This window comes from Miscanthus floridulus, chromosome 7, assembly GCF_019320115.1.
Source record: "Miscanthus floridulus cultivar M001 chromosome 7, ASM1932011v1, whole genome shotgun sequence".
In the NCBI taxonomy this organism is placed as follows: Eukaryota; Viridiplantae; Streptophyta; class Magnoliopsida; order Poales; family Poaceae; genus Miscanthus; species Miscanthus floridulus.
In genome coordinates this window covers 116022975-116092239 of record NC_089586.1, presented here as the reverse complement: position 1 = coordinate 116092239, position 69265 = coordinate 116022975, and the positions used below count along the sequence as shown (strand labels likewise).

General features: G+C 47.0%; 7 protein-coding genes across 7 annotated transcripts in view; 4 read left to right on the top strand and 3 right to left on the bottom strand.

Moving 5' to 3' along the window:
- Positions 1-11334, top strand: part of LOC136467675 (mediator of RNA polymerase II transcription subunit 23) — an 18171-nt gene extending 6837 nt beyond the window's left edge. Inside the window, exons 8-21 of the mRNA XM_066466438.1 lie at positions 3014-3300; positions 3706-3789; positions 3995-4089; positions 4408-4570; positions 4666-4911; positions 6404-6571; positions 6649-6762; positions 6889-7014; positions 7662-7804; positions 8495-8738; positions 8808-9561; positions 10000-10181; positions 10605-10714; positions 10834-11334. Of these exons, the coding sequence (XP_066322535.1) occupies positions 3014-3300; positions 3706-3789; positions 3995-4089; positions 4408-4570; positions 4666-4911; positions 6404-6571; positions 6649-6762; positions 6889-7014; positions 7662-7804; positions 8495-8738; positions 8808-9561; positions 10000-10181; positions 10605-10714; positions 10834-11035 (2918 nt within the window). The 3' untranslated portion in view covers positions 11036-11334. The remainder of the gene's footprint in view (positions 1-3013; positions 3301-3705; positions 3790-3994; positions 4090-4407; positions 4571-4665; positions 4912-6403; positions 6572-6648; positions 6763-6888; positions 7015-7661; positions 7805-8494; positions 8739-8807; positions 9562-9999; positions 10182-10604; positions 10715-10833) is intronic.
- A 10058-nt stretch (positions 11335-21392) lies between these two features.
- Positions 21393-22683, top strand: LOC136464384 (MYB-like transcription factor ODO1). The gene is made up of 2 exons (XM_066463340.1): positions 21393-21639; positions 21742-22683. The coding sequence occupies exons 1-2, from the start codon at positions 21507-21509 to the stop codon at positions 22449-22451; spliced, it is 843 nt and encodes a 280-aa protein (XP_066319437.1). The 5' UTR covers positions 21393-21506; the 3' UTR covers positions 22452-22683.
- Positions 22684-28024: 5341 nt separating this feature from the next.
- On the top strand, positions 28025-30955 carry LOC136464383 (ADP-ribosylation factor-like protein 8c). The gene is made up of 6 exons (XM_066463338.1): positions 28025-28248; positions 29098-29179; positions 29266-29298; positions 29384-29505; positions 30340-30501; positions 30591-30955. Exons 1-6 carry the CDS (start codon positions 28211-28213, stop codon positions 30706-30708), a joined length of 555 nt encoding a protein of 184 aa, XP_066319435.1. The 5' UTR covers positions 28025-28210; the 3' UTR covers positions 30709-30955.
- A 730-nt stretch (positions 30956-31685) lies between these two features.
- LOC136467679 (uncharacterized) lies at positions 31686-37615 on the top strand. The gene is made up of 7 exons (XM_066466446.1): positions 31686-31912; positions 35239-35370; positions 35457-35511; positions 35629-35679; positions 36303-36394; positions 36725-36802; positions 37164-37615. Exons 2-7 carry the CDS (start codon positions 35315-35317, stop codon positions 37315-37317), a joined length of 486 nt encoding a protein of 161 aa, XP_066322543.1. The 5' UTR covers positions 31686-31912; positions 35239-35314; the 3' UTR covers positions 37318-37615.
- Positions 37616-41235: 3620 nt separating this feature from the next.
- LOC136464382 (uncharacterized protein At1g66480-like) lies at positions 41236-43151 on the bottom strand. The gene is made up of 2 exons (XM_066463337.1): positions 42283-43151; positions 41236-41470 (listed from the first exon to the last, which is right to left on the bottom strand). The coding sequence occupies exons 1-2, from the start codon at positions 42973-42975 to the stop codon at positions 41426-41428; spliced, it is 738 nt and encodes a 245-aa protein (XP_066319434.1). The 5' UTR covers positions 42976-43151; the 3' UTR covers positions 41236-41425.
- A 4834-nt stretch (positions 43152-47985) lies between these two features.
- Positions 47986-53611, bottom strand: LOC136467673 (U-box domain-containing protein 11-like). Its single transcript, XM_066466437.1, has 4 exons — positions 52924-53611; positions 49912-50028; positions 49377-49829; positions 47986-49266 (listed from the first exon to the last, which is right to left on the bottom strand). The coding sequence occupies exons 1-4, from the start codon at positions 53212-53214 to the stop codon at positions 48208-48210; spliced, it is 1920 nt and encodes a 639-aa protein (XP_066322534.1). The 5' UTR covers positions 53215-53611; the 3' UTR covers positions 47986-48207.
- An 11956-nt stretch (positions 53612-65567) lies between these two features.
- On the bottom strand, positions 65568-67863 carry LOC136467672 (3-ketoacyl-CoA synthase 5-like). Its single transcript, XM_066466436.1, has one exon. It carries the CDS (start codon positions 67733-67735, stop codon positions 66275-66277), a length of 1461 nt encoding a protein of 486 aa, XP_066322533.1. The 5' UTR covers positions 67736-67863; the 3' UTR covers positions 65568-66274.
- Positions 67864-69265: the final 1402 nt, after the last annotated feature.

Below are 69265 nucleotides of genomic sequence, written 5' to 3'. Positions count from 1 at the left end.
CTGGATTTGCGCTCTGGTTATCACCAGGTGCGCATGCACCCCGACGACGTCGCTAAAACGGCGTTCCGCACGCACCATGGCCACTACGAGTTCTTGGTGATGCCGTTCGGTCTCTCCAACGCTCCAGCTACCTTTCAGGCGTTGATGAACGATGTCCTCCGGCCGTATTTGCGCAGGTCTGTGCTGGTATTTTTTGATGACATCCTGATCTACAGTTCCTCCTGGGCCGAACACTTGCAGCATGTCAACATCGTCCTCCACGCCCTGCGAGCGCACAACCTCCACCTCAAGCGCTCCAAGTGCTCATTCGGCGCTGCATCCGTGGCTTATTTAGGCCATGTTATCTCCAAGGACGGAGTGGCCATGGACGCGGACAAGGTCGCGGCGGTTCATGCGTGGCCGACCCCATGCTCCGCCCGCGGTCTCCGAGGCTTCCTAGGCCTCGTAGGCTACTACAGGAAGTTCATTAAGGATTTCGGCATCATCGCTGCCCCGCTGACACGTCTCTTGCGGCGAGACGCGTTTGCTTGGGACGACGACGCGACCACGGCGTTTGAGGCACTCAAGACCGCCCTCACTACGGGGCCGGTTCTGCAGATGCCTGACTTCGACAGGCTCTTCGTCGTGGATTGTGACGCGTCGGGTGCGGGGTTTGGTGCCGTCCTTCACCAGGGCGCTGGACCCCTCGCCTACTGCAGCCGACCTTTCGCTGTCCGCCATCTCAAGCTTGCGGCTTATGAGCGCGAACTCATCGGGCTGGTGCAAGCCGTTCGTCATTGGCGACCGTATTTGTGGGGGCGTCACTTTTTGGTCCGTACTGATCATTACAGTCTTAAATTTTTGCTTGACCAGCGCTTGTCCACAGTTCCCCAGCATCAGTGGCTAAGCAAGCTTTTCGGCTTCGACTTCGCGGTGGAATATCGCCCGGGCCGCCTCAACACCGTGGCCGACGCACTGTCCCGGCGTGACGCCGAGGCTGTGGACGCAGCAGCAGGCACGGGCGCGGCTAGGGCCATCTCTGGGCCGTCCTTCGCCTTCCTGGATGCGGTCCGCAGCGCTACAGCCAACGCCCCGGACGCGCAGCAGCTGCTGCATCGCCTGCATGCGGGCGACTTGGCGGCGCCATGGCGCGCGGACGCCGGGTTGCTGCTGCATGGCCGGCGTATCTTCGTACCCGACGTCGGTGACCTGCGCCACCAAGTCCTGCAGCTGGCCCATGCGGCTGGACATGAGGGTGTACAGAAGACTCTCCACCGCCTCCGCGCCGATTTCTACATCCCAGGGGATCGCTCCCTAGTCCAGGACTGGGTGCGCACTTGCGCGACGTGCCAGCGCAACAAGACGGAGGCATTCCAGCCGGCCGGGCTGCTCCAGCCGCTGGAGGTGCCTGACCAAGTCTGGGCCGACATCTCCATGGATTTCATCGAAGGGCTGCCCAAGGTTGGCGGGAAATCCGTCATCCTCACCGTCGTCGACCGCTTCTCCAAGTATGCGCATTTTATTGCGCTTGGGCACCCCTACACGGCTACCTCCGTCGCTCGCGCCTTCTTCGACAACGTCGTCCGGCTCCACGGATTCCCTTCGTCGATCGTCAGTGATCGGGACCCCGTGTTCACTGGCCATGTCTGGCGGGATCTCTTCCAGATGGCGGGCGTCAAGCTTCGCATGAGCACCGCCTTTCATCCTCAGACCGACGGCCAGTCGGAGGTGGTCAACAAGGTGATTGCCATGTATCTCCGTTGTGTTACAGGTGACCGGCCACGGGCGTGGGTGGACTGGCTGTCGTGGGCGGAGTATTGCTACAATACCTCCTTCCACACGGCCCTTCGGATGACTCCCTTTGAGGTGGTCTACGGCCGCCCTCCTCCGCCTATTCTGCCATACAGGCAGGGGTCGGCGAGGACCGACGCCGTCGATAGCCTTCTCCGCGACCGTGATGAGCTGCTGGCAGAGGTGCGCCAACGACTCCTACAGGCGCAGCAGCTGTCCAAGAAGTACTACGACGCCGGCCACCGCGATGTGGAGTTCCAGGTGGGCGATTGGGTGTGGCTGCGCCTCCTCCACCGCACCGCACAGTCCCTCGACCCGCGGGCTAAGCGCAAGTTGGGTCCTCGCTATGCTGGTCCGTTCCAGGTGCTGGAACGCATTGGCCGTGTTGCGTACCGCCTCCAGCTGCCTGAGAACGCCCGCATCCATGACGTCTTCCACGTTGGTCTCCTGAAGCCTCACCGCGGCGACCCTCCAGCGACCCCGACCAGTCTCCCTCCGGCCATGGATGGCCGGCTGCTTCCTGCTCCGGCGCGGGCTCTCCGTGCGCTTCAGCGCCGTGGTGTGTGGCAGGTGTTGATCCAGTGGCACGGCCTCCCTGAAGACGACGCTACGTGGGAAACCCTCGACGAGTTCCGCGACCACTTCCCCGACTTCCAGCTCGAGGACGAGCTGTTTGCGCAGGCGGGGAGAGATGTTATGACCGGCGTCACATATACTAGGCGGAGGCCCATTAGTGGCTGAGCTTGTGCGCCGGCATTAGAGGGCTAACAGCCCATATTATCTATTATTTAGCATATTTATTAGATATATCCCTTATTTGTGAGAGCTATATATGGCTTGTAAGACATTTGGATAATTAAGCAGAAACAATCTATTGTTTCCGGCTTCCCCTGGGAGCCGGGAGTTCCTAACCCTAGCCGTCTCTACTGTTCACGCGTACTGTAGCCGCCGTTACTGTAGCTACGCGAGGGTTAGGGCTACAGCCGCAGCCCCCATCCTCCACCACGGCGTCCAGCCGCCGGCAGCGAGGTTCCCAGCCTGCTCCACCTCCCTCTCACCCCTACAGACTCCGTGATCTACGCGGTAGGATCCGTAATCCTATCATAGTAATACTAGAGTTTAGAGTTCATTTGGTGCTTTTGCATTTTCTGGAGTGAGATTTATGGTTACACAAAATGTGACGCTTTGCATTCTTTCTTGTGTCTATGATTAATATGAAAGTTACCATTTCTTCCTTCAATAGCTTCTGGTGAGAGGATGATAGACTTTACAAACTTGGATGAACGAGCAACGGCCATGTTCTGGGTTCTCTCCTTCACCATGGCGCAACCAGCTTGCGAAGCAGTAATGAATTGGTTTACGTCAGCTGGAATGGCAGATTTAATTCAAGGGCCTAATATGCAGCCAAGTGAAAGAATAATGATGATGCGTGAAACTTACCCTCTGTCAATGTCATTGCTTTCTGGCTTGTCTATCAATCTTTGTCTGAAGCTTGCTTTCCAGCTTGAAGAGACCATATTTCTTGGCCAGGTAGAAACACCAAACATGAACTGCTGCTAAGACCTAAGTTTATTCCTTCTATTTATCTATTTTTTAATTCATGCCGTCCTTTTAGTGCTCATGTGGATCTAAGTAACATGCACTTGTTTCAATATTTACAACCAGGGCATGATTTGATATGATTGCAATATCACATGATTCCATCAAATACAACAACAACAACAACAACAAAGCCTTTAAGTCCCAAACAAGTTGGGGTAGGCTAATTTTGTAGCTATATCTAAATCGTCATGTTTCCTTTACATTATGTAAAGTGAATATTTATACGTTATGAAATCATCCGTAGTCTTCAGTAAGTAGATTTTTCTAGTAGTATCTACACCTTGATAACTATATGTTTGTCAGCAAGTATTGACCTTTCTGTTTTTTTGGTAGGCTGTCCCTAGCATTGCTATGGTGGAAACCTATGTGAGATTACTGCTTATAGCACCCCATTCATTGTTCCGTCCCCATTTTACGGTAAGCTCTTATGTTCTCCTGTGGTGAACTATGCTACTGGTACAGCAGCATGGCATTATGCAACCCTGAATATTCATTTTTGTCTGGTTTCTGAATTCTGACCTTCTGTAATGTAAAAGTTTCATGTTCAAAAATACAAAATTACATACAGGACACAGTAATGAAAATTCTGATGTCCACCCATTGTTTTATTAAACTTTTGCAGACATTAACTCAAAGATCTCCATCTATTTTGAGCAAATCTGGTGTGTCTTTGCTCCTACTTGAGATACTGAATTACAGATTGCTGCCTTTGTATAGGTAAATCTATAATTTACTGTATAATTTTCCCTCTTTGTCTGATAGGAAATTTTAATTTATCAAACATATCATCAGATTCCCATCCCTCCATGAGTATTTCTTTTTCCCTTGGGGAGGAGGGACACCATGTTTTGCACTTCTTACACATGAAAATGAGGGAGACCTTGTTTTCCATTTGTTTTTGTTGAAATTTTGCAATCTTTCCTTCCTTCTAGAACAACAACAAAGCCTTTTGGTTCAAGAACATTGGGGTAGGCTAATATTCCTTCTATGAACTATTATTATGCATAATTTTCTGTGCACCAATGTGTTGTTCAGGTATCATGGAAAAAGCAAGGCGTTGATGTATGATGTCACAAAGATAATATCAATGATTAAGGGTAAACGTGGAGAGCATCGCCTTTTTAGATTAGCAGAAAATTTGTGCATGAATTTGATTCTCTCACTGAAAGACTTCTTTTTTGTGAAAAAGGAATTGAAGGTAATGAGTGTACTTTCTTGCCTTTGGAAATTTGACAGTCACAGTCACCAGATCATATTAAATTGAGCTTTTACTTTTACATGCATTTAATGCAGGGTCCGACTGAGTTTACTGAAACTCTAAACCGCATAACAATAATAAGTCTTGCTATCACTATCAAGACACGTGGAATTGCTGAGGTTGAACACATGATTTATCTTCAACCATTGTTAGAGCAAATTATGGCAACCAGTCAGCATACCTGGTCAGAAAAGACACTACGTTATTTCCCTCCTCTCATTCGTGATTTTTTAATGGGGAGAATGGATAAAAGGGGTCAAGCTATCCAAGCATGGCAGCAGGTATTATTTTCTTATCTTTAGGACTGTGCGTTTGGCCATTTATATGTTTTCTTCAACACTTCTACCATCTATGTATTCCACATACATTTGGGTAGTGTTTGGTTGCTTGGACAAAGTTGTATGGAATGGAATTGTCTTGTATAGACCATTCAGGACTTGATGGTCCTGAATGAGATGGTTCAATTTAACATGTTTGGCTGAATGTATAGGATAGATGCCACATGAATGGTTTCAATAGCTACCATCATAAGCATTATATCCATGTAAGTTCATTATTTACAAAAAAAAAAATCTCAAAACGAAAATCAATACTTTTTATAACTATGATTATCAATAAACTACTCCAATCAGTACTAACATTTGCTAACTAAGTTAATTATATCTTATTGTATTAGTAATCATGACTGGGTACGCCCTTTTTTTATTAGTAATCATCAGTAGTCACCCACAGCAATAGCTATTATCATTAATAACATCTAATTTTAACAAATGTATAGCTAATATTTCTTAATACTGACTAACAATGTTTTCAAATCACCTAATCATAAGGAATCGATCAGATGACTAATCATGGTTAGTTGTTGATCAGCTTGATTAGTTGACGTTATCCCCAGGATGTATATGTGCGTCCTATCTCACTCGATACATCCATTGACTCTATGAAGAAGGCCCCTGCTGGACTATTGGCAAGAAAGTTGAAGCATACTAGTAGAAGGCATAGTGTGAGCAGAGCATCAAACAGAGCAAGAGCAAGCCATTGTGAACAGACTAGCAGAGCACGATTATCAAATTTTCAACAGAGCAAGAGCAAGCTACTGTGAACGGACTAGCAGAGCAGAGCAAGGATATGGAGCGCCACAGCATACACTCACCGTCGGAGCTAGAGCCACGCAAATGTGGAAGGGAAGGGAGCCGCTGAGCCAGCGGTGCTTGGCAGCTTGAGGGACAGGGATGGGATCCCGCAGGTTTCAGGAACAGCGCTGGGCGGAGGTAGGGATGGATGCCGATGCCAGCTTGAGGAAGGGACCCAACTGTGGTTGAAGGGATTGCGGATGGGTGGTGGTGGAAGTGCGAACTAGAGTTTGGTGGCTGGCGCCTCCCTTTTGGATTGGGCATCATGGGGAGTCACCAGGGCAGCAGGGTATCCTAAACCTAATAATAGACCAAATACCTCAATTGTCAGCCCAATATCCTTACACCAGCAGGCAGCCTAGTTGTCACTCTTCCCTGATTGGACAACTAATTGCGATAAGTCGACGACTTGAAACCTAATCGGAGTAATTGGGTCGGTGGATTTGATAATCGGTGTCAATGGGAGGGTGGGAGGGAGGTTTAAAACTTATCAGATCTCCGAAAATATTGAATTTTTCTTTTTTTTTAGTATACTACTGTTTATAGTGTCCTTAAATTGCTACCACGTTTATCAGTGAAGTTTTGGGGCAGGCTGCATCATTCTTTGCCTTTTGTATTGATAACTTCCCTTTTTCTTCAGGCAGAAACAACTGTTATTAACCAATGTAATCAGCTGCTCTCACCATCTGCTGAGCCAAACTATGTCATGACCTATTTGAGCCACAGTTTCCCTCAGCATCGTCAATATCTTTGTGCTGGTGCTTGGATGCTGATGAATGGACATCTCGAGATCAACAGTGCAAATCTTGTATGTTTTAATTATTCTTTTAATGTGACTGTTATTTGTTTCTCTTTCTATGTGTTTATCTCATGATCTTCATGCAGGCTCGTGTCTTAAGAGAGTTTTCACCTGAGGAAGTTACAGCAAATATATATACGATGGTTGATGTGCTTCTGCATCATATCCAATTTGAGGTGCAAAGAGGGCATCTAGCACAGGTCTGCTTACCCAGAACAAGAACTGTTTTATTTATCTTACTGGTGTATTAAATAAACTCCTTTTCTCTCTTATGGGCTCTTTTCAGAAGCTACCATGTAAAATTTCTGATTATTTATTTTATGCAGGACTTACTATCCAAAGCAATCACAAATCTTTCTTTCTTTATATGGACACATGAACTCCTTCCGCTGGATATTCTATTGCTAGCTCTTATTGACAGGGATGATGATCCTTATGCTTTACGCCTTGTGGTAAAGACTCTTGAAACTTTCCAATCAATTCCATTTTCTCTGAAATCATGTTGAACCATAAATTTTCTTTTAGTTTCTATCGATTTTGTTCCAATGCAAAATAATTTAGCTGTACAAATTATATTACTCTTGTGCTTTCAAATGTTAGTCATTTAGGACACTGAGAAGGTCCAGAATTGTGTTTCTTTTTTTCTAAGAAAACATTGATGATTATAGTAGCATCAATCTTATGTTTTACGTTGATGGTCAAAGCTCATGAAATTTGTCAGACAAATCCCAAAACGATCACATTTCTGATAGAGGGTGTAGCCAATTCAACTGCTGTTCTTGGTCACACTTTAAAAGCTGTACTTATATTCTATTCACAGATCTTGAATCTAGTGCAAGTGGTATATCCACAGTGTGAGCAGCAAATATTCTCAATAGTGATGTCCCTATGCTTGCACTTTGATTCCTTACAATTGACTCTTGACTAGTACATTGAGCTGGTTGGTTTCCATTTTTACTGTAGTCTGTATCTGCCTAGATTCTGTATTGCTTGTATCACGGTTCCTAAAATGGATTCACTGTGCTAAATTTAATATATTACTAGTTGCTTCAGCCGTGCATGCGCATAATTAATGCTGATCATCAATTTACCATCACAGATAAGTCTGCTTGAAAAGCCAGAACTTCAGCAAAGAGTCAAGAATTTCTGTAATACTCCTCCAGAGCATTGGCTGAAAAATCAACATCCAAAAAGAGCTGAGCTCCAGAAAGCTCTTGGCAGCCATCTCTCATGGAAGGACCGGTAATTGGAATCCTTTAGTATATTACTTACTAAAGTGCTTTATACATTAGTAAAGTCAATGGCATTAAGTAATTATGCAATTACATATCTCATGTTTGATATTTGTGTGACATGGCACCCATATAATAAATAGGTTCCATTCAAAAAAGCTGTGTTCTGTTGAATAGCAATTTCATCTATTTATTGCATAGTTATGTTTTTTTATATTAATTTGGCTGCCTGATACAATTTGATATTTTGGATGTGCTGGTCATGTTTTTGGCCAGTATGGTGTTTTATTAGGATTATATTTTATGTATGGTCAGTGATTGTTTGTCCATTTATATCCCAGCCTCCCAGGCTTAAACTAGATTTTGTAATATATGCTGCACGTATTCCAAAAATATAAGGCTACTATTGGCTGTCAACTTACCAAACAGAATGCGAGGTTTTCTTCTGAGATACAATACATATTGCTGGTACATCAGATGTTATTCTGCTTTAGCACAGGGCTGCCTGTCTACCTTTTTATGCTTGTTCTTTTCTTTTGATATTTCTTTCGTTCTGTGCCTACTAAAGCTTTTAGGATAATGTATCATTTAAATTTGAGACATGTCCATATTTGACTTTGATTTTTAACTGTAGTGTTCACTATTTTTGTTTTCAATGGTGGTCATAGAATCTTGATGTACTCTGGTTGTGTTAATGCAGCTATCCACCCTTCTTCGATGACATTGCTGCACGCTTGCTTCCTGTTATCCCGCTGATTATTTATAGGCTTATTGAGAATGATGCAACAGACATTGCAGACAGAGTTCTTGCATTTTATTCTTCCTTGCTTGCCTTCCACCCGCTAAGATTTACATTTGTACGTGATATTCTTGCGTATTTCTATGGTCATCTTCCAATCAAACTAATTGGTAGGATCCTCAACCTGCTGGGTGTTAGCACTAAGGTAAACCTATTTACTCTTTTAGTTGTAATACTTTGTACCTAACACTTGCTAACTGTGAGCTTTTTCCAGACCCCCTTTTCGGAATCTTTTGCTAAATATTTAGTGTCATCAAATTCTTCAATATGTCCCCCACCGGAATACTTTGCCAACCTGTTGCTCAACCTGGTTAATAATGTTATACCTCCTTTAAGTAGCAAATCCAAATCAAACCCAGCAGACACAACACGCTCGACTTTCAACAAGCGTCATGCATCTTCACAACCTGGTGGAGTCGGTAACACTGATGGCCAGAGGGCATTTTATCAGAATCAGGATCCTGGGTCGTATACACAGCTTGTTTTGGAAACAGCAGCTATTGAGATTCTCTCACTTCCTGTGCCTGCTGCTCAAATAGTGTCCTCTTTGGTTCAAATAATAGCACATGTACAAGCAATGCTTATACAGTCAAATAGTGGCCAAGGAATGTCAGGTGGTTTGGGGCAAAGTTCTGGGCTGCCAACGTCTCCTTCAGGAGCTGCTGAATCCTCAGGTCCCAACCAAGCAAACAGTGCTGCAAGTGGGGTCAATGCCACTAACTTTGTTTCTAGGAGTGGCTACTCTTGCCAACAATTGTCTGTTTTGATGATTCAAGCATGTGGTCTTTTGCTCGCACAACTCCCACCAGAATTCCACATGCAACTATATTCAGAAGCAGCTCGAGTCATAAAAGACTGCTGGTGGCTTGCTGATAGTTCCAGGCCTGTTAAAGAGCTTGACTCTGCTGTTGGCTATGCACTGTTGGATCCTACATGGGCTTCCCAAGACAATACATCAACAGCCATAGGTAGAACATTTTTCTTTAGTCTTATGAGCTGGATCAGATCAGAGTTAACTTAATGGAAAATTATATGGCGCACTCATTAGCTAAAATACCATGTTGCAATGTTTTAAAAATCATCACAAAAACCATGTAGTACACCTAAAGTTAAGTGTAGCTGCAATAATTGAGTTTGAAATTCATCTTTGATGTTGAGATTAAAAAAACAGAAGTGTCGCTGTCAACACATGATGAACGGTGCCAGGTTGACTGCTTATCTATTTTATTTCTTGGCTTCTAGGATGAATTTCAAACTGAATTGTTGTGGCTATACTTAACTTTACGTGTATTACATACATGATTTTTGTGTCGAGGGCGCCAGCCCACCTGGGTGCCAAATCTGCACTCTAACTTAATATGCTAGTGCCTCACTTATGTCTCGTGTTGTCTGTGCTTTGGCTGCAGGTAACATTGTCGCCCTTTTGCATTCATTTTTTAGCAATCTTCCACAAGAATGGCTGGAATCTACCCATACTGTCATCAAACACCTTCGGCCAGTCAATTCAGTTGCCATGTTAAGAATTGCCTTCCGCATATTGGGTCCCTTGTTACCTCGTCTAGCCTTTGCTCGGCCTTTGTTCATGAAGGTATATACTTGTTTTTCCCTTTGTGGTTACTCCAAAATTTAAAATCTGTGCTATATATATTTCTTTTTTCCTTTAAACTAAAAGCTCAACCAACCTTGAAGGAACTAGGTGTTTTTTTAACAAAATAATAATTAAGAAATATGCACCGAAATTTGCCTCGACGAATACTTGAACTTGAGTGGTCCAGGCATACGTCCACTGTCCTTGACTATCTAAGCTAGGCTCGGTTCATTGCTTTAGATTTACATTATGAGCTTGTAAATTTGCTTGATTGTTGCATCATGTGATTCCCTATCATTGTTTGTTTGAGCTGATTTTTTATAATTTTAACTAGCTAGCCTGGGGCAATATATTGTTTAATTATTTATAGACTACATTATCTTGCTTGTGCTACTAAATTAGTTGCATTGTTTGGTTTTGCAGACCTTGGCTTTACTCTTCAATGTTTTGGGTGATGTGTTTGGTAAGAACCCTCCGGTCTCAAATCCAAATCCTGTGGAGGCATCAGAAATTGCTGACATAATTGACTTCTTGTAAGATATATATTTTTCTTTCCTGATATGCACTTTTCTCATCCCGCGCGAAAGTGTTACTGCATATAGTCATCTCCTTATCCATCTCAATACCATGATTTCCTTCTCATGCTAAACAGGCATCATGCGGTGATGTATGAAGGCCAAGGGGGTCCTGTTCAGAGCACGAGCAAACCCAAGCTGGAGATACTGACATTATGCGGGAAAGTAATAGAAATTTTGAGGCCAGACGTGCAACATCTTCTCTCCCACCTGAAGATTGATCCCACCTCGTCAATCTATGCTGCAACGCATCCAAAGCTCGTTCAAAACCCATCCTAATGTTATAGCTTATAAGTGTATTCTAATGATGCAAGATGCTTGGAACCACTGCAGAAGTCTCAACGTGATGATGTAGGAGTAGGATCAGTAGAATTACAATAACTGTAGTGTATCCTCATCCAACCGGAATCTAGATCTTACCCTAATTACTAGAGGCATATTCTCAAGTAATTCGGTGTTGTCAGTTGTATCCTTTAGCTAGAATGCTGTAAATACTAACTGCTTAAGCGCGTATTAGGACATGCATAATTACATTGTGTAACCATGGAGGTTATCTTGCCAGGCTAATAATTTTGGCTGCCTTGCCTGTGAACCATGCGACATTTGTATCCTGTCGCATTAGGGAGTGAGCGATAACCGACACAGTCGCATGATACAAGATTTTTGCCGGTTGGTCGATTGTCACCGTGCAGATCTCTTTGTAACAGTGCTGCATGTGTGGAAGGTTTGTCCGAGGAGTGACTGCTGTTAGCTCGATCATCCATGGTGTAGATCGGTGGGGTTTCATTGGTTTCTCGTAGAAATGGTATGTACGCAGAGGGACAGAGGGAGAGGGAGAGGGAGAGTTAGGGTTAGGCATAGACCATCGGTAGGCATTGAGGAGGCGGATCCGGTCATCACAGGTTCGCCGGTGAAGATCTGCGCTAGGGCAGCGATGGACGATGAAGGAGTGGTGCAGTGAAGTGGTGTTGGCGCAATGCCGCAGCGGCGGCGATGCTTTCCGTCACTGGCTACGCCCCTCTGTTAGATTGGAGTAGGGTTTGCCGGTGGGGCGTACGGCTCAGGCCAACCTCGTACGGAGAGCCACTGACCCCCACCTCTATTTAATACGCAGTGTGACGGGGGCCCGCCAGCCATAGATGGACTGGGCGCCCCCGATCAGGGCGCAAGGTCAAGGCTCAAATGGCCGTTGGGCCACTGTGGTTGGGAGATCAAACTAACATTCTCCCCCTTGATCTCAACTCATATTTTAACTTTAAACTTTGACTTTAATCCTTTTCACTTTTATTTGTTCCATCACATATTAGTGCATAGAGCATGCTTCATCGTCACGGTCAATCGCTGATAGATTTAACAGCTACAATACATGTCCCTGTTCTGAAACAGATTCTTTAACTTTGGGCCCTTTATTGTCTGGAAATCATAGGCTTTCCCTTAAACCCATGTCGACTGTGTGTTCTCTGAACACACTGGGTGGTAAGCCTTTTATACGTGGATCTGCAAGTACTTGCTTGTTACTTATATGTTCAATACATTAAGCATGATTCCGGACTTTCTCCTTCACAACGTATAACTTTAACGTCAATGTGTTTGGTAGCACACTTGACCCGTTGTTATAGGAGCGAACTACTTAAATGGTTATTACTGTTGAATACCATTATCAATTTTGGGTGTAAGTTCTTTTAACCATTTCGCCTGTCCTTAAGCCTCATAACAAGCTATACTGTGGGTATACATCTTTAATGACACCACAACTGTTTCTTTGGAGCTTTTCCACAATAAAACTCCAACTGCAAGTGTTAGCTACTATGTGGGTTTCACTAAATATCTCGCCAAAATTTAACATTTGTACCCACAACTATTTGAAAGTACTTATTCTTTCTTACTCACCATGAGGCTTATAAATCTTTGCACAATTACAAAACATTCTCAACTCCATTCCAGTGATCTATATCTGGACTGGACTTCTGCCAAAACATTCCGAATACATGAACTATGTTAGGATAAGTTCTTACTTATAAGCATTCATTAAGCTTTCAACAGCTGAAGCATATAGGACGTCCTTTTTATCGATCTTACATTGGTTCTTGGAACACTGCAAGTTCCCAAAACTATTATCCTTTACTATAGGAACAGGCGTAGGTTTACTCACATATATACTTTATTTCTTTAGAATCTTCTCTAAGTATACACTTGAGATAGTTCTAATACCTCTTTTCCTTTTGTCTCGGTAAGTTCCAATTTCTAGAACGAATGACGCTTTACCAAGATCATTCTCATTGAAACTTGAGGACAAGAATTGTTTCTTCTCTAACAGTAGATTAACACCACTACTAGCGAGTAAGGTGCTACCCACATGCAGGATTAGGAAAATAAATTTCTCATGTTTAAACTTTGCATAAATACAATTGTCTTCTGCATTCCCTTTAAACCCAAACTTTCTTATTGTACTGTCAAACTTTAAGTACCAATGTCTTGAAGCTTGCTTTAATTCATAAATGGATTTCTTTAGACAACATCCCTTACGTTCTTTTCATTCCACGACAAAACCTTTTGAGTTATGCCATGTAAACTTTCCATACAAATCCCCGTTGAGGAATGTGTCTTTACATCCTTCTAATGTTACTGTAAATCGTAATGTGCTACTAACACCATTATGATTCTAAAAGAATCCTTACATGCTCATTATAATCTATTCCTTCCTTTGTGTAAATCATTTCGCCACAAGTGGTCCTTTATAGCTTTTAATATTCTATTTGGATATCTTTCTATATTCCCTTTGGAGTCACTTTTGTCTTTGTAGACCTATTACAGCCTACTGTTTTGGCTTCATTAGGAATTTCTTCTAAGTCCCAAACATCATTGGTATTTATCGATTTCATTTTATCTTCCTTTGCTTCTTGCCATTTAGATGAGTGAACGCCACTCATGGATTTTTCAAATGAGGTGGAATTACCCTCCATTTAAATTTATTTCTTAACATTGACTCCTTGTCACCAGAAATATCTGATTTTCTTATTCTTTGAGACCTTCTGGGGCCTCGTGGCACTTCTTTCATATGGGGCTATTGTTACTCTTCATTGCCAAAAGGCAATTGTCCTATAGCCTCCTGTATCACAAGATCCTTATTTACTTATTCATCTTCTTTAAGAGCTAACATCAGGTGTTGTATATGTCATACAATATCAACATGTATTAAGCAATTTGTTGCTCTAAAACACTATAGTGGATATGTAATCCCACTTCTATTCAAGCCTTAGGTATCTACATACCATGCTCCCCTAGATTACTCTATCTTCTGTAAAGATGGTGTATCTTCAAATTTCTTATTTTGGGTTTAATCTGCTAAAAACTCATATGCCGCGTTTAGCACTGCCTTGATAACTCTGAACCCGTCCAGTATGAATACTAGCCGACTATGCTATCTTCCTATTGAAACTATAAAAGGTCCAAGAATTTAGCTATTTCTTTACTTTAGGGGTATCGTTATTATGACCATCTTACTCCCTCAACGATCATATTCATCTTTTATAGATCACTTTTACCTTCAATGCATAGTATGCATTGCATTATCTGAAGTATGGGGAAGTATCTTTCTTAATTGTCTTTCTTAATTAATCTTACATTTCTTCCCCTCGAAATATGGTATGAACTTTTCTACCACAATTTTGAAACATTCAGAACTCTTGTGAATGAGAAAACTTTGATTACTTACTTTATCCACATGATTACATCATGCAAACAAAATTCGTATGGGAGTATATTTTCCTCATTACACTTCAAAACTCAACATACTCTATTATTATCAATACTTCTGCAAGTCACACTTGCATATCATTCTTATCTTTTGGTTCACATGTAACTTTCTTTTGTTCTTAAACTCATTGAGTACTTAATGACCATGACACAATCAGAGTGTACGGTCAATACTAGGATAGCATAAGAGCTATCCTAAACTTCTCTCCATGTGCGGGATATTTCTTTAGAGCACATGAGTCATCACATCCTTCTCCCGCCATGCGGGATAAGTACTATGCCAACTTTACCCCGTCATATGGGTATTTTCTCAAACTTTTCCCGTCATGCGGGTACTATCACCAACTTTTACCGTCATGCGAGATAATTCCCTTAAACGAACATAAATGCCAGGATTGGCTCGTGTTCTATCATCAAATTCAGAAATAAATCCGAATATTCTTTTAACACATATGTTTAATCCAATGTTGGTCAAATTAAACATGTATATGACTTTTACAACTCTCATAAGTGAAACTGAAAATAAATTCTTCTTCACAGAGAGTACATAAAAGACATTTCTCAATAAAGACTCTCATTGATCTATCTCTTTTCTTGGATCAATATCCTAGAATTCTTTTCTTTTGAAGCCATTCTTTAAAGAGAACACAGTCCCTTAAACAATGGCATTCTTTCATACATAACTTGCCCTTAGGCATTTCATCATCTGAGTCACAAGTACCCAGCTCATTTCTCTTACTGCCTTCAAGAATGAAAGCATGGAGGCCTTTTGTCTGAAAAAATATTCAACAATAATGCTCATTAAACTTTAAAATCTTTATGTTCTATTCTATATCACCGTTGGACAGAAATAGAATAAAACATCATTCTTCTACATTAATTCCACATCACCGTTGGGTAGAAATAAAATTAATGTATAGAACCTCAATAATCTTGAAAATATAGAATTGCTCCTCAGAATTAAATTCTTCCGTTGGTTCGAATCTAATTAGAAGACAATCAACTTCATTGCAGCGGAAACATGAAAATACATTTCTCTAGTTTAAGAGCATTCCTTGATCTTTATCTTTTCTCTGAAAAATTGGTCACTTTGATACAAAATTCAACAGAGATTTAAACTTTAAACATAGAGCTCATAGAATTATAATATTGTTATCATCAACGTTGGTCAGAAAATAACAATACCATAATTTAACTTTAACTATCAACCGACTATTCCTCCAATTAAAAGTTTCCCGTTGGTTTCAATTTTAACTGGAGGATTAACTTTTCATCATTTACTGAATAACTACAACTGCTCTTCAAATTAAATTCTCCCGTTGGTTCGAATTTAATGAGAAGATAATAAACTTTAACTTCGCAGCGGAAAAAAAGAACTCATTTTCTTGAATTTTATCCACAGAGAAAATCACTTTTCTAATTTCTTTTGAGCCAATTTCTATTTTTCAATCTTCTAGAAAAAAAAGAAAAAACAAAAAATCGGCTCGCGGGCTCATTCTGACTGTTTCGGCCCAATAACCAGCAAAAGTCGGCTTGGCCCACCACTCCGCGCGTGCGCAGGCCACACCTAGGCCGCAATGTGGGCCTAGGCCGGCAAAGCTTCGCGCGCCAGCGCGCCCGCCTGGGCCACGACGCTGGCCCGTTCGATCTCGGTCGTCTGCGCCGATCCGACGGCCGAGCGCGCATTTCGTTCGGATAAAACGTCGACGCCGCGCGCCCCCGAGGAAACCCTAACCTCATTCTCTTCGGCCCTCTCTCTCTCTTCGCCTCACTCTGCTCTCTCTTCGCAGCGCAGTAGCACCGAGCGAGTAGACAAGAGCGACGACAGCGAGAGCGAGCAGAGAGCCCCAGCGCCGTCGCCAGCCCCCTCACCGGCGTGCACGCTCTCCAGCGGGTGAGCGCACCGCTGTCAAGTTGCCTGGCCACGGCGCCCCTGAGGCCATTTTGCTCGGATAAAACGTCGACGCCGCGCCCCCCCGAGGAAACCCTAACCTCATTCTCTTCGGCCCTCTCTCTCTCTTCGCCTCACTCCGCTCTCTCTTCGCAGCGCAGCAGCACCGAGCGAGCAGACAAGAGCGACGGTGGCGAGAGCGAGCAGAGAGCCCCAGCGCTGTCGCCAGCCCCCTCGCCGGCGTGCGCGCTCCCCAGCGGGTGAGCGCACCGCCGTCGAGCGGCCTGGCCGTGGCTCCCCTGAGGCCAGTTTCGGCGAGCAGCTCCCCCCGGATTCGGCCCTCTTTTCCCCGCGTGCCGTTCTGCACGACGGCGAGGTAGACTCTCTGGGTTTCCCTCTTCCCGTTTTCCCTTTCTTTGGTTCTCGTTCTCTTTTGGTTCTGATTCCACCGATTTGGGGATTATGGTTAGGGTTTCGGTTCCTATTCTTCTTCCCCGAGTTCGAGTCATGGGTTTAGGGTTCGGATCAAGCGGTCTTGAAATCGAGACCCTTCCATCTTCACCCAGTTAGGGTGGGTTAGGGTTAGGGAAAACCCTAGTCTGTGTGCTCAAATCCGAAAGGATCTAATCCATTATTTTCTTTTCTTGTTCTTTTGATTCTCTTCCCGCGCGTTAGCAAGCCGGCGGCGGGTGCTCCATCCTACGTGAGGCGGTAGTGACGGCGGCGGGGAAGCCCTGGTAAGACTTCCCCCGGACCGTCCAATTTCTTTAGGTTCACTTTTTCGAATCGAATTCGGTTCTTCTTCATCTTTGCTTTTCCCTACTTGATCTACACGGAACCCGCTATGATACCATTGTTAGCTCCTTAGGACCATCCGTGGTGTAGATCAGTGGGGTTTCATTGGGTTTCTCGTAGAAATGGTATGTACGGAGAGGGACAGAGAGGGAGAGGGAGAGTTAGGGTTAGGCACAGACCATCGGTAGGCATTGAGGAGGCGGATCCGGCCATCACAGGTTCACAGGTGAAGATCTACGCTAGGGCAGCGACGGGCGATGAAGAAGGAGTGGTGCAGTGAAGTGGTGTTGGCGCAGTGCCGTGGCGGCGGCGGTGCTTCCCGTCACTGGCTGCGCCCCTCTGTTAGATCAGAGTATGGTTTGCCGGTGGGGCGTATGGCTCAGGACAATCTCGTACTGAGAGCCGCCGACCCCCACCTCTATTTAATGCGCAGTGTGACGGGGGCCCGCCAGCCATAGATGGACTGGGTGCCTCCGATCAGGGCGTGAGGTCAAGGCCCAAGTGGCCGTTGAGCCACTGTGGTTGGGAGATCAAACTAACAACTGCATCATCAGTTAATTAATAGTGTATGTGTACCATACGAACTGTGCACATCTTACGCAATGAATTGACAACGGCTTACACGGAGTCACGGACCACAGGGCGGCCTCCTAATATAAGTTTCTGTTGTCGATATCATTTGTCGTTTTCCAGTTCAATAGTCGAGCGACTTTCATTTATCTTCGTACTTTCTAAGTTCTGCGATCCCCCTCAATCATCTGGTAGAACTGATATCTAAATTGTATCAATTGCAAGGAGCCTCTAAATTAGGTCAGATTTAGCTTAAAATTTTAGACCGATTCTATAGGTGCACATTATTTGTACGACCCTTTGAATAGGTGACCTAGAGAAATTTTTTACAGAGTTAATAAATTGGTTAAGGAAAAATGAAGCTATAACACGAGTTCTTCAATTATAAAATGAAGCTATATAAAGGAAGTCGCTGTTGAAGAAGGTCGAAAAGCCGAGATTAACCCTGAACACACCTAAAGCCCATTTCGATCCTAGAGGGACTAGAAGAATCCAGATATTAGATAGAGATTTTGGGAATCTTGATTTGAATAGAAATAATCTGATCTGTTTGAATTCCCAGATTATACTCTTGATAGTGGATGCATTGTAGAAAATAAGTGTCTAAATTTTTTTTAGATGGTTCTGATTGAAGCAAAGAGTAAAATTATCTTTTCCCATCTTAGAATCTCCCAGAAGCTCATAGAGAAAGGATATTGGATTGTCGCTTTGCATCGCTCGAATACATAGTACAATCTCCTAGAAGCCTCGCCGTTTGGATCAAATTCTTATTTTTTTAGCCAGATTATAAAATCACAATTGGATCCAAAACACTCCCCGATAAGGCAAGTTATGAAACATCTCTCTATATAGAGAGATATTACATCTTACCTGATCAACCTAAATTTATGATATCCAATCTTATACCCTGATCAGTAAGTCTATGTCGATATAGTGATGCTATAGACTAAGACAAAAAGCGGAGCGATGGTTTCATTGCTCAAGGCACCCTTTAAAGTATGAGATAATTACTAGCTTTAAGACAACTTCTTTAGTAGAATTAACTTTTAACATATATCTCATAGTATGAGTATCTTCACATGAAAACATCATATAATCTTGAGAGATGTGCATGAACTAGAGCCTCTTTGGGAGGCCTCCAAACAGGGCTGCCAGAGCCCTATCAAACAACATCTTGGGAAATAGCTTCACAAGAGGAGCGACATTGAGCTCGAGTTGTCTCCCTGAAGAATGAAAGCAACCTGAGCTCTACCAAACAACCTCTTGGGAAACATCTTCACAAGAGGAGCGGTCTTGTTCGGCTTACCTTATATTTGGCTTGTTCGGCTTGTTTTTTTTTCCAGCCGGAACAGTATTTTTCTCTCGCAATAATTCAGCTAGAACAGTGTTTTTTAGCCAGTTTCAATTAAATTTCAGACCAGCGAACAGGGCCATTGAGCTGGAGCCGTTACCCTGAAGAACGAAAGGAGCCCAAATTTATGGCTCGGCTCCGCCTGGAGGTCGCACGAGCAAAGACCTTGCTGCCCTCTTCTGTCTTCTCTCCGGCCAGCCAGACGCACAGACGTCAGACGGTCGCGTGCACTGCGGAGGTAGTCTGGCGAGAGGCCTGGCGTGGTGCCTGGTGGCTAGGGTCCCTGGTCGAGGCAGGATCAAGTGCGGCGCTCAGCGGCTCTGCCTCCGTAGGCATGTAGCCCGTCTACCGGCCGCCGGTGGCCTGGCCTCTACAGAGCCAGCGATGCCTATCTGCGACACCAAGCAGTCAAGCACCATGAACGGTTTTTTTTTGAGCTTTAGCAAAAAAGAAGAAGGTGATTCTAGCGTCCCGCACATCCGGCGCATGAGTGCGTCCGGACACCGGTCGCTTCCAAAGCCCGCGCCGTCCCCTGTGCCGAATAGAACGGAACCCACCCTATAGAACAGAATAGAATGAGACCCGCCCCTATCCTCCACTCCCCCCGCGCCTCTGTCCCTTGGCCCGTTCCCCAACACGCCCCCGTTCCCCCACCGTGCCCTATCTAAAAGAGCACGAAACACTTCAAGTGCAACGTTGCAAACATTTAGAAAAACTATATAGTGCAACGTCGGGATATAGGCTCTATTCGTTTCTTTTATAATCCGTCTTTCTCAGCTTATTTTTTTCAGTCGGAATAGTGTTTTTCCCTCACAACAAATCAGCCAGAATAGTGTTTCGACTTGTTTTTTCAGCGAATCAAACGGGGCCATAAATACTGCAAAATCGCAAAAATATGTAGTGCAACATTGAAAAACATGCACTGCAACATCGAAAAATATATACTGCAACAACGAAAAATATGTACTGCAACATCAAAAAAATATGTACTGCAACATCGAGAAACATATGTTGCAAGATCGAAAAACATGTACTACAACATCGAAAAAATATGTACTGCAACATCGAAAAATATGTGCCGCAACATCGAAAAATTATGTACTACAACATCTCAAGCAATAGTACTGCAACATCGCAAAAACATCTGCTGTAACGACCCAAAAATCCCATTGCAACATTCAAAAATCATCTATTGCAACATCAAAAAAACTATTCTAACACGGGAGAAACATAAAAAAAGCGTACAAAACAGCCCCGCCACGTCCCTCAGATCCAGAGGAGGAGGAGGGCTTAGATCCAGAGAAGGAACGACCTACCTCGTCGGAGCCGCTGCCGTCGTCCTCGTCTCCGGTAGGGGTCGCATGGAGATCGCAGAAAGAGGGAGAGAGGGAGGGACAGCGACCTAACGCGCGGGGGCGGCCCAAGAACGGCGCGGCGCGGCAGCGAGTGGGTGCGGAGGAGAGGGGGGGAGCGGGCGAGTGAGTGGGCGCGGGGAGTCACGGGGATAGGATAAGGAGTCGGTGGGCGCGCTCGGTCGAGTCGTTCCATGTGCGGGTCCGTCCGGACAGAACGGACGCCCACACAGTATCAACATCGAAAAAATAAGTAGAAAGCGCTATAATTTCTTGAGGCATTCACGTGTCTTATATACATCTTTGATTAGGTAACACCTTAGAATCTTTTAAGTTGTTGAATCTTGTCCAACCATGTGTTTTCAAGTGTATTACCAAGTCAAATACACAATGGCAAAATAGATATTTGATCTCTTTTACCCATCCGGAGAAGCCGCTTTTGTAGAGGACCGTTTGGAAAGAAGCAGGAGACCTGCCAAAGTGATCCTAACTCTTAACTTAGAGATAATTTCCCTTTTTCTTTTATTATTAAAATAATATGATTAAAGCTAGCTCACAAGCTAACCATATTGGAAGCGTCTATGTGATATATTTAAGATATTTGAGATTAATTATGCTGAATCATGCTGATATTAAAAATGGAGATCGATTGGGAAGACCGGTGTTCCAACGAGAAAGGAGCTGGATTCAACCAGGCTCCTCCACAGCAGGTCCAGTGCACGCATCGGACCGCAGGCAAAGCACAGGACCCGCCGTTCAGCTGAGCTGAGGCCTGAGGCCAGTCAGTCAGTCAGAGACGGGCTCACACGTGCGACTCACCCCGCCCCAGCTCCGCGCCACGTGGGCGCGGCCCTTTCCACTTCGGGCCGTGTCTATTAATCCCCCGCGGCGCGCCTCCTCTTAAGGCTTCTCCTCGCGCGAGTCCTCAGGCTTCACTCGAGTGAGTGTGAGTGCATCGCCGGAGAGAGAGACCGCAATCGAGTCAAGCACGCTCTATCTCTTCGGCTCTCTGTCCACGGCGGGAGAGCGAGAGAGATGGGCAGGCAGCCGTGCTGCGAGAAGGTCGGTCTCAAGAAGGGGCCGTGGACCGCGGAGGAGGACCAGAAGCTGGTCACCTTCCTCCTGTCTCACGGCCGTTGCTGCTGGCGGCTCGTCCCCAAGCTCGCGGGTGCGGTGCATACGCATGATCACCATATCCTTAATCAGACACAAATGCATGCAGATGGACAGTTTTCCTCACATTAATTTCTTCGTTCGTCCGCGCGCGCAGGGCTGCTGAGGTGCGGGAAGAGCTGCCGGCTGCGGTGGACCAACTACCTGAGGCCGGACCTCAAGAGGGGCCTCCTCTCGGAGGAGGAGGAAGCGCTGGTCATCGACCTCCACGCGCAGCTTGGCAACAGGTGGTCCAAGATCGCGGCGCGGCTCCCCGGGAGGACGGACAACGAGATCAAGAACCACTGGAACACCCACATCAAGAAGAAGCTCAAGAAGATGGGCATCGACCCCGTCACCCACCGGCCGCTCGCTCCCGCCGCTCAACCCCTGGCGCCGCTGACGCAGCAGCGCGATCCTCCGCAGGCGAGAGAGGAAGCACGCTGTGACGAGCCCAGCAAGCAGCAGGCGTCGTCGCAAGGGCCGGCGGCGGGCGCCGACGACGACGAGGACGAGGAGGAGACAACGCCGGCGAGCGCCGCCCAGACGCACGGCGCCGGCGCGACGACCTCCTCCCCTGCCTCCGCAGCGGCTGGAGCCGTCTCGCCGTCCTGCTCCTCCTCCGCCTCGGCCTCCGCCGCGACCCCTGGCGCGGATGTCGCCGCCTGGCCCGACCCCATCGACCTCTTCTTCGAAGTGGATGGCATCATGGACATGGACTGGGCGGGCATCCTGTCCGGCTGCGGCGATGACGCCGCCGCGGACATAGGCGTCGATCTGTTCGACCAATACCCCGGCGATGGCTTCGACGAACAAGTCTGGATGTGACGCTTCCTGATAGCAGTACACTGGCGGTGGCGGGTAGGATGATTAGAACTGTTGTTACTCGTGATCATATCTCTGTTCTTGCAGTTTGCATGTCCCGTTTCCTCTCTTCTTCTTTGGTTTGTTGGGTCAATTCAAGTTCGTCCGAGTCCATGCATGCATGGTTTGCTGGTATGGAGAGAAGCCGGGTGTGTGCGGTTCGTGAAAATGGGGGAATGAAATGTGATTGCGTCAAGCTGTTGATGTCAATCTCATGGCCAGGGATCATTCTCTGTTCATGAGCTAGCAAGTGTCAAATCCTTGTCACCACTCACCACTCGTGTACAGTTCAGTTCAGGAATGTGAAGTTTCTGATGATGTAGCGGGCTACCTTCCACGGTACTATCTTCAAGTACAGACTATTAGCCTTGGGAGGACAAGGTCAAAACACAGAAATTAATTGCACAAACCACCAACCAAATCAGATTGAGATGATGCCTGCTGCTGAGACTCGACAGTAGTACCAAAGCTCGGTGTAGTAAATCTGAATGTCCATTGAAGCCTGCAAAATGACCCTTGTATTAAACCCTTTTCCTCTCTGTGATGCCTGAACAAACTTTTCCTGTTGACCAAACATTCCTCTGTACTGCGTTGACCCTTGGCTGGTCTGAAACTGGCTGGTTCTGTGAGAGAGAAACACTGTTTGGCTGGTTTGATAAACAGTAAATTATGAGGGGGAGCAGCCGGCTGGCCGGTCTTTCCAGACCAGCGAACGCCCCCAAAAAGAAAATCTCGATTCGACCTTTCATGGTACTATCCTAGCCAGCTGTGAATCTGTGATGTCCGAGGTAGTAGTTTATATTAGTGTAAAATAAGGCGAGCACAAGGTCACTGTGGGCTTGGCTAGCTTATTATGATCCATCCATGAGTAACAAGGAAGAAACGATTTAACGATCAACAAGTCCGGTTGTAAAATTCAGGCTTGTTTGGATGAAGGACTGAAAAATGTGTCTGGGCTAAGTAGCTCATGCATAATGTCGACTTCCAGCGTCTGAAACTAGATCGATCAGTTTGAATGGCTGAGCCCTGATTACGATTCAAACAAGCCTCGACAACACATAATACTTAGCATGATAGCATGTTATGAAGATACGGGTATCACCCCTTCAAAGCTCAAACCATTTACTCCTATATTTGAAAAACGAACTGCATATCTGAATCCTAATGCTTGAGTACTAGTCATCGATCAGTTTGAATCAGCTCCAGGAGTAGGAGACGAGAGTGGTACACACACGTGCGCATCAGCGCTTAGTGAACTGCAGTCACATCGATCAGCTAGCTGTCAGATCAGGCACGGTTGGTGCCCGGTCACCGGCGTCCCACTCCCAGGACGATGCGATTGGGCTCGCCTCGCCGGCTTCCATTGGGTACGCTACAGCCTACAGCTACACCGTGCCTGATCCTAGGCTAGTTGCTCTGCTCAAGTGGTGATGTGCCCGAAGCCGATCGCCCGGGCGGCGAGACAGGGAGCTTTGCCTAAAGCGACGCTCCCGTTCCATCGGCCTCTGCAAAAGCCAAAGCTAACTGCCCGGCCCGCCATTTAGCTGCCGCTGCTGCTGCTGGCCGGCCACCACAAACACAAAGCCTGTGCTGTGTTGTGTTGTGTATAGTCGCCGCGGGAATGTTTCGCCTCTATCGCCCCTGCCCTACCCTACCCTGCCTCCCCGCGGCGTGACCTCAGCATCGCGTCATGGCTGCGTCACAGGTTTCGCTTCGAGCGAAGGAGAGACTCGTGTCACTGTCACCAGTGACCCATTAATTCCCCCCCTTCTGTTTAACAAAACATTCACCGCCCGGGGAATACCAGCTGGGGTTGCACCTACGAGAATATAGCATGCACGCAAATCTCGTTATTATCTGTAAAGAGGCAATTAAAGAGCAGGCACATAATTCGTAGGCCGAGAATAGAAAACCACACAACTCATCACTCATCAGTGTGCATGCATGATGACCGCATCTACGGCCAGCAGCATGTATCAGTACGCTGTACGCGTCGCAGGCTACCGCGCGCTACCATGCATGATGGCGGCAAAATCGTTACGCCGAAAAGCTAGCTAGGCCGCTCATCATCATCCACGGCGACCACGACACATCATCCCCGCCCGCACGCAGCACGCCGCAGCAGCGAGTCAGCGACGGATCGGTCGGAGTCGGTGGTGGCGCCGGCGCGGCGTGGCCCGAGCGGCCGGCAGAGCCCCAAGTGTCTCGCCGCCCCCGCGCGTACGTACGTGTGGACCTCGGCGCGCCTTTTTGCCTTTTGCCGCTCTGGCCTCTGGGGACTGGGACTCGCGGCCGGGGACGGGGATGAAAAAGGCTTGGGCCGATCGTGCTGGAATGGATGTGTCAGGCGCTGCGCATTGCAATGATGGGCTGCATTCACCTGAGCCGTCCACGGCTCCGCGCTGGTGCTCGGTCGCCCGCAGCTAGCCGCAGGTGCGGTTTCCGCGTACTACTAGCTAGTAGGAGTAGCATTTTCAAGCGAACCACCGGCCGGCACTGTGGTCGACGGATGTGACGGCCGGCAAAGGGAATTTAGTTTGGTAGCAGATGGAAGCACCACATGCCCCGAGCCGGCGCGTGGAATCTCGGAGCAGAGCGCCCGCCCGCGAGACGCGACAGGAGATCGAACCCTATCGATCGATCCGCAGCATGCAATGGCCCGCCCAATGCAAAAGCCATCGTACGCAATGCAAACCTGTGCCTGCTGGCCCTGTGCGCGATGCCGCGTGTGCCTGCAAAGCGTGTGCGCGCGTCCAGTCATTTGCAGCCAAGCGGCAGGCAGCATCATCATGTCATGGGTCATGGCGCCATTCGTACACCCGCTCGATCCGCTAGCTAGTGGTAGTGGGTTTAGGTGCGATGAGATCGCTCCATATCTGATTATTAAGTACCTTATCCTCCCTACCCATCCCAGCATTCCATTCCATTTCCATGCTCGGCGACCGATCCATCGTCCCCCCTTACCTTTCTTTCCATCCACTATATCATTTCGATCGTTTTGATCACACAGGCTACGTAGTGCTTAGCTTCTTGCTTCTTCTACAGCTACAGGCCAGCAGAGGGCAGAGGCCACACGCCAAAGCCGTGCCGTGCATGCCCATAGGCCATATAGCGCCTGCGTTACGTGACATGCCAGTGCCAGCACGACGCGCGCGGCGACCGTGATGCGCATGACGATGACACCCACGTACGTCGACGACCGCTGGCCGCCGGGCCGCGCATCCCGATCTGGCTGCTGTATTTGTGTGCGTGTGCGTCTCAAGCAAAATTAAAGTTCACTGAGTGAATGAATAGAGAGAGCACGTCAGCCCGTGTTGGCGACGTAGGAACAAGAACGTGATGACGACGACGAAGGCACTGAATAGTGCTCGGCAGCACGCTGTCGCATCGCCAGCTCGCCACGACGCCACCGTCGCACGCCTGTGCGGTGTGGCGTGCCCGTGCGCATGCACTCACGCACTGACGCACGGCACGGCACGTAGTGCGAAAACACGTTACGTGGTTTGCGAAAGAAACACCGTACCCTGCGGCGCGCGGGGCGGACGTCGACGGAGGCGCCACTACTACTGGATGGGTATCATCAGCTCTGTAATTGCCCGGCCCACATACAGATGGGTGCCTTGTGATTAGCATCTCACCGTCTCACGGGCCGCTTCATGGCCTATTTAGTAGCCCAATGGTGCCGTGAACGTGTCTCCCTACTCGAAAACGGTGTCGGCCGACGGCCAACGGCGTCAAATCTTTTCCGAGTGCCAGCATAGCACTCGGCAAAGCCTTCCCTGAGTGCATGATTTTTGGCACTCGGGAAAGACGGCTTTACCGGGCGATGATTAGCCGAAAGGTCTTCACCGAATGTTGCACTCGGGGAAGCCTTCCCCGAGTGCAACTGGCACTCGGGGAAGCCACTGGCTGCTGTAGTGACGGTAGTCTTCGAAAAGAAAGAAGAAAGAAAGCTAGCGTCCGACGTTCGGCCCCGCGTTCGCATGCAACTCCGCTGCACCTGTCTAGTCTCCCGTGTAACAGAGTGCACGCCGCCATCGTAACAGGGGAGCCTGCCCGCTCACCATGCTCGCAGGGGGTATCAACCTCGTCGTGCCCACGTCACCTCCAAAGCCAGGTTCTGCATCTCCGTCGCGTGGAGAGATGTCACAAGCTTCTGCTCTAGGACCTCTGGCAAGGCCCGCGGAGACACCATGTCGTACGGGGGATGGGCTGCGTGTGCCTGCGCGTCCTCCGGTGGAGCGCTGCCACCAGCTTACCGTCGACGCCGCCATGCCTCCCCGCACTAGCTCTCTCTTACTCGCTAAACAACCCTACATTGAGATCTACTTTTGCGACACTCAGATGAAACGATTGAAACATTTGGAACATACACTTACAACATCCAGATAGAATACTTGCAATATATGAAACATATGGAACATGCTGTTGCAACATATGTGTGAAACACATGCAAACATCCAGATCAAAACATTTGCAACCTATGTCTGGAACCGATGAAACATTTTAAACAAACGCTTGCAACATTCCTCTGAAACACTTGCAACATGTGCGACATCCCCGATCTACTTTTGCAACATTCATAAGAAACAACTGCAACATACCTTTGAAATGACTGAAACAACTAAAACGCATACATTTGTAACGTAGGGGAGGGAAATCCTGGACCGGTCGATTCCAGCCGTCGGGAGCGGAGCCGGCGGCGAGCGGCGGCGCACGAGCACCACCACCCGCCAGCGCCACCAGCACCGGTCTAGGCTCAGCCTGGCGAGCGGCGCGTGCTACGAGAGGGAGCGGGCGGCGCAGCGTACGACCGAAACGAGAAGCGAGGTGCGGGTGGGGCACGTGACGGGCGGGGGATAGGAGCGATGAGCTAGCGGCGCTGGTGGGGCACGCGATGGTGTGGGAGCGAGGAGGGAGCAGGCGGCGCAGCATTTGACCGAAACGCGAAGCGAGGTGCGGGTGGGGGATAGGAGCGATGAGCTAGCGGCGCTGGTGGGGCACGCGCGTGGCGTGGGAGCGAGGAGCAAGCGAGCGGCGCTGGTTAAGGGCGCGGTGGGGAGAAGGCTGAGCGGAGCGAGCTAGCGTTGTCAAGATAAGAATAAGAGACGGAGGAAGTTAAGTTACGGTGCACATCACGCTAAGTGTCGGAGCAAGTCACTGGCGTCGAACGTATGTAGCGTTATAGAAAAAAGAAGAGGTGCCGATGCGATATGCCTGCCTTCTTAACGTCAGCTACGGGACATCCTGAAGTCTGAAGAAACGGCAACTGGGCCTTGTACCCGATCCCTTCACGAACATCGCTGATACAAGTTGGATTTGGAGCTCAGGTTCTACGTAGCCCACGCCGGCGCAAGAAGACGTCGCCCGAGCCACGTTCCGACCGCTTCTGGATTGATATAATCGAGTCCAGAAGAAAACCACAAGAATCCACGCCCGATGACGTCCAAAACGACCGATCTGTGTCCATATTCCCTCCCCGCGACGGATCGCATCGCAGCATCTGGTTACGCCACGCCACGGACCCGCCACACGCCTCGGCCAGCCTGAGCCAGCCAGCCGCGCAGCCGCCTCGTCTGTCGTCTCCCGGACCCCTGCGCCGCACCGCCCACAGCAACAGCATCGACCTCGGCCCGGTCCTGGTCGCTTCGTAGTTCGTCCCCTTCCCCGCGCCGCGCCCCAGCGGCAGCAGCGGATTCCCCGCGGTCGGCGGAGAGAGCGGCATGGGGCTCTGGGACTCGCTCCTCAACTGGCTCCGGAGGTTCGTGCTGCCGGACTAACTCTCTCCCTCTTTCTCTTCCCCCTCTCCCGTCCTCTGCCCTCGACCCTTTCGCTCCAATCCATTCATTTGGTGGAAATCCTTCCCGCCCCTTTGTTTCGCTCAACAGTTTCCGGGTGTCTCGACTGGGGCGGGACCGTGACTTCTCTTGGGATTGGGTTGGACTGGGATTCCTTGCAGCGATGTTATGCGGCTTGGTTGCGAATTCAAGTGGGTCGCGTGCTCTGCGCAGTTAGATCCACGCTAGTAACAGTTAACGTACGCACGCAATCGTCAGTTGCTTCTGCATACTAGCCTCGGTAGATCTTCATGCTGTCAGGATAGTTACAAGGATAAAGAGAATTGATTGGAGTACGGGTTCAAAATTATATGGTGTTTACTTCAGCTGTTTGGTGGGTGCCTATGATGGCAATATATATATACTCACGATTGTTGAGCGAAGATGGATAGATACACGATCAAGCTTCTGAAGTATAAGGAGATGCCCGAAAGAGGTTTAAATTCGATTTTCAAAAAGAGTGCCTACAATCTGCAGTGTGAATGGAGACTTTCATTGTTAGGATCTGTCCCTGCCCTTCAGGAAGTGCTTGATCGTGTATGAATGATTGGTTGCTCCTACTCATGTTTGGTGAATTTTAGTTTTCAAACATGACTCTGTGGCAGATCATTTTTATTTCTCTGTTTACTCTTAGTTCTGCTTGTGATAAATGAGATCCTTTCTCTGCTAGTGTGAAATTAGTAGGCGTACCAGTGTGTACATTTTGTTGGCTTTTAAGCATTGCATATTGATTTGTCGCAATTGTACTCATGGCAGTAATATTTTTTTCTCAGCTTGTTTTTTAAGCAAGAAATGGAACTCTCCCTGGTTGGGTTGCAGAATGCTGGGAAGACATCGCTAGTCAATGCTGTCGCTGTATGCATCAACTCACTCAACTTAAGATACATTACCATGTTTGATGTGGTGTTTTGATTTTAATTCATGGCTACTGTGCTTTGCAGACAGGTGGCTACAGCGAGGACATGATTCCAACCGTACGTACCTACAAACACTTCCTTTATCGTATCCTGAACAATTCTTGGTTATCTAAGTGATCTAAAATGCTCATCTGTGAAACAGGTAGGCTTCAATATGCGGAAAGTCACCAAGGGAAATGTCACAATTAAACTTTGGGATCTTGGTGGGCAGCGGAGATTCCGCACTATGTGGGAGCGCTACTGCCGTGGAGTTTCTGCTATTCTGTAATTCCTTCTCTTCTAAAATATTCAATATTGTATATTTGATATTCAGTTTTTTTGTTAATGACATAGGATTATATAACATTAACATACAATACAACTCATAACCTCCAATTGGAGCACTTTATGGGTGGTATTCGTTTCTTAAAGATGATCAAATCCTTGGAGATCAACCCAGCATTCCATGTAGCAAGGCGATATTAAACTGTAGATTACTATCTAACATTATATTCATTTTCATACCCTGATTAAGCATGTTCCCTTACGAGCAGTATAGATATACTTCTTCTGCATTCTGTTTACCCCTGTATGCACATGAAGGATCATAACTGTAATTTAGGAACTGACACATACAGAGAGAGGGCAGGAGGGCTGGACTGTTGAGTGATGCTTTATCAATTACTCCCTATGTCCTTTTTTATCCTGAGAAATCAAACATACTCAACTTTGACCAAATGTATACAAGTAAATATTAATATTTATGGTACATAATTAGTATCATTAGATAGATAGTTGAATCTATTTTCATAATAGACTTATTTGGAGATACAAATGCTGCTAATATTTTTTTCTACAAATCTAGTCAAACTTTAAAAAGTTTGACCAGCACGAATACCATAGCGACAGATAAAAAGGGAGAGAGAGTAACAAACAATAAAGGAACTAAAGTACATTACAGAGAATATCATCTATATATTCATTTTCTTCATTCTCTTGAAACATAAAAAGATAAACCATGATGTTTGTTCCTGTATTTACCCAGATATTTTTCAGATATCTAGCCTTACTGGATATCCTTGATGGATCATGATTTGATAATTTTGTGATTAATTGCAGATTTGTTGTGGACGCTGCTGACAGAGATAGTGTCCCAATAGCGAAAAGTGAATTGCATGATCTGCTGACGAAACAGTCTTTAGCTGGGATTCCTTTGCTTGTCCTTGGCAACAAAATTGACAAGTCAGAAGCGCTTTCAAAGCAGACATTGGTTGATCAACTGTGAGCTCAATCTTCTTCATTTGCCTACTCATCATTCTACTTTCTGCGTGATATTTCAGCTGAAGCTCTCTTCCTTTTTTTGTTTTCAGTGGACTGGAATTGATAAAGGACCGTGAAGTTTGTTGCTACATGATCTCCTGTAAGGATTCTGTGAACATAGACGTCGTCATCGACTGGCTTATCAAGCACTCTAGAACAGCAAAGTAGTCTTTCTGTGTGTTTGTATATCACTTGATGTACGGTGATTTGAGTTTATCTTTGTGAATCAGCGCTTCCCAGAATCCTGGTTTCTTGGTCCAGATGTTAAAAGCGGCCACCTTGTAATTTATGATCCCGTTGGTGTCACAGACGAATTGTATGGTATCTAGAAGACTAGAACCTTGTATTCCCTTTGTAAATCACCTGAATCTTTGATTATTCTTACTGTGAATGTCGTTCAGTTTTATTCTGCACATACCAACCAGACCAAATCTAACCGATTCATATATCCAAATTTGTTCATCTGTGGCTATTAATAGTGAAATATATTTTTATAATAATAAATACATTAGAAAAAATAAGTATTGATAATTTTTCTATAAATCTTATCAAATTAAAAAATGAGTCTTCAAAACATGAGATGTTCAATTATTTTGGGATATCACATTTCTTTTTGTCGTTCGGTTTCTAATTTCTAAGCAAATCTCGGCAGCACCAAACCCCTCCGAACTGAGGCCTTGTTTAGTGGCGAATTTTTTGACGAAATGGTACTGTAGCACTTTTGTTGTTATTTGGCAATTAGTGTCCAATCATAGTCTAATTAGGCTTAAAAGATTCATCTCGTGAATTTCGTCTAAACTGTGTAATTAGTTTTATTTTTTTATTTATATTTAATGCTTCATGCATGCGTCAAAAATTCGATGTGATGAGGAATCTTGAAAAATTTTGCAAAATGGAAAGGAACTAGACGGTACCTGAGTCTACCAAGCAGCTATGATGCGCAAATACTCCAGGAGGATCCGTATCGCATATCCGACCCGTTTTGGATACGGATACGGCCCTGATACGTATCCAGGCCTTACTTCGAAGTCTGGATACGTACTGGCCTGGATACGAATATCAAATACGTATGGACCGATTTGCATACGGCCCATGAAATGAAAATGGCCCAACCTGCCTCCCACTCTCCCACGAGTGACCCGTGACCTACTCCCCTTCCCCCGCACGCCACACGTTCGCAGTAGAACGGCGCCGCATCCCGACTCCCGCACTTCCACTTCGACTGGCGACTTGGCGGCGACGGCGAGTGTCGTCGGCGACCGGCGGCGGGGCAGCAAGCAGCCGGCGGCGAGCCGGAGACGCCCTCTCCGAGATCCCAGCCCCCTACAGGCTACAGCTGCAGGCTGCAGCCTTGCTCCACCGTCGAGTTCAGGTTAGCACTCATGTTTGTGGTTGCCGAGTCCTTGCTTTACAGTGGCACAAGAATTCGTGTTGGTGGCCTAAGAGGGAGGGAGGGAGGGAGGGAGGGAGGGAGAGTGTAATTGGATGAAGACATCTCCTATATCAGTTGTAGCCACGATTAAATCAATGATCAAAGCATTTTTACTTTTTTATAGTACTAATGCAATATCAACATGAGTGAGTGAGTGAGGGGTTGGGTTCTTTCATATGCAAACTAATACTTGATGGTAGTAAAGGGATGGCTGGTAGGGCAGGAAGCAAGAGCTCATTCTGGTGCCTCACAGGTAGGCACCTGCATTTTTAGGAGACGTGGGCACGTGTGATATAAACATGACTTCGGATAATCCAATTCGCACCCTTGCACATGACTAAACCAAACTGAACTCAGGAATAATCCAAGCAATTCTAACATGAGATTCCATCAGTTGACTACATTAATAAACAAAATACACCCAGGAAAATACTAAATGCATGTGCGTACATCTAGGTCTAGCACAATCAGAAGTGCACTTTTGATGTCATTGTTACAGGATATTTCTAAGAAGGGCAGCACATTAGCATTCCATTCATCAAAGAAAAGTACACGCAAGGCCAACACTAAGTAAGATATCTTTGCTGTAGCTAATAGATGGACAAAATCATACAAACTGATGGGAAGTGGCCAATGTTTCAAGAATGTATAAGCATGAATGATTGAATGAACCATCACAGATGTCAACTAAACTTTTCAAAAAAAAAACATCACACTGTAACTCAAGCCGGTATATCTGTAGAAGGGATCATGGGTATTCATCATATGTATAGAACCATTCCATTAAAAACGACATTAGGGGCCTGTTTGGTTCATTACCTCAGCTTGCCACACCTCGCCACAGCCCAATGCGCCTAGCTTCAGAGCTAGTGTTTGCTTCGTTACCCGAGTTACGGCGCGCCAAACTTTGCCTAAGGACTGCTAGTTCATTTCCGTGCCTCATCTCGCCAAAAGTTGGGCGTGCTTTTTCCTCGCCATACATGCGGCGCAGCCAGACTTATGATGCGGCAAGCAGCAGCTAAGAAGCAAACAGGCCCTAGATGAAACTCAAGGATCATTCGAAGCTCTGTCAGCTGCAGTTTACTACAGTAGCAACGCACAGTTGACTGGGCTGCAAATTACATGATTTCTAGAACTCTTGCATTCAAAAGTACAAATCACTGTCAACCAAAAAATGTTCCAAGCTTTGCACATGTATTTGGCATCAAGCATTGATCACAATATGCTAACCAGACCTTTTTTTTGTTGCTGATCAAAACCTCAAACTCTGTTAGTCGCGTCGGAGGACACTGATCAGCATACACTCGCTATTTGAAGGAATCTGGCCTGCAATGCAAACAATTAGAGCAGTGAATTTTAGGAATATATATGTTATCCTAGACAGATGTATCTTCATAAGTTCAGATATCAGGATTAGAACAGTATTTTTGCCATCAATTACAGTTTTCAAAAGATGCTCCGCTAAGGCAAACATGCAAATTACCAGAGGTCTTCAAAACACAGAAATTATCAGAAGTTTAGAGAAGTTAGTCTGCTAAAAACCATCCCATTAATTAGATTGATGGGATACTGTATTATTTGGGGGCAAAAATTGATCCTTGGAGAGAAAAACGACCAACTATTGCTGTTTTTCCAATATCTGTATTCTTATCTTGTGAGGCTCATTAAAGAAATAAACATACTCAGTTCTAACTTCTAATCTTCATGACGACGGTTCATACACAAAGAAATAAATGCAGAGGGAGCAGACTATCCAAAGAAGCATGCTTGTGAATGTTTTTTATCTACATGCTTGCGAACAGGGCTGCGAGAATAGAGAAGTGACATATGTTAGCTTGTCCTAAATGTCACATAATCAAACAGAGGGTGTACTTGCCTAGAAATATATAGTCAGCTCTTTTCACTAAAGGAAGTACCAAGGAAGAATGAACTTGAAATATGCACCAGACTATAACACCCTGTGAGAATACATTATTTCTGGAAAATAATAGATCATTAGAGTACAGTAGTGAATCAAAGACACATCAATGGAACATACATTTCTAGGTCTACCAAAAATGGAGTTTTAAGCCTCTAGGACATTTCAGTCCTCTAGCAGCAGAAAGCAGTCAAGCACACATCAGCAACCTATTTTCCAGTACACCTTCATTGAATTATGCCACACTACAACTTAAGAAAGCTCAACCTTCCAGTACACCTCCATTGAATTATGCCACACTCCATTGAACTATGCCACACTACAACTTAAGAAAGCTCAACCAGCTACAGTTGCAGGTACAAATGACTAATGTTTTCAATCCAGCCTATGCTATAGTTGTAAGCTAATCATATATTTATCTCTCTCTATGTACCTGTAAATTTACTTCATTTCCTTACTACTTTTATTGTTCACCAGAGGATCTTAATGTTTTCCAGATTTCTCAGCATGGTAGAAAGATATTTAAGTTAATAATATGAGTGGACTTACTTTTTGGCAAATTTACGGATAAGGCAGTAAAACTTTTTAGGTGTTAACTTACATGTCACTGCTGTTAAATATTGCTACTGCATTTTTAGACTTGTGCAGAAATATCACCTCCCTGCCATGTTCAAGTAAAACTGTAAAAGTAAGATGAGATAAAAGTCATCCTTAAAACTGCTGTCTTTTAGACTTGTGCAGAAACAACGCCTTTGCGCCACTTGATTGACTGAGTTGGTAAACTGTGATTATATTCACTTGGCACTACTTGTTTCAGCTTATAGTTGGTCATTTAGACTTGGCACTGGCATGCTTATAGTTGTTCAGTACATCTTCTTTTCCATGTAAACATATCCCAGTTAATTACAGAAACTAAAAAGGCAATTCACTCTGAGGTACCATTTTCGTAGGCTTCCTTTTGTCGTCCAGCTATCTTTTCACAATTACTACCGTTTTGGTGCTTCGTTTAAGTCTGCCTATAAGTGTTAGAATTTTACCATGGGGACTCCTTAAAAATTCTGCTCACATTGTGACTTTGCACCTCGCTTCTATTATTTGATAGCTAAATTCAACTTAAGCAGTGGTCCTACTATCATGCAGCTTAAGGAGTATTGATTTAAATAGTTTGATTGCCTCTTGTCACTCTGCTTTACATTGTTTGTCCCTGATACGATTTAAGGTAAAAGTTTAGATGTGATGCTGAGTGTGAAAAATTTATTGAGCAATCGAATAGGCCCTACCTGCAATATATATTATTATACATATGAGTTTATATTATTTGTGCCACTCTAACATCCCTGACTTTTAGGCAACATCGGCAACTAACTCTATCGGCAATCCCTCACAACCCTCGCTGCTGCCGGCTGCTCCACCCTGCCGTCGCCATGGGTAAATTCCGCAAGCTCGGCCGCGGTTACTCCCACCGTCTCTCCATGCTCAGGTCTTGCTTTTCTCCCACCTCAACGCCCCTATCCTATGGCTCTATGCCACCTTTGCCGCTGACCTCTGGATTTGTCTCCTCGGTAGGACGATGGTGTCGCAGCTGGTGAAGCACGAGCGCATCGAAACCACCGTTGCCAAGGTACTTTCTTTCACGTACCGGCGTTTCTTTGAGTAGGGGCGTGTGGTGGACGGGTGGGATTTGTTTTCCAGGAGGGGTGATCGTTGAATGCGTTTCCTTTGCCGTGGTTCGTTTCAGGCGAAGGAGGTCCGGCGGAAGGCGGATCAGATGGTGCAGCTAGGGAAGGAGGTAATTGGAACACAAGTCCCCTGATGCTAATTAAATTCCAACGTGAAATATCGGGGCACTTCGTGGTATCCATGAATCTATGCAGGGCAGTGGCGGTAAACAACCTAGCGAACAATTTTTGCCAAGTATGCTCATAGGTTAGAAGTATTTGTAAGAAAGAAGTTAGTGTTCCTATATGCGGTCGCGCCGGTCGGTGAAACAGGTGGGTTAGTCGCGCGTGAAATGAGGTTTTGACTGACTTGCCTCACGTGTGCAAAATGGCGAATCAATTCACTGTGATTCCCACATGGAGCCGACGGAAGAAAAGACATTTGATGGGGATCTGCTGGTTTCTCAAGGGAATCAGCGGCAAGAATATGTGTCAAAGGAGCCCTTAGTCATGGATTAAACTTTTTTTTTGTGGACACCCAGTAGTCCTAGATATGCTATTCTTTTGTCAGAACCAGAAATTTTTTTTGTCCCAGAGGTGTATGCAATAGGCGTTTAGAGCCCTATGCCCTTCCTTAGCTTATTTGCAACTCTTATTTTTATCTGGCCTGGGTCTTGTTTTGATTTTTGGTGACTTGACGTCTCGAAGCAAACAATGCAGAAACTTATATATCATATATTGGCACGATATGTAGGGTACTGAGCATGCAGCAAGACGTGCTGCTGCCTTTGTTCGGGGTGATGATGTCGTTCATAAGCTATTCACTGAGCTGGCCTACCGCTACAGGTAATCTGTTTTACCTACGCATGGATTCACTCAGTTTACTGTATCTGCATTCGATTTGTTACTAGCCCTAATTCAGAATTGGTGCGATGTTGTCATTTTGACATCTGAAATAGGCAATAAGGCATAAGGAGAACAACTATAGTACAATATTTATATTCCAGAACCTTAGTTCTAGCATTAATATGAAGAATTTGGCAGCAAAAGCTTTTACTGTTCATCTAAAAGTTGTATAATGATCTGTATGATAACACAAATGTGGAAAGCAGAATAGAATGCCATGTATTTAGAAGCAAAGTGGATTGGAACTAATTGTATATTCTTATATTCCAGAGATCGAGCTGGTGGATACACAAGGATGTTAAGAACCAGGATACGTGTTGGCGATGCTGCACCAATGGCATACATCGAGTAACATACTTTATCTATATTTCTTCGAGACCAATTTTACCCATACAGCTTCTCACAGGGTGTTATAGTTTGGTGCACATTGCAAGTTCATTGTTCCTTGGTACTTCCTTTAGTGAAAGGAGCTGACTATACATTTCTAGCCAAGTACACCCTCTGTTTTTAAATATATGATGTTTAGGACAAGCTAATTAGTTTTTTTAGCATGTCCTAAACGTCATATATTTAAAAAATGGAGGGAGTAATTGGCTTTGCTTGACATTGTTACGTCCAAATAGTTCAATATGAATCAGACTGCAGTAACCCGTCAAATGACATATAGCAGATTCCCTGTAGACATGTATTTATCCGTTGTCGTATGCAGGTTCGTGGACAGGGAGAATGAGCTTCGAGAGGCCAAACCTGCAACACCGCCGCCGCCTCAACGAGCCCCTCTTGATCCATGGACCAAGTCACGTGCTAGCCAACAGTGGGCAGGACCTAAAATCACCAAGACCTCGGAATCAGACGGCTTATGAACTAGTGTATCTATGTTCCATAAAAAGTTTCAGTTATTTTTCTTAAGTAGCAGGAGCTTTTTTTTCACTGGAGATAACTACCGATAGAATAATTTAAACTTTATTATCATATTGTATGCTTCTAATTCGCCAATTGAAGATTGCAAGGCTCCACACAGAAAGTTTGGAACGAGAGAGCTGTATCTCTGTTTTGTTTATTGCAGTTGTAACAGATGGATTCAAGACCATGGATTTAGATGGTTCAGTATAAGTGTACTGGATCAAAGATTTGCTATTCCAGCTTCCTCCTTTCATATTATTTCCTTGTATTCCCAACAATGTGATTTACCTGCATGCCAGATTCTTATCTTATTAAATGTTTCACGAAGCCTACATTGATACAACATTACTAATACTTAATTACAACAGTTCTAAAACATGAGAAATACTGTGACCTGGTGTTACCTAACCTGTAATTGTTCTTAGTTACATATATGTATGTCAGTTCCTTAACATGTTACTGTTCCATACATGCATGTACAACTAAAACTGAAATAGCAACATAAAAATTCCTTTAACTGATTATTAGAGTGCCATTGTGAATTTCAGCATTGCCTCCTTATTGGTCGTTTAAAAGAATATAAAAATTATGTCAACAATTCTTCCATTGGTTCTGCAACAATATAGGAGAGCTGACATGTCTCCTACCTGATTCAATATGGCATGTAGGTATGCCCGCTATCATTGTTGATCCTAGAAAACCGTGGGCTGGAGATGAACCTCCAGTCAAATCGTTGAACAAGTGTTCTTTGGTCCAGCAACAGATGAGATGCATCATGCATGGTAGGTGTTCTGGACTTCTGGAGGATACACTCATCGACGACGATGTGTCAGCGTATTCATACAGACAGGTATTTGGATCACAAGTTTATATAGAATAAAATAATGGAAGGAAATTTGAGTTCTGCATCAATGTTCCCCTGGATCAGTTCAGAGAACTGACATCACATATCAGGTTGATGGGGTAGTAGGTGCTCCTAATTTTCCCATCTTGCCAACTGCGGCACTCTATGCCCGTATGTTGCTACCTTTTATATATGAATTATGGACCTGAACTTGATGTCTTTCAATCTCTACAAACTGTTTTGCCCTGCCAAGTCTATCAATCCATGCTACATAGCAATAGCATACTGCATACTCTTTCGTTTGTGGACATGATGTCGAGTCACATGCCCCTAAGTTTTAGTGAATTACAGAGAAACTAACTTGCAAGTGGTCCAAGTGAGATTTTATCTAGCTAGGCGACCTACTACCTAAATTGTGTAGATGTGTCCAATAGATAAGATCCGCGTTTTAGGGCATTACAGCCTGCAACGAGTGTGGCTTCCGGAGGTCTTCAGTTTTTGGAACGTTCAGAAGCAGAGGCCCAAAAACTCCCAGCACACGCGAGTGAACATCGTCCTCCCACTTCGGGGAGTGCGATCTCTCTGACCTGCGCGGGCTTTGGATTGTTATTGTGAGGCTGGCCGGGGTCCACGGGAAGGCCCAGATCGATCGGATTGGACCCGCAGGGAGAGGAATCGGGAGGCGAGTACTACATTGTACATTGGACACAAAAAGCACGGTGACAGAAAATACCAATCCCCTCCATGTAAGGCCAGTGGGTATTTCATCATAGTTTTATGGACATTAAACATGTTGACGTGGCACCGTATTGATGAAGAGAGATGATAAAAATTTCATTGGAGTAGAGAAACTTTTATGGGATGAAACTCTTCTTCACTGTTTCCAAAATATACATGTGTTGAAAACTGGGACAGTAACATTTGATCGGTGCAAGCCGTCATTTCTCTAGATTTTGATCGGTCTTCGGCGATTTGGGAACTAAAGAATCCATTGGCCAGTAACTTCGTTGCTTTTGATGTAGTCCATGATCCTCGTACTGCCCACAGTTTAGCTGCCCTTGGGGTGAGTTTGAGTCAGGGTACTGATCCAGTGTTGGATAGTATTCCGTTTTGTATTTGGTCGTTTGTAGCCGAAGATTTGGCATTGGTTTACGAGTAATGGAGATATCTTCCATGTTCAATTTTTTTTTTTGATGAAACGAGTAGTCCACCTTGCCTACTGTTTGAAAATCATTACTATACCTTTTTTTTAAACAAATTACTATACCTTTTATCGTTAGCGCAGTGGATACTGGATAATTTGCCAGCTTGCGCATTGCCCAATCAGCATGGCTCCATGGCTACACATGCTACAGCACCGTCCAAGAAATTTTCTGAGATAATGAAAACAGTTCCGGCTTCATCCACATTTAAGGAGATGAATCAGTCCACTTCTAGGATTCGGTCCTAAATGTCCAAATTTTGGTAAAATCCACCCATTTTCGGTGATGCCTGAAACAACATCATACTGGTAAAATATTTCAGTGAAATTCAAATCTTTAGTCAAGTATAGAGCTCAAACAACAAACCTACAAGTTCTTCCTTCAATATAGAAGGTGAAATTACCAAGCTATAATTTCTCTTGACCAAATTTTGGCCAAAACTCAGCCAAATATTAGCTAAACCTGAACATTTAGATCGGTCAAAACAAGAATCTCGATCCAAAATTATCGAAATTTCCAAGATCACCCATTTCAGTGAGATCCGATTTTTTTTTTCTCATTTGAATCGTAGAACCCTGCCAGTAGCTAACGCTCATCAATAGTCAAGCATAAGGAAAAGAGGCACAAGAAATTGTTGTAAATCGTCGACCAATTCAATAAATAAAGGGCCACCAAGAAGTTGGCACATGATGTTTCAGTTCTTCACTTCGTATCCCGTTTCTAAAGTAATCAGCTAGTAAATTCATACTAGGTAGTAGATAGTAGTAGTTAGATACGCTTGCTATAGGATGCTAATTCGTTCATAGGTACACCGGTTTATGAGAATTGCACAGGATCAGATTCAGGTGAATATGAAGCATGGGCACTAATTTGGTTTTTGTTTCTTCAAATCTGAACAGCTGCAATGTGTGGAAAGAATTTATTTTCCATAATGTAACGGCAAACACCGGTAGTGGCAAACGAAACTGTTCCTTAAGGTCAACAAATGCAAATCATGATTCATGAATAGCCGTGCTGGACTAGAAGCTCTGGCCTTCTGGGCGGTGCAACAAACTATGCATTATGAGGGCGGCAAGTGAGGTTCAGAGAACATCCCTGAGCCTGAGGACCGGAGCGAGTCCAGAAGAAGTTTGAGATCGCCTTGTTCGTTCAAGAAGCACGACACGCATGTTATTCTGACTTCGGCGCATTGTATATACGAATGGTAGGTCTAGGTCAGATCTTACCGCATGTGCGGGTTTACTGGTGATTGGCGGCAATATCTTTATCCAAATCCGCGTGATCGGTGGCGATAAGAAATGCTTAGGGTGCAGCAATGCACGACTTTTGCAAATGATGCTCTTGCATGTGCTGAGGAATTCAGTTGAGCAACAACGCCTCCCAATAATTCTTCAACAGACGATCGACCAGTTCAACTCAGGGATCCATTCAGCGTAGAGCAACTGTTATATGTGCATTATACTCTTTTTAAGTTTTCATTCATTCCAAAATCATGCAGGAACGGATGACATAATGCAGAGAACCAGATTGGCATCCCTGATACTTGCAGAGAGGTGTATGTATAGATGGAGATGCACATGCGCCTCTTCCTAAGACGAAGCTACCCAATGGCGCTGTTCGGTAGGACTTATTGTTGCTGCGGCTAATTTGTAGGACTGATTTGTTGTGAGAAAAAAACACGGTTCTCATGGCTGAAAAGTAGGGTTGATTCTGGCTGATAAGCTCAAGCGAACAGGGCCATTAAACCAACAGCAACACACAGAGATTCGAGAAGGCGGAAGGAAACATACTGACAGTCTAACACGGTGTCAGAATGACACACTGGACCAAGGTGAATCGGAAGCCATCGGCAGCTTCTCATCCTCAAACCATACTTGTTTCGCTCAAATGAGCAGCGGAAGAAGTACAGCGCCGCCTGAAGATAAGTTTACAATTCCTTATCTCCTGATCTGACGATCACCAAACATGCTTTGCGACAGTAAATAAAAAAGAAGTGTTAACTCGCTTCAGGGAAGTACAGAGTCATGCTATTAGCTCGTCCGGCAACTCCACGAACCGTGCCTTTTTCTGAAACATCAAAATGGAACCTGAATTAGCAATGAGCGGAAAAATATACTACAAGGCAGTGTCATTTGCAGGCAGGCGTAACAACCATCAACTTCATTTAGATTACACCAAGCTCAAGATATTCAGCTATTGTAGCAAAAACATGACAAAGCAACTTCGTATTCTTTGTACAATTGTGCAATCACTGTTCATCTAAACGGTGGTTTTACAGACCGTTTAAACGCTACACTAGTACGCCGTTTCCGTTACAACGGCAGTTTAGCCTGTTTAAACAGTCGTTTTGCCTTTTTAAGTGGCTGTTTAGAATAACACTGATTGTATCCTACTTTTGTCAAAACCCACTCTAGAAGTCTATCATGTTCCTGCATCTAGCGCACTTGTGTGTTCGTTGTTCCCCGCAATGAGCGGAGAAGAGCAGTTTCGCGTCCACTTTGCTACAAAAAATAGTTTAGTGCCCCACTGAGACAGGCTACATGTTCTCTGCAACGACAAGGAAACTGCATCTAAAATGCAAAGATGCCATTTAAACCTCGTTCGTGCTAGCTCGAGCGTTCACACTAGATTAGAAGAACCAGTGCGATCGTTCTAAAGAAACGAGTAATCAATGAGCAAGGCGATCTTAAAACAAATGGGCATTCTACAATTTCAATCGTAATTTTAATATACGAACTAATCACAAGAGATCGAACGGATCCTAAATCACGTTTCTCTGTCGCAGCGTGCAAATCTTACTGTGTTCACGTCTCATGGGAACAAACAATAATGCAATGCACGTGGCGAGATGGGGCTAAATCTAGATACAGACGAATTACCTCGTTGGTGCGTGGCAGCGTGGGCCACCGCTGCGGCGTCTTGGCCGGCGCCGGCGGCGGCAGCATGAACCCTGCTCCCCACTCCGGCGTCTTGGCGAACCTTGGGCTCCGCAGTATCCCGGGCGGGCGCTCCGGGGTGACCCGGGCGCTGGCGTGCGCGCCGCAGAGCTCCATGATCTTGGCGGCGGCCTCGGCGGGGTCCTTGCTCTCCCCCATGAGCTTCTCCACCTGCGCCCTGGGGAGTCGCATCTTGAGGCGCACGGGCGTGGCGCCGCCGGAGGGGAGCGGGGAGGCGGCGCCGCCGGGGAGCGGAGAGGTGGGGGCCGACGCGGAGGCGTGGGCAGGGAGCGAGGAGAGGTCGGAGGTGGAGCGGCGCGCGAGCTTGAGCGACTCGAGCCGCTCGCGGGCCCCGACGTTGAGGTTGCCCGACCAGGCGCGGCGCATGGGCCCCGCGGGCGCGCGGCGCGGGAGCGCGACGAGGAAGTAGAGCCGGCCGCGGCGGAGCGGCGCGTCGGGGGCGAGCGGGCGCGCGCGGGCGCCCAGGAGCTTGACCTCCTCGGACTCGAGCAGCTGGAAGCCCGGGTGGTCCCGCAGCACGTCGGACGCGGCCGCGGGGGGCTTGACGCGGAAGGAGGTGCCGTCCAGCTGCATCACCTTGGCGCTCTTGCGCTTGCCCCCGATGCTGTTCCCCATTGCGGTTCGCGGCGTCGTGGACGGGGTGTGGTGGCGCCGCTGCCCTGCTGCGACTTGCGAGGCGAGAGGGTGTCCGTGCTTGTGTGCGCGGTGCGGGCCTGCGGGAGTGCGGGCCGCGGCGGCGAGGGAATTTTAAAAGGGGGAGTCAGAGGAGGAGAGGGAGGCTCGAGGAGGGAGCCGGAGGAGATGCCCTCCCGAGGCAGTGGGTGTTTCTCTTTCCTATGGGTGTGTTTTTTCAACTTTTTTTTTATCTGTCTGATTTGGCTCTCCCTGTTAACTGAATTTTTCCATGCACTTACACTATCATCTAGCTATATTTACACTCTTCTATTACTATATTTACACTAATTTCTTCAGTGTAATATATAGGACAGAGTGATGTAATTTGAGGATAACATAAGATCTCAGACAAATATAAGCCAAATTTTCAAAAAAAAAAATTACAAATTTTTTCTACGGATTCTGGATACCAGAGAAATATATGTCAAATTATTCATAAATATCGTCAAATTGTTCACAAATATACAAGTTTACAAATAGAAGAACGGAGAGAGAGCAAAGAAGAACAGACACCCGAGAGCACATCTCGTCTTTCAGCAGCAGAAAAGGGACAGAAAGCAGAGGACGGCGGTGCCCGCACCGGGGACACCCGCGCTGGGGACGCCTACCGGGGACGCTCCACCCGCGTCCGCACCGGGGCAGTGGCGGCGGTCTACCCACCGGGGACGTCCGCGTCGGGGCGACGACGGCAGCCTGGAGCGGCGGCAAAGGAGCGACAAAGGACCGCGCGCCTACCCGAGCAGAGGAGCGGCGAAGGAGTGCCGACACATGTAAGATCCAACAGCTTAGAATTCGGTTGAGGGATGGACCAAAATCACTCACTTGAGAGTTAGCAATTCTGTTTTTTTTGTTGGTCAAGACGCAGAGGTTGTTGTAGGGGTGGAACCGTGGAACGGTGCGTGATTTGGGGTGGGTGGTAAAGCACTAAAAGCTCCCATATCTGATTTCAAAAAAAAAAACTCCCATATCAGTGATGAGCTGAGATCTGAGTGTCGCCGATTAGCAGGAGCTGCCGCGCCCACGGACCAGTGACAAACCTCTGGGGCTTGCTTTCTTTGTCTTCTAACACCGACGGATGGCGCAGGCAAAGTTGGTCACGATCTCAATGATCCTAGATTCCTAGTACGATCTTACGGCTTTAAGATCCAAATTGATCAGATTGATTTTATGATTCTGTAATTTTTTATCTGAACATTTAATTTAGAAGATTTTTACAACAATGAAACAGAGAATTTTAGCTAATGTTAATCCTTTTTTTTTTGGAATATATGGACTGCACATGTATCTTCCTCCATTTCTAATGGAATGTATGCATGTGAAAATGGGAGGGTGAACGGATCACTAGTTTAGTACCACTAGCAACAAGTCCGATTAGTGTGGCTATTCATACCGTGGACTTATGGTTAGTTGGTTACCGATTAGAAGCTTGCAAGTATTTTCAAACATTGCAAGGGTTTGAGTAATCTCCTCTCCACTCGACTTAACCACAAGAATTCAGAGCAAGCCTAGCGTCACTTTTCCATTCACACAAGAATTCAACACTCCGTTGGTGGGTCATGCATGTTTCGGCTAGAGTTTTTTTTTTTTTTTTTTTGGGGGGGGGGGGGGGGGGGGGAGAAGAGATTGTATACCCACGTCCTAGCTGGTTTATGAAGGCCTGGTTAGTTTGCGATCAAAATTTGTCATGTCAAAGATTTAGCAAGCCAAAGTTAGATAAAAAAGTTGCTATGGATTTGACAAGCCAAATGTGAGAGATTGATAAGTTTTGATAGCCAACCATGCCCTTAAACCCGGCTTGATCCGCTTCTTTTTTTATTCGGAACATTGTTTTTCTCTCACAATTGCCCCGTTCGCTTGGAGGAAGCCAAAATCATGGCTTACCAAATTTTTGGTTTGACAAATTTTGAAAGCCAACCAATCAGGCTCTGAATAATTAAGAGTCCAAAGCTGATAACTGCTTGGCAGCATGAAGATTTCAGCTTATGTAGCCTCTTTCTCTCACTCAAGACTTCCCAAACAAAAATAACCAACCGCTAGCTATTTAATGCCAGCTCATTATACGGGGTTCACATGGAAGTAATTTTTAAATAACTTTCTCACCCTTATTTTCTTCCCAACAATCTCTTCTACATACGCATCACCACCACCACCGATTATCTCCCAACGATTTCTCACCTCATTTTCCGGGCGAAACAATCGACAGACTCAGCGCTAGCAAGGTTTTTTTTTCCCCACCTTCTCTCACCTCCACGTCATTCTAAAACCTGAATCAACTGCGACGTAAATAACTTTGGGGACGCCCTTATATGTTGGCACAATGATGAGTAAACATGTTGGGGACGTATCTAGCTCATTTTCTCATATTTTCAGTTTTTTTTTTCTAAAGCTAGCTCAATAGTCGCTAGTTTTATCAATTATGACGGCAGTCACTCTCACCTCTCCGGTATAGAGGCGACAACAGGTGCGTTAAGGAAAGACTAAAATCTAACTATCTTTTCATTTCACATGCATTTTCTTTCATTCAGTCTTTTATTTGGAGTGGAATCAAATCATCTACTTTTTTTTTTAATTTCGAGCCTAAATAAATTGTCCGACAGAAGAGGATTCCGTTCTAAAGTTCAAACAACCGCAGCCTGCCATAACCATTAATATAGAGACTTATCATTTGATCCACGGAAGAGCCACGCAATCTTGATTTCCTCTCACAATAAATAATTTTTTCTTCTTATAACGAATCAGTAGAAGCATCAATATAAATTAAATTTCAGCGAAAGAGCATTAAACAGGGACTACTACTGGACAAGACGTGCGTTGGTGTGAACATTCAGTTATCCCTCCATTGGCTGCTTCAGGTCGCTGGCGTTTGCACACGCCGTTTTGTCTTTTGTGTCCCTCGGAACGGGTGTGGCGTAAACACGGTCAAATTCCATAGATCTGCTCTCGCCACGCGTGACAAGACGTGCCTCAGGTCAATGGATCCTGGTAGGTAAACGGACGGTGGAGCTTTGCTTTGCATTGGAGACTGCATCCATCTCCTCCTCTCCTGTGCTGCCCTGCTCACGAAAGGGCTCTCGTGTCGGTAGCGTGGCCTAAAGCTAGCGCACGATCTTGACAACTCCGGGTATCAAATGATTCGCTTTTTTGTCAGTTTGCTCATTCGTGTGCCTATCCAATTTGCTCGGTACACTATGGTTATGTTCGCTGGGCTTATAAACCGTACTTTTTCAGCTAACGAATAATATTTTTTTCTCACAACAAATCAACTAATAGTACTTTTAGTCATGACTTATCAGCCAAACGAACAAGACATATGATGATGGCATGCGAAAGTGCCTTTTATTTTGTTTTTGTGACTCTAAATTATTGTGAGGATTACATTGATAATGTTCAGATAATCAGGCGTGATCGTCTTTTTCTCCTCCCCGGCCCATTGTTTGGTACAAGTGGTGTGTACACGTGTTTTTGGTCTCTTCTCAAGTCTGAAGACACCGTCGCATGAAAGCGAATCGCTAACTCACCAGCAGTACAGAACGTACTTATCTCCTTACATCAGAGTGCTGTATCCATTTGACTCCTCAATCCTCTCATGGTATATGGTCCACGTCTGATAGCAGTTCAATGTTTAAAACCGAGAACAGGTACCATGGCATCGATTTTAATTCATTTGTTTTTGTAAACTGCAAAAAAATGGCCCAATCAACAATCCCAAGACACGAACTACACTACAACCAACGTAAATACACCTAGGATTAGATCTGGGGGCGGCTGCCCTTTCCGCCGCGGTTTGAGCACCATCGGGCTGCTTCCTCACGGACGCCGAGGCACCCTAGCCTCCAATCCGGAAGGTGGATCCTACTTCACTGCCCGATTCGCCCGTCGATCGCGTCCCTGGGGCTGTTCGGCTGGCTGATTGCTGGCTGGCTAGCTGACTCTGTCCCTCACGAAATTACTGTTCACGTCTTGCTTCACCACTCCCGCTCACTCCGTCGCCACCCCTTTCCCTCCCGCGCGAGACGAAACGACGGAGGAAGAAAACCCCACCCCAGACTGTAAGAGGGAGAAACCAGGAGGGGCAAGGTGCATAAATCCAGGGGCCAACCTTCCTCATGCGCTTGGCCAACGGCTTGGTCCACGCTGGCCAAGGCCTTGTTTAGTTGGCGAAATTTTTTGGGAAATGGTACCGTAGCACTTTCGTTGTTATTTGACAATTAGCGTCCAATCATAGTCTAATTAGGCTTAAAAGATTCGTCTCGTGAATTTCGTCTAAACTGTGTAATTAGTTTTATTTTTTTATTTATATTTAATGCTTCATGCATGCATCAAAGATTTGATGTGACGAGGAATCTTGAAAAATGTTGTAAAATTTTGGGAACTAAACAGGCACCAAGCCACGTCTGCAAAAATTCGCTTACGAGGCAGATTGGGCCTGCAATAAACGCATAATCAAGTTTAAGGACCCATAAATGCAATTTGAGAGTCCATGGACCTATTTGGCACACTCAGACCTACGGTGCATTTAGCTCTTTTTGAAAACTGAGTTGCCATGGATCCAATTCATCGGTATCATTTTTTGAAACACAGTCTAAGCTTTTCTGCTGTTGCCAAGATATAGGATACCCTGGAATCGAAGTAACAAGACGCAGGTATAGGAGTAATAAAACATAGAACCATCATTACCGTGTTGCTTTCTCATCAGGTCGCCTTGCTAATCATGTCCATGGGAGAGCATTTTGGCCCCAACAAACTAATGCTGAAGGTAAAGATGGTGACTGCACTCAAGCTCTCCAAAACTTCAAAAGGGAGCCCCGGGAATGAAGTGCTGAAGGTATCAGGTTTATGTCAGGTTGATATCCTGAAGACAAAGAAGTCATAAGTAGATATTTGGACGGCGACCGAGGTAATTTCGCACTATGAGCTATTGAGCTTAAAAGCTCAAATCAAACCACATGAAGACATGATCAACAGAACATCTCAGATTCAGGGGCACCAACCAATTTATGGCGTGATTCGATGAGCAAGGCGTTTGGTCCTGACTGAAACAAACTAATCACCAACCCACTAAATTCACACTCAATGACAGATGATGTTACAATTCTCCCGTATGTATACATACACGTGAAAAAGTTGAAAACACACGCGCACGCACAAAATGGTGTGCAGTGGACATTGGGATTAGAGCACCTGCAGCTTACTGAGATGCTCCAGGAGTGAAGTTGCCTTGCGCTTAGCTCGGTCTGTGCCGGTCTTCGCCAGCTCAGTTAGTGGTATCTGAGCACCCAGCCTCCCTATACAGGCGAGGTTCTCAGCGTCTTTCTTGCAAAGTGCAAGTAAAATAGCAGCAGCATTCTCCTTGTTACGGGCCTGGCCTGACCGAAGCAAATCTATCAAGAAGGGTATAGCGTGAGCCTTGGATATAGCAGTTTTACACTCATGATGGCTCACAAGAACTGACAAGATTGTCAGTGCTTCGTCGATAGCTCCATTTCTGGATGAATCCTGCAGCATCCGAATAAGTGGCACCAGAATCCCTGCTCGAACAGCCCTGACCTTGTTAACTTGGTATATGCAAAGATTGAACAGTGCTGTTGCTGCATCCTTTTTACCCCTTGAGCTACCACTCTGCAACAACTCAACCAATGCTTCAATAACCCCAGGGGTGCTTCCTATCATTATCTTGTTATCGTCGATTAGTGACAAACTGAAAATAGCAGCAGCTGCATTTTCTCTTGCTTCCATGCTACCCATCCTGAGCACTTGTATGATTGGGACAATGGCACCAGCAACCACTATCAGTTCCTTGTTCTGATCATATATGGAGAGGTTCAGAAGAGCTGTAACTGCATGTTCTTGGGTTTTCAGGTCCTTCGATGACAGAAGTTTCACTAAAGCCGGTATAGCACTAGATTCTGCTAGAAGTATACGGTTATCTGTACTTTTCTTGGCCAAAGATCTTATTTCAGCTGCAGCAGATTTCCGTTCATCTAATGAACTGCTAGAGAGGTTGCGAACTAATGCTTCAATTGCTAATCTGTTGCCACCAACCTCAAGGGGAGAACCATCACTTTTAGATCTGCTAGGTGGTTCGATCCCCTTTTCCTCACACCACTGCAATATTAAACTTCTAAGCACATAGTTTGGGGTCAATGCAAGATTCTGGAGCTTCTGCTGAGTTTTTGGGCAGGTCCGGTTTCCACAGTCAATCCACCTTTGAATGAAAGCACGCTCATAGGTCTACAGAATTTGTGAGCAGCTTGTCAGCAGCTGGCAAATTATACATGACAGTTTAAAAGAGAGATTTTGTAGTGAAGGACCAATAAAAGGGTGATAATGTGAAGGCTCACCTGTCCTGTTGAAACAATTACTGGATCTCTCATCAGCTCGAGAGATATTGGGCAACGGAAATCTTCAGGAATAGCTACAGACTCAGGCTTCTTAACTTCCCCGGATGAGCTTTTTGTTTCATCACTTGATTGGCTATCAACATTGTCTGGTTTTGGAGATTCAGGAGTTTCAACATTTTGAAGTCCTTCAATTAGCTCTGATGTTATCTTCGTCATGTCAGATTTGGATAACCCGCTTATTTCAGAAACTAGCGAAACGACATTTTGGAACTCCAGGTGATCATTACTGAATTTCTCCATCTGTGACTGCTCTGGTTGTTGCTGGGGTTGTTGAGATTGTGGTGCAGCGTTGTCAATTTGAGCTAAGATATCATAAACTTTTATAAATACGGTTACATCAAAGCCTCCCTTCTTTTCCATTTCTCTTCTAAGCTGAGCTCGCACTAAGTCAACCTACAAACAAATTTAAAAAAGTTCAAAAAGGTATAATTGAAAAATAAGGATTTATCTCCACAATGAACCAACTTAACTATACCTCTTCTTGAACTTCATCTGATATCTGAAAACAGCTATGTGGCAGGTTTGCTAGAGCAGCATGCAACTGCCAGGTCACATACTTGAACTGGAGAGCAGTATTCTTGCAGATGGCATCCTTAACAAAGGGAGAGAAAAAGGGAGATCAGAACTAATGGTACTAACATTACTAAGAGATGCAAAAGTCAGAACATGGGGCATGCTTAATGCCAAAACATTAAAGGGCATACCCAGTGCAGAGAGCTCCCGCTCTGTGCGGGGTCTGGGGAAGGGTGTCAGTGGCAAGCCTTACCCTCGCCTGTGCAATGCGAGGAGACCGCGACTCGAACCCGGGACCTTCCGGTCACAGGCAGTAAGACTACCGCTTGCACCAGGCCCGCCCTTCTTAATGCCAAAACATTAATGCAACCAAATTTGAGGGCTGCAATTACTGTGGAACACAATCATAAATGCTTAGGCAAAACACAAATTTATGAAGTGACATACAGTTATGAGAAAAAAAGGCAAGTATTAGTGACACCAAGGTTGCCAATACCATGAAGTCTTAACAAACATCCAGCTCAAATAGCGTACATGTTCTTCTGTTAGACTAGGACCTATTCTCTAACATAGATCTGGTTGACTAGTAGTCTGTTAGCTACATGCTGCGCTGTTGTACATGCAATATAAACTCTAGAAATCAACCCAGAAGGTATGTTGGTTAAGACTTCATGGTATTGGCAACCTTGGTGTTTTCTCTTCTGAGCTCTATGTTTCTCATTTCTTCCTACTCCATGAAAGATGAGGAAGCAATACGAACCAGAACAGATTTCCAAATGCTAACTCCTATATATTGGGCATTAAAATGTTTCAGATTCCCTTTCAAGTCTGCAGCTTCTACATATATCATGTTTTACATTATCATGCTCCACTTCCATTTTTAGGAAATAAGGCAGAAAGGACCTCAGGTCACTTTTATATAACATGTTGATTAGATCCACATGCCCCATATGACAAATGAAATTGTGTTACTAAAGTGAAGTGGACAATTCTAGAGGCGACACACACAAAAAGATGCCGAGCATTTGCCAGCTCTAAATCTTTTAGGATTGAACTCAGTAGGACTGTTTACAAACCCAGATTAAGTAGCAGACTGATGAAAAATATGCTAGAGGAGCTTATTTGAAATTCCACAAGTGAGAAGCAAGATGGTTGAGCCTGAAAATGTTCCTTCTAGAAACTTTAAAACCAAAAAACAACTTGCAATCACAACAAATCTAATCCAAATTGTAGTAAGTTTAGAAAGCAGTTTAGTTATATCTGGGCAAATTTAGACTCAGTGATGTGCTATACAGAACCTATGACTTCATCTACTCCACAGCACAAGCAGCCATACAACTACCTCGATGTAAGTTCAAGAAGCAAAAACTTTATCTTGAACGAGCAAAAGCAGGCAACTTGACAAGTAACAAATTGCAATATCATTTAGTTATGCTGCATAAGAACCTTTTTTTTTTCTCGAACACGCAGGAGAGCTGTGTATCATTGTATTAATAGAAGAAAAGAGAGTCATACATAGACCCGAACCCCCCCCCCCCCCCCAACACACACACCACTTGATGGACACTGGATCACCGGTTAAGAAAGACAAAAAGACGACCCTACAGCAGTCCATTAGACTGTTCCTCCAGCAGAGAGCAGAGAAATTCCCTTGGCTCCTGCCAGGCTCCACCAATGAGCCTCTTCCCTAGCCAGAGCCAGAGCCATGTTAACATTTGGGGTTGCACCATTAAAAACACAATCATTTCTATGCCGCCAGATGCTCCAGGCTCCCAAAATGACTAGAGAATTCAGACCCAACCTATAATCTCCACTAGCAGCACTGTCGACTTTTCTCCACCAATCATCAAAGGACTGGTCAGTAGGTTGAGGAGCAAGTGTTGCAAAACCAAAGCGCGACAGGAGGGAGAACCAAAAGTCTCTTGAAAATACACAGCCCACAAGAAGATGTTGAATGTCCTCCTCCTCTTGATCACACAGAAGGCACTGATCTGGATGAGGGAGCCCCCTCTTTGCCAATCTGTCCACTGTCCAGCATCTATAAGAACCATTAACATGTCCTTTGAAGCTAACCATTAATACATTTGAGTAAGTTATATATGATGGATGAAAACAACATCATTGCTAAGACAATGAATACCTAGGAGGGATCATAGTTGTTAAAATAGCGATTCTATGGTGCGATTTTACAATCTTAGTTTATTAGGTTGATTCTATGGTTCTATTAAATAGAATCTATGGTTTTACGATTTTAGTAGTTAACATTGGAGTTAACACAAGTAGTTGACATAGAACCTACGATTTGTGCTAACATTGGAGTTCCGACTTCCGAGCCGATTTAGGATCATGATTTCAACAACCTTGGGAAGGATGCATGATTGTTATACTGAAATAAAATAGGAAGTCTACGATGTGCTTCTTTTCTGAAAGGAGCATAACTTCAATAATCAGAGTTTCTGAAAGGAGCATAACTTCAATAATCAGAGAAACAAAAACACGACAATTAGCCTTTTTAGATGAGCGCTGTAACAAGCAGACCAGGTAAGATGAAACAAGTTGAGTTCCAATTTTTGCCCCTTGAAAATGCTAGATATCGCCCACTGACACCGATTTATATTATTCGCAATTCTTAGATACAAGTTAATGGGGCCTTTGTAGCGATTAGTCAGCTTAAAGTGGGATTCTATTGAAGGGGCAACAGTCAAATTAGACGCGAACACCACGAGTTTGACGGAATCCCACAAACATTAGCGCAGCAGGTACAGAACAACGGTCAGGTAGACTAGTTGCTGGTAATCCATAGCAGAAACCAAACGGGAGAAGAGAGTAGCAAGCAGACGAACAGAACTATTTCGAAGACGCGCGCGAGGTGTTCGACAAAATCCCGCGAAGGGGAACGCACCAACGAGTGAACAATGCAGCTTGAACGGAAGGCTCCATGTAACCATACGAGTCCATCCCAGCATCTCCTCACCTGATCTGACGCCCCCGCCGCGGCTGGCGCCGGCGCCGGCCTTCGTCCGAGCGCGACGAACCTCCTGGCAGCTTCGAGCGCCCTGACGAGCTCGCGCACCCACGCCGCAGACGCGGCCGCATTGCCCTCCCCGGCGTCGGCGACCTCGGCTACGAGGTGCGACAGCAGGGACACCTTCCGCGCGAGGCGGAGGCAGTCCGTGCGCATCGGCTCGGCGGCGGCGGCCAGGTCGGCGGCGCCCACTGCCGCGATCTCCCGCACGATCTCCGCCGCCGCCTCCGCCGTCGCCATTGCGACGAGACTCCCCCTCTTGGCTGCCTGAGCTCTCCGCCTCTCCCAGAGGGGCGACAGCTCACCACACCGCGTGGAGGGGGAGGGGAGGAAGTGAACGACGAGGTGGTGATGGTGGGGAGGAAGGGGCCATGCCCAATGACAATGTCAACGTCGCGCGATGCAGTGTAGTGCGGGGGAGCTCAGGGCGGGGTCCCGGATTAAAGAAAAGGCAAGTGCCGTGCCGGCCGCTGCTCGATGGGCTCCAGCTCTCCAGCCTCCGGCGCGGCTTGGGGGATGGAACGGATGGAGGAAGGGCGAGGCTGTGGACTGTGGAGTTGTGGTGGTGGTGGGGGTCGTGCCCAGCTGAGCTGGGCGTGGGGTGTCCGCGACTGCAGTTCGCGTGCGGAGTGATTCCCGGGCGCGACACAGCGGAGCGGAGCGGACCGGGCCACCGGGGTGATGGGGACTAGAAAAATAGCAGCGAGATTGGTGTCCACCTGGCTGTGCCTGGACTGGTGGACAGGCGCTTGGATTTCATTTCATCTCAAGCCAGGGTGAACCGGCGATCCGGATCCGGTGTGGCGCTGTGCCGCCGTGAAATGGGGCAACACAAGTCACCGGCTAGTTATGAAAAGAAAAGCTAATCCGTAGGTTTTGCACGTTCTATTGAGCGAACTCGGGAAGATACTTTTCCTATAATAACATCAACAGCAGCACAGTACTATCATTTAGGACATGATTAGACTCAAGCATTATGAACAAGGACCCACGGATCACATGGGCGTTCGGCTGGTCACTTACTGGCTGGTTTAAGTTTGTTTGAGCTTATTCTCTCTCACAGAATATTATTGAATCATCCGAAATTTACTATGCATAGCACCATCTGAACACGCTGAACACTAGCATGTTCGGTTGGCTGGTTCGTATCGTTGCTGGTTCGTGAAGAAGTACTGTTGGCTGGTTTGCGTGAGAGAAAAATATTGTTCCGGCTGAAAATTTACGATCATTTACGACAAACCACAGCCAAACGAACCGGCTGACAGTTGCCCACTCCCACCGCCTGCAGTGAAGCCTTGCCGTATTGGGAATCCTTGTCTTGCTCGTAAACCTGTAGCGCACGCATTATCATTTTAGAGCATCTAAGGTTCTCTATTTACCTTCCTAATCCTTGATTTTTAGAAAAATAAGAAAAAAATCTATCTCCAACAGTTCCTAATCTATTCAACCCCGTTGCGCGTAACTTTACGCGCACGCAGAGTCGCGTGGATCCATCTTTCTAGCGCGGCGTCATCTTGGCGCGCCTACTTTTGCCGCCAATCGCTCCTTCGCACGCTCATCCATCGCTATTTCATTCCTCGTGGAGATAGACGAAGGAAGCCGCTCCTCCATCATTCGGCGTCCAGGAAGAGGATCGACGCCGTCGCAGACATAGGGCTTGCTGCGAGGTACGTTCTCCTCCATCGCTCCTCCATCTTCGGCATCGGCGGTCATGAGCCCGCCACTCCTGCTCTCGACGCTCTCCCCGTGGAGCATCGGCGCCAGCGACACGGCGGACAGGACGACGACGGTGTACGCGAACCACGAAGCCCACCATGGCCAGCCGCCCGTTGATCCGCTCTGACGCGGGCCCGCTAAAGGCCAGTGCATCCCAGAGCCCCAGCGTCGTCTTCGGAGCAGCAGCCGCGGCCTTGGGCGTGTCGGCAACAGCGTCCTCGGTCTGCTGGGAGGCCCTGACGAGCAGCACGCAGGGCTAGGGTGCGACACCAAGCAACGGAGGCGGCGGCGGCGTACGTATGTGAGCACGAAGAGTTCCGCCCGAAAAAGAAAAGAATCACAAAAAAAATTATATAACTATAATTTGACTTTTTAGAAGTGAAATATTAGGAACCGCAAACGACCACATGCCTGCCCCTTAAACAGCACAGCGTGGCGCACTGGAGACGGCGCCGCGGGAGCTCTCGCGCTCGCGGTGGGACGGACGGGTTTTAGTTGGTGACAGGCTAATAGGATAGCGGTCTGGGCTGGCTGGCCGTGGCCGCCGAGCACGGGTTAGTTGCCGTTGCCGTTGCCGTCGTGGGGCGCGTCAACTTTGGCCGGTCCCAACGGCCGCGCGCGATACGGTCAGGTGCGGCGAAGCGGCAGTACGGCATGGGTGATGGGTCGTTCGGTCCGGGCCCGACAGGTGGGGGCCGGCCGGCGCTCCATTGCTCCGTCGCGGAGCAAAGGAACAAAAGGAAAAACCGGCGGTTGGGTCTTGGGTTGGGTCCAGCTCCAGCGCGTGCCCGTGATCTCGTTTTCGTCGAATCTCCTGCTGGCCGAGGTCGATTAGACCGAACACGGGAGGGGAGCAATCGGTCGTTCGTTCTGCAACGTGGAGCAGTATCCGTTTCTTGCCCGCGTGTTCGGCTCCCCTACTCGCCTTCGAAGGTGTTTCATTCACATGTTCGGGCTAAAGTAGAGATTTCTACGATTAGATAGAAGTTACCGTTTGTTAACTCCGGAAAAAACTGGGGTGGACGGTGCACGGAATCACCGATGCGCCCCCTTGCTAGATCGTCGACGCGTGGCCAGGGAAAAGAAATCGACGTGCGTCGTGCAGGCTCCGTGACGCGTAGCGACGTGCAGGCTCTGTAACGCGTGGCCAGTTGTGGCCGAGCCTTGCGTACCGAAGAGATCGGAGCCCAGCTATCGTGGAGGCGCTACTCGCGGCGGCCGCATGATTTGTTTTGCGCCACGCGGCGTGCATCCAAGGTGTGCGCGCACGCAAAGGCCTATGCGCCCGGGGTGTGCATCTAATTTTCTTCCGTTAACTCTAGAGATAAAGATTGCAACTTGTCTTTTAGTCCTGTCTATTTAAGTTTTTGCTCACTTTTAGACTATTAGATTTTAGACTTTTATAAATCAAACAGCTCCAAGACGCCAGAAGCCCGAAAGCTCACTATAGTGAGCGCCTGTCTGTTTGGCTTTCAGAGGTTTTAGCTTTCGAAAAGTTCAAAAGCTCTTAGGAAGCCTAAACAAATAGACCCCAAGTCTTTCCTGTGGTCTATAATATCTAAAGTTCTTCACGTGATATTAACAACTATAGACTAACATCATTGATCATTGAAAAACCAGCGTAGTTTTCTCATGCGAGGGGAATCGACCTACGAAGACATAGAGGGAACATCGCCAAAAAAGCAAAGCACCAGTGCGGAGGTCCACCGAATCACAGGACGAGAAGAAAAAAAAATAAACCGCAAACATGAATGGAATAGCGATGGCGAGGAGTAGGAAGGGGGGATCACCATGTGGTGAAGTTGGGGCGGCGTCGCTAACAGGGGCGGTGACCGGCACGGCGAAGTGGAGCTTCCCATGGTCGCACGTGGGGGGCTAAGGTTTGGCTGCGCGTTCACTTCTCCCCTCCCTATTCGCCACCTGCTGCCACCCCCGTTCACAAGCTCTACTTCCGACACGATGGCTTCGGTGAGGGACTTCGCGGGGGGGGGGGGGGGGGGGGGGGGGGGGGGGGGGGGGAGTGAAGGCCACTACTATTGGATTGGCCCGTCACGGAGGGGTGTCGTGCGCAGAGGACGTAGTGTGTCGCCAAATAGAGATTGCGTAAAAAAAACAAGGCTATATATTCCATTTTCTAAAGAAAAAAAAAGGGGCGGAATGCCGTAATCCCATATTCGGATATTCCCCATCCGCCATCCGGTCCGGTTTGCTCCTTTGCACAGGGTCCAGGCCCGACACCAGAGAAGTGCAGTGGCCACAACCATAACCCAAGATGGCAAGATTCTTCAGAAGCTGATCCGGCACCAAGTGGGCTTCTACCGGGCTCCGAAGCAGTTGGCACTTTCATCAAGCTTGTAGCGCACTTGTGCGGGAAAGAGAAAAAACATACGAGTCCGGCCCGGATATACGTACTACTGTGTGATGGTAGCACTTGCGATAGCGGTAGGCATATGACCTTATCTGCACTATACAGAGGGCCATGTGCGTCGGTACGTACGTACCCTTCCTGGTAGCCCTGGGCATTCGGCGAACCGAACCGAACCGATTCCTCGGTTACCAGGTACATCGGTACCGACCGAATTCGGTTTCGGTTAATTCAGTTCGGTTTCGGTTTCGACCGAACTAACCGAACCAAGGCACAGTGCAGCACAGGGGCAGCGCAGGGACTCCTGCAGGCCGCAGGCGGCCAGGCGCAGCGCAGCAGGGGCAACGGCCGGCAGCCGCGCAGCCACGCAGGGAGAGGGAGGGTGCGCCGGTTCCTTGGTTTTTTTGGTTCCTCGGGTTTTCCGGTTAACCGATGGGAGGAACCGAATTAACCGAACAAAGTTCGGTTCCTACGAAATGAGAACCGAACAGGGAATCAAGATTTCGGTTCTCGATAAATTGGTTCGGTTCTCGATAAAATTTGCCCGGGCTACTTCCTAGGAAGCCGAATTTGCTCATAAGCCATATGTACCTCTCTTCACATCGGCAATTTGCTAAGGTCTCATTTAAATCCAGGGTATAAAGTTTTGGGTGTCATATCGAGTGCTCGGATACTAATAAAAAAACTAGTATATTGCCCGTGCTAACGCTACGGTCGCCTTTAGAAAAAATAAATCATAAAACTAAAATAATTATAAAACTAAAAAATAAATCAAATAATGAAAGAAACACAAATTCACTATCTGCAGAGATTAGTTATTTCTCACTTGAAAAATAGACAAGCCCATACAACACTGTTAAGAAGGATCTTAAATATAAAGTACATAAACAATAATTAGTCTATATATTAGTTTATGTAGGGGGTGCTCTTGGCCTCCTGCACCTCAACTTCTTTGGCTGCCAACCTCTTTTTAATTTCATCTAGGGGCAATTTCTTATTTGGCCCTGGTTTAAAGTTGTCTTTGTTCCTTCGCTCTGAAACAAAATTCCTTACTTATTTGGCCTAACTCGAAGTTTCATTTTTCAACCTGGCCTTACCGTCATCTCCCGCCTCTAACACCATTAAGTGGCACATGAAATGACCAAACTGACCCTGAAACATTATGAGAAACCAAAGGTTATCCAGGCAGCATAACAACATAATTTTGAGCACTTTGAATCTAATTTTCATAACATAAAAATTTGTGTTAAATCAATACGGTACCCTCTGCCAGGCCACTGAAAATGACCGCCTGGCTATAGCACGCTGCTGCCTGGGCTAAATCAATACGGTAATGCACTTTTGTCTTGTTTTTTATTTGCTGTAGTCATTTAATTTTGTTTTTTTTTTGTCTCACCATCAAGATATAAAGGTGTGACCGAAACACCTTCCCATGTTTCCTTATAATATCCGTCCCTTAATTATATGTGTAAATAGTTGTCAAGTAAAATAATAAATTTATTTTTTGTTTTTATATTATTTATTTATAAAAGCAATGATTTATTTTTGCCTTTATTTAATTGTGTCTATTACTCAAATGATATTAAGTAAGGTTATAAACAAAAGAAAACATATTTTCTCCTTTTATTAAACTTCTCAGGCACATGCTTCCAACCAAACGGACTATCTCTCAACTTGCGTGGCGAGGCAGATTTTATTAAAATCTCAGGCAACTTTGAGGCCGTACTTTTTACCAGGCAAGTTATCTAGGCTTCCAACCAAACACGCCCAAACAACATGCCACTAGGCCAGGCAGGAGACTGGATGGAGTTTGCGCAAGGATCCTGGCCTCCTGGGTGGTGGTGGTGGGCTACCTCCATGTGCCACCAGGTCTCGTATTGGCAAGGCTGCAAAGCAGCAACTGCAGCTGATGTTGAGACGGCGCACATGCGCACGTAGCTAGGAGACGAAGTGATGTGTGCCGCGTCCACCCCGCGCCGCGGCAGAGCGGCGCCGTTGCGCCACTGCGTCTGCCCCCGCGCCACCTCCTCGCCGGCTGCTTCCCGTGTGCCGGCACGCGCAAGAGGTTCCGCTGCTTGCCGCACGCTGACCACAGAGACGTCGTCACTCCCGCCGACCATTACGACGGCGGTGGCGCTCCCATCGACTGCGGGAGGTAGCAGCTCAGCCCCATCTCCGTCCTGGGCCTGCAATTTGATGACGAATCTTCAGCGTATGCACTCCTATGGCAGGGAGCGACGGAATCGACAGCTTGCGTCAGGCACGGGCGTGAGTCACGTGATTAGCGGCGACTTAGCGTCGGGCGCGGGCGCGTGTGGCCGAGGAGGTTGACACAAGCGATCTTGGCCCTCCCTCCGATCTGAGGAGGCTCGGTGGTGGAGATCCAGGACGGGGTGAATATGCAGAGCACGTCGTCGGCCGCAGCCGTGTTACGTGCGACGGTCGAGGTCGCGCTCACTCTGGATTTTTTTTTAATTTTAACCTTTTTTTTAATATAATTTTAAATCTAACACTGACGATTTTTTTTAAAACTAACACTTTTGGCCGCGCTTATTGCCCTGGCGCGGCCAAATGCCTGTGCCGCGCCCTGCATGGTGGCGCGGCATAGGGCTGACATGGCGTGGTGCGGCCGGGGGGCCACTGACGTGGCCGGTCCTGCCGCGCCACCGACCCTGGCGCGGCTGGACCAAACATACCGCACGAGCAGCCACACCACCTGGCCGCTGCGCCCGCCGCCGGTCCGGGCTACCTGGATGGTAGAATCGAAACGCGTCGCGCCAGTATATTGTTGAGTTTTTTCACGGCCGAATAGAGAATTTGATAAGCCAATGATTAGTTTTTCGTCTTTCATAATACGGTTATGCACCATTTTAACTAATCAATTACGAAAAATTGCCACCGGTGTCCAGATACACCGGGACTGTCGGTTCCCGAACGCAGGGTAATTAATCTCGCCGGCAGTGCTGTCGTGGCTCAACGAAACGAATAAGAAGCAAGTTGACAAGCTGTCACATAACATATTCATTGATTTGACATAAGTTTGACATAAAATAACCAAATAACCCCACAAGCTTCGGATGTCAATATTCGTTTGACCAAAACAAACTAAGACCCAGGAGTGTAAGGATCCCTCGAACGTCTCTGTCTCTTCGGATTTGTTGGCAACACATTGAGAGTGTAGCCAACGTCGGTATGGTCGCGTCGACGGTGCATACGGCTCGTACCCTACAGGTATATGATACGCACGATTACTTATAATTCTTTATGATCGTTAGTTCATGGAGCTTACATACTAAAACAAACTATCTTTGTTAGTACCTGTGAGGCTTCGTGGGTGCCAAATGGGGCACCACTTAGCTGAGACATGCCGATCTCGTCCTACGGCCATTCGTCCCTCTGGTCGTGCTGTCCGCGGAAGCCTAGGGGTTCGTCGTCGTCGTCATCGTCGTCCTCCTCGTCCTCGGTTGTAGGGTCCTTCCCAGCGCTAAGATGTGGTGGTGTACGCACCGCGAAAGTGGCACCCTGCGTCATCGCCTGAGAAGAGCCGGCTCGTGTCCTCAAAGAGACGGAAGACGTGCCACCCGACCGCGCGGGGAGTGGCGGTTCCTCATAAGGGGTGTCCATGTAGCTCAACTTCTGAGCTAGGTTCCTGCAGCTCTTCTTCACCTTCTGCATAAATAGACGTTAAAGTTAGTTCATTAGCCAAACGCATATACAATAAAGAAATATTTTCGGAACGGACAAGTTTATGTTTACCTCCACAAAAGCCGCGAGAACGCCTGACACCTGTCCTCTAGACTCGTGAAGCCGGAGCGCTGCTTCGTTGGATAGCCTTGACAATTATTAAGGGGCCTCCCTGTACTTGCGTCACGTATTCCCTCTAACTAACTGTGCTTCCATCTAGATATACAGAGCTGTAGGGAGTGTATCATACCCGTTCCATTGCTGCATTGAATACGATAACGAATTAGCAACAAATAATCTCATCATATCTAACTGCCTAGAAGAATATAATGAACCGAAGTACTTACCGGTAAACCATTATTAAGGGGCCTCCCAACAGGCAATCGTTCCTAACACCAAACCTGAAGTAGGTAGGAGCAACCCCCAAGGTTCGCATGTCCTGAGGTGCGACGGCAGACAATGCATAGCTGTCGATACGTCCATGCCAGGACTACGCTGCCCTAGCTGTACCCCGCTATGTTCTTCCACGGCTGGCGAAGTATGTCAAGAAAGATCCAGCTGATGGTGTTGCCCAAGGCATCTGAGAAGAGGAAAGCACCAAGAAAGTGCCAGAGCCACACTCGAGCGAACCTATCGATCTGTGCCTCCTCAGCTTGTGGGTCCAAGTACTCAAAGCGCTCTGTGATCCAGGACGACGAAACACCGGAACTTTTCCTGTAATTGATCAAAGAAAATAAGACCCGATGCCAGCTGTAAAGCAATGCAAGTATTAAATAGGCTTGAATTTCTCACTTATTTTTCTTGGAAGCCTCGTCGTCCGGTGGAAGAAAACCAGTAAACTGAGCCACCAGCTCCCTTCAGTGATCGTTGTCAACTATCCCTGTCACTGGAAGTCCCCCCAACCGAAGGCCTAAAATAGCCTTCACGTCCTGCAATATCAAGATCATCTCGCCACAAGGTGGAACGTGTGGGTATTAGGCCTCCACCTGTTATAAGAATAGAACGACTATTAGTTGCCTCCAATTTGTTACAAGAAAGTTTACATACAAAGAATGCACTCGCACCTGTCTACAGCTGCAGTAAGTAGTGCTGGGTCAAGGGGCGAAAGACCGTGGTTGACAACACGGACAAGCTCGAGGAAGCTAGCATGCCGTATGTACGGCGTATAACGCTCGTCCCGCTGATGCGCCCTGCTGTGAGTGCAGGGCCTCAAAGTAGGCAAGGACACCTCTGCGTCGTTGTCACTCAAGATATGTGCTTGGTGCTGGTCGTCGTACTTCACCTCCAGAATAGGGTACAACGGGTGCTGCATGGGAGGGGTCATCCTGTTACAAATTGATAAAAAAAGCGTTAAAGTATTCAAATTAACAAAATTTAAATTAATATTATGTAGCATTGCAAAATTCGAACTACTTGTAATGCAATATAAAAGCATATGTATATATCGGCACAAGGCTAGGATAAACAAGCGAGCAAAAGAGGTAAAGCCCGATGGTCATGTGCTATGGACGTGGATAGGGGCTAGAGATCGTAAAATAAACACCAACCAAGAAGCGAGGGAGCGAGTTATGCTCAGCGTTACGGCCACGGTAGGATTAACCCACGATCGAAACGTTCGAATGAATTACGATCCATCGACCGGCTCGCTACAATCCCTAACTAAATAACTAACTACAAACTAAATAATAAATACCTAATCAATCACAAACTAAATATCCTAAAACAATAATAATCACAAACTAAATAATAAATACCTAAAATCTAAAAACTACCTACGTAAATCACAAACTAATTATCCTAATACAATAATAATCAAAATAACTTTAAATCAAGAGAGAGGTACCTTAGGAGCGGGCGGCCTTGACGCGTCGGCGTTCGTGGCGCGGCCGGCGAGGGTACTGCGAGGCGCGGGCGGCCGCGGCTGGCGGGAGTGGCCGGCCAGGGCGCGGGCGGGCGCAACGTGGGCAGGCACGGCCGCGTGCGGGCGCTGGAGGCGTGCGCTGGGCGGCGGCTGGCTGGCGGCGTGCGCGGGCGAGCAGGGGTGCGTGTGGACGAGGGGCTCGCGCGCTATATTTATTTGGCCCTGCCGCGCCATGGATCAGGGCGCGGTAGTGCCGCGCCAAGATCGGGGGCGCGGTAGTGCCGCGCCAAGATTGGTGGCGCGGCAGAGCCCTGCCCCGTCAGCGGTCAGCGGTCCGGGTCGTCAGCCCTCTGCCGCGTCACCATGCATGGCGCGACACAGGCTTTTGGTCGCGCCACGAAAATAGGCGCGGCCAAAAGTGTTAGTTTTTTTAAAAAAATCCGACAGTGTTAGATTTAAAATTATATTAAAAAACAGTTAAAATTAAAAAAAATCGAACTTGGGCGGCCTCCTGCTCCTGAGTTCCACCGGCCATGGAGGAGGGGAGGTACCGACTGCGGCGGCCATCGCGCTCGCTTGGTCCAGGTCCCCCGCTGCCGCGTCTCCTGGCCTTTACGTCACTGGCAGCGTCCCCTCCGGAAACGACGCGGCGATGCCTCGGAGCTCGGAGCCGTACCCGTAAGATGAAGCGACGTGCACGGGTTCTCGAGGCTGGCGTCCACGGCGACTATGCGATTTGATGGGCGGCGAAAAGAAAAGAAAAGATGGAAAGGGTGCCACCAATTTGGGAGTGCATTTGATTTTGCATGTAGCAAATTTGGGAGGGGCGCTGATTTGGTTTTGCGACGGCAATTTTGTTTCCACCTGATTGTGCGTTGAAGCCTGGAAGGTGGAGAGATCCAAATAACATTCGTCGTTGGATCGAGTTGAAGCCCGTGAGAGAGGATTAGGAGCCATAGATTTTAATGATGTTAAAATATTGGGTGCAATTTTATTAGTGCGCAATGATTGGCCTCGTCGTCGGATCGAGTTGAAGCCTGTGAGAGAGGATTATGAGCCATAGATTTTAATGATGTTAAAATCTTGGGTGCAATTTTATTGGTGCGCAATGATTGGCCTCCTTAGCGGGGGACGCATTATTTGGTGTAACTAAAATAGTTTAGATTGGTCCCTTATAGTAGAGATAAATGACAGAGTTCGTCAGTAATCCGCGAAGTGAATTTATTAAGCATAATTAATCCGTCATTAGCATGTGTTATCGTAGCACCACATTGTCAAATCATTGACTAATTACACTTAAAAAAATTCATCTCGCAAATTAGTCGTAAACTATGCAATTAGTTATTTTTTAGTCTATATTTAGTACTCCATGCATGTGTCCAAACATTCGATAGGAAAGAGAGTAAACTTTAGGGGAGGAACTAAACAAGGTCTAAACTTTTGGGGAAGTCAATATTTTTTACTTTTGACCGATTATATATAATAGAATATTAATATTTATAATACATAATTAGTATCAACAGATAGATCATTGAATATACTTTCATAATAAATTTATTTGGAGACATAAATGTTGCACGTATTTTCTATAAACCTATTTAAAGTTGAGAAAATTTGAGAAGCAGACGAGTATTAATTACATACACTGTATATGCTGATCTGCATCTGCATGCATGTGTTCACGACCTAGTCAGGTACTGTATACTACTGTGCTTCAGAGTTCACATGGTCTCTCTCGCCCGTTACGTTGTTTTCTTTCTCATCCATCAAGATCGCTCCACTATGTCCGGTGCTGAAAACGACGCAGACGGCTCTCCCGCGATCATCATGTCGTTGCCATTCCAGGCGGCGGAAGAGAAGAGGACTGCAGACTGCTCGCCTCTCAGCTCTCCTTTATACGGAGTATGGCTTTGGGCATGTTTAGTTCTCCCAATTTCAGAATTTGACACTATACAAAAAGAAAATTTCCCGTCACATCAAACTTGTGGTATATGCATGGAGTACTAAATGTTGACGAAATAAAAAACTAATTATACAGTTTGGTTGTACTTTGTAAGGCGAACGTTTTGAGCCTAATTAGACAACGATTGGACAATTATTACCAAATAAAAACAAAACAGTACTATAGCTACAGTACCAGCAGAAACTCCGGCGGCGCCGATTCGATGCCCATCTAAACATGGCCTTTATTTGCAAAAAAAACACGAAAAGGGCAGTCCTGACTCACAAGTCACAAGTGGCATCAGCGATCTGACTGGCGAATTGAATCGCCTCCGGTTAGCCGTTCGGTTCGGTGACTGCCAATCCGCCATCATCATGGATCAATCAGACGGGATTTCATGGATGGACCCGGCGATCTGTTGGGCTCAATTCTGTCCGGACGCGACCGGAAAAGGAAAACCAACCGCGAGACCGCGACAGCGCATCCTCTCTGACGCCTGCCCACGCCCGCGCATCCTCTCCTGACTCCTCTGTGCCAGCCACGGGAAACGAAGCAGTTTGCAGCTGCGCATTTCCGCGGCGACGACGACGGGCGACGGCTCTCCATGCCATGCATGGTCGGTCCAGGAGCAGGCATGCATTCACTGAGCAGGCAAGCATCCGCAGCGGCAACACGTACGACTGTACCGTATGAGTTCTCACGTCTCGCGAGGACGGAGCTTTGAAATCCATGCGGATGCGCTAAAGGCAGGCGACGGCACGCGGCGCCGGTGTCAGCCCTCAGCCAGCCGGGACGATTAATCCGCGGCAGCGACAGGCACTGGCGGGGGTGAAAAGACCCTGTTTCTGTTTGGCACTTGGCAGGCCGCGCAATTGTGTTGTGCATGCCTGCGAGAGCGAGAGAGCCGCACAGTGGCAACGGCAAGAGCACGCAGGGAGCATCATCAGGACAGGAGAAAACAGTGAACAATCTGGGTCTCCACTCATCAGTGCAATGCATGCAGGCACAAGGCAGCACTTTTAAAATGAAAAATATTCAGCCTGTTCGCTTGTTGGTTTCAGTCAGCCCAAACCAGCCAGCCAACAGTGTTTTCCTCTCACAGCAAACCAGCACCAGCCAGCTCAAACCAGCCTAGAAACCAACCAGCGAACATGCCGATTGATTGATAAGAGTAGGTGCACACATACATCAAGCCTTTGATCGTCTTGTCTAGTAGCAGCTCATGCCATATCTCTCCTTATGGTATACTGGATGAATGAATTTGAAAGAAATAGGAAAAACATACGAACTGTATATAATTGTAGTAGATAAAGAAATGTGAGCACAACACGACACGAAAGTCACACCACGAAACGAGTGTAGTACGTGTATACAACGCCCCGGACCGACACACAACACACGTATCCCTTCCCCGGGCGCACATGTAACGGGAGCCTGGCCCGACCCCGCCTCCTTTATGACGACCACCCCGCCGCCTTGAGCCCTTGTTGACACGACAAGTCCTCTCCATCGATCCCAGGTTCCAACCTACTAGTTCACGAGCACAGCCAATCACTGTTCCAACGGTTCGTTTTGATCTCCCTCCACAAAGCACGAACCAAATGTAGCAGCAGGTGCAATGGCGACTGGGCGAGGAGGAAGGAAAACGGAAGGGAAGATGACACGAAACTGCAGGAGCTGGAGGGCAGGAATGGCTGTACGTACGGTACGCAAGGGGTCGGTCGTTGCGTGCTCAGTGCTTGAGCACGTCGGGAATGTGGACGGGGTACCGGTGGATGCAGTTGGCCCACGGCCCGTCGGCGTTGGCGGCGGGGCGGATGCACTCCCAGGCGGCGCTGTTGCACTTGAAGCCGGAGCCGAAGCCGATCATCCAGACGCGGTCGCCCCTGCGCATGCGGCCCTTGGCCTCGATGTAGGCGAGCTCGTACCAGAGGGAGCTGCTGGAGGTGTTGCCGAACCGGTGCAGCGTCATCCGCGACGCCTCCACCTGCTCGTCCGACAGCGTGAGGCTGCGCTGGAGCTCGTCGATCACGGCGCGCCCGCCCGCGTGGATGCAGAAGTGCTCGAACGCCGTGCGGAAGTCCGGGATGTAGGGCTTGATCCGGTTGTTGAGCACCTTGCGCGCGATGAAGGACAGCGCGAACAGCAGCTGCTCCGACGCCGGCAGCACCAACGGGCCCATCGCCGTGATGTTCGCCTTCAGCGCGTCGCCCGCGATGTTCATCAGGTCCTTGGACAGGTTGATGCCCACGTTGCCCCGGTCGTCCTCCTCCTGGTACACGCAGTGGTACGCGCTGTCCGAGGCGCCGCGCAGCGTGCGCACCACGTGCGCCAGGCGGAACCGCGCGCCGGCGCCGTCCGTCGACAGCAGCGCCGCGGCGCCGCCCATGCGGAACAGGCAGTTGGGGAGCAGCATCGCGCGCTCCTTGCCCATGTAGTAGTTCGGGGTGATGGTCTCCGTGGACACCACCAGCGCGCGCGCGCCCCGCGGCGCCACCTGCAGCAGGTTCCGGGCCAGCTCCACGGAGATGAGCCCCGCGCTGCACCCCATCCCGGCGAGGTGCACGTTGCGCACGTCCTTGCGGAGCCCGTACCGGTGCATGATCATGTCCGTGAAGGACGGCGTCGGCGCGAACAGGCTGCAGTTCACCACCAGGATGTCGATGTCCTGCGGGGAGACGCCCGTCTTGGCGAGCAGGTCGTCGATGGCGGAGAAGATGACGAGCTCGGCCTCGGCGCGGGAGGACTCGAGGTCACGCGACGGCGGGATGTAGTGCTGCGCGTACGGCAGGCACGTCTCCTCCCCGAGCCCCGAACGCTCCAGCAGGCGCGTCATGAACCGGACGCTGCGCTCGTCGAAGCCCGGCCACACGCGGGAGTGCTCCAGGAACGTCGCGAACGGGACGCGGCAGTTGGGGTTGGTGCGGAAGCACGCGTAGTCCACCAGGTACACCGCGCGGGGCCGGAGCATGAGGTACAGCACCGTGGCCGCGGCCGGCAGGAACGCGCACAGGAACATGTGCGCCGGCCGGAGCGCGAGGGCCCGGGCCAGGATCTCCTCGGGTCCGAGCGACGCCGCCCTGAGCAGGACCGCGGCGGCGAGCGGCACGGCCACGATGGCCAGGATGTTGTTCACCACCAGCTGGTACAGAGGCTTCAGCCGCCTGAGCTGCGCCGAGGAGCCCATGGACATGGTGGTGCGCGAACCCCGAGGCGGTGGTCGCGTCGCGTTGTGCGTTGGGGCCTGGCCTGTCGGGTGTGTCCGGGCTAGGTTCAGGGCGTGGTGGGCTAGTGAGCACTGAGTGATTACTACTGAAGCGAGACGAGGAGAGGCAGGGAGAATTTAAAGCGGTCGAACGGCCTACAGCATGATGGAATCACTCGTCAGACATGATGGAATCACTCGTCAGAGGGCGCACAAAAGAGACCAGTGAGACAGCAACCATGACGAGCACGGTAGCTGGGCACCACATGTCAGCTATACTGGATCAAACCCAGCATCATCATCAAAACTCAGGAGTGAAGGACAGGTCAATGTATGTGCGCCTCTACACGTACGGGCCCGGCCTGGCGAGGAGCTGAGGATGACGAACGAAACCCATTTTTCGTTAAATAAAAAAGAAGAAGAAGAAGACAGAAAGAAGAACTGAAACCGGCCCATGGTCGTGGACTTCTGGTGAACTGAAGTGAATGGCTTTTGAATTTGGTAACAAAACTAATCAACAGTTCGACACATAGCGAGCGTCTGCAGACTGCAGTGAAGGTTAATGGACGTGCATGCAGGATTTTGGCTAGCTCCGCATCCGGCTACTAAATGTGTCGGAGGATGTTGCATGGGATGTTCAGATACTAATAAAAAAAATTATATAATCCGCCAGTACTTCACTTGACGAATTTTTAAGTCTAATTAATCTATCATTAGCACATGTTTACTGTAGCAACCATTGTTAAATCATGGACTAATTAGGCTCAAAAGATTCGTCTCGCAAATTAGTCGTAAACTATGTAATTAGTTTTGTAATTAGTCTATATTTAATACTCTATGCATGTATCCAAATATCCGATAGGACAACGATTAAAATTCTAGGAGAGGCAACCAAACGTCCCCTAAGTTTAGAAGTGACTACTACTACGTACAGTACAACCGAGTGAATGAAATGAAAGAATCTTCTACCTAGTCGCTTTAAGCAGGTATTTCAGCTTTGAGCCTGTTCGTTTGGTCGTAAACGATCGTAGATTTTTAGTCAGAACAATATTTTTTTCTCACACCAAACCAACCAGCAGTGACAATCCACGATCGTATACGATCGTTTCAGCCCCAGCCAAACAAGCTGCTCAATCTTTCATTGCTGCGTCTTTCTTTTTACAAACGAAGTCCAGCTCAGTTTAATTATTGCAGCAGAAAGCTGAAATAGACATCCAACTAATTAATTTATGGGCCCTTTCGAAAAACATGAAATCCACAAACAAATAGGATGAAAGTAGTTCACGAAAAGAACAGAGGTGTCAACTCGCCATGTATGATAAGATGGTGTTCTTGGTACGGTGCTACACAGGTGGTATACTGTGTTGAGCTGGCAAATGTCCACCTTATTAGCACATAAATTGCATGAACAAGACTGAAATAGACCTCCAACCGGTGAATTTATGGACTTTTTAGGATATGAACAAAATGCCATTTAAGAAGTTACAAGTTACTCCATCCATACTAAAAAATAAAGTC

Bases quoted from the DNA above. Each gene is read 5' to 3' on its own strand.
- LOC136464384 (XM_066463340.1), top strand. From the start codon at position 21,507: ATGGGCAGGCAGCCGTGCTGCGAGAAGGTCGGTCTCAAGAAGGGGCCG. The intron at 21,640-21,741 runs GTGCGGTGCATA...CCGCGCGCGCAG, and splicing joins GCTCGTCCCCAAGCTCGCGG to GGCTGCTGAGGTGCGGGAAG.
- LOC136464383 (XM_066463338.1), top strand. From the start codon at position 28,211: ATGGGGCTCTGGGACTCGCTCCTCAACTGGCTCCGGAG. The intron at 29,506-30,339 runs GTAATTCCTTCT...GATTAATTGCAG, and splicing joins CGTGGAGTTTCTGCTATTCT to ATTTGTTGTGGACGCTGCTG. The intron at 30,502-30,590 runs GTGAGCTCAATC...TTTTGTTTTCAG, and splicing joins CAGACATTGGTTGATCAACT to TGGACTGGAATTGATAAAGG.
- LOC136467679 (XM_066466446.1), top strand. From the start codon at position 35,315: ATGGGTAAATTCCGCAAGCTCGGCCGCGGTTACTCCCACCGTCTCTCC. The intron at 35,371-35,456 runs GTCTTGCTTTTC...TCTCCTCGGTAG, and splicing joins CACCGTCTCTCCATGCTCAG to GACGATGGTGTCGCAGCTGG. The intron at 35,512-35,628 runs GTACTTTCTTTC...GGTTCGTTTCAG, and splicing joins TCGAAACCACCGTTGCCAAG to GCGAAGGAGGTCCGGCGGAA.
- LOC136464382 (XM_066463337.1), bottom strand. From the start codon at position 42,975: ATGGGGAACAGCATCGGGGGCAAGCGCAAGAGCGCCAAGGTGATGCAG. The intron at 41,471-42,282 runs GTAATTCGTCTG...TTGATGTTTCAG, and splicing joins CGCTGCCACGCACCAACGAG to AAAAAGGCACGGTTCGTGGA.
- LOC136467673 (XM_066466437.1), bottom strand. From the start codon at position 53,214: ATGGCGACGGCGGAGGCGGCGGCGGAGATCGTGCGGGAGATCGCGGCA. The intron at 50,029-52,923 runs GTGAGGAGATGC...CCCTTTGTTAAG, and splicing joins CGGCGGGGGCGTCAGATCAG to GATGCCATCTGCAAGAATAC. The intron at 49,267-49,376 runs GTGAGCCTTCAC...CAAATTCTGTAG, and splicing joins TAATTGTTTCAACAGGACAG to ACCTATGAGCGTGCTTTCAT.
- LOC136467672 (XM_066466436.1), bottom strand. From the start codon at position 67,735: ATGTCCATGGGCTCCTCGGCGCAGCTCAGGCGGCTGAAGCCTCTGTAC.